The sequence below is a fragment of the Cupressus sempervirens genome, chromosome 6 (assembly GCF_028749045.1).
Source record: "Cupressus sempervirens isolate cs-2001-9-10 chromosome 6, ASM2874904v1, whole genome shotgun sequence".
NCBI lineage: Eukaryota > Viridiplantae > Streptophyta > Pinopsida > Cupressales > Cupressaceae > Cupressus > Cupressus sempervirens.
In genome coordinates this window covers 346,433,275-346,505,363 of record NC_143123.1, presented here as the reverse complement: position 1 = coordinate 346,505,363, position 72,089 = coordinate 346,433,275, and positions in this window count along the sequence as shown.

The following is a 72,089-nucleotide window of genomic DNA, read 5'->3' as shown; positions in this document are numbered from 1 at the left end:
CTAAAAAGTTTATGGAAGATGATGATTTCATCAAATCATCAAAGTTTAAAAGCCTTCTTTACAAAAAAAAATAGAATGAGCTCACATTGAGCCTTATGCCAGGAGAAGATCCTGAGAAAAACAAGGAATTAGTTGATAAACTACTTGACTATGACCCATAAAGTGAGACAATGACCCTTGCAGAAGCCAGGGAGTTGGTACATAGGAGTGGTATGATTTTGATACCAAATTGAGACATTGAGAAATCTTTTATTCTAGACCAACTAAGGACACAAGATAAAACCATCAGTTATGAAGCTAGTAGTAGTAAAGGACTAAAGAGGGGGTCAGGATTTAATGTCGATACAAAAACCCTAGTAGTGTGGAGTGTTGCCCTTGACACCAAAAAGCCTAGAATGGTGGATATACAGGAAACTGCATAGGGTAACATGATTGTATGGACATTAGAAAATACTACTGGGAAATAAATCTCTAGCCTAGTCAAACACTTTTCACTCATGAATGAGGTAAAGGTACATGAAATTGAGGATAGGCTAGCTGCTCTCTACAATGAATGTATAGATATCAAAAAATTGTATGAAGAAGAGCTTTCTCCTATCTACATTGAATGTATAGATATCAAAAAATTGTATGAAGAAGATCTTAAGACAAGCTATGTGCAAAAACAGAGAATAGAAGAGTTGGAGGGGAAAATCCATAATTTAGAAGCAGAAATAACATCCCTCAAAGAACAACTCAAGGCTATAATAGAGGCAAAACATGCACCAAGGAAAGTTGAAGAAGAAAGGCACACTATAGAAGTAAAGGCCCAAACAGAAGAGATACCTATAGGGGTAACAGTGCCTGTGCCTGTGCCTATAGTAAATGTGGAAATAGAGGCTCCTCAACCTGACATTGAAACAAAAAAGAATATTATGATGAATATACTAAGTCACAGAATAAATATTTTGAAGAGAATATCTCAAGATGAATATAGTGCATTCATCAATCTACAATCTATAGAATAGGTATGCAAGGATGCAATAGGATGGCTTGATCCAATCTTCCAAAAATGGGGACCATATATGCAATTTTTTGATAGATTGATACCATTGTTAGCAAAAAAGCCAAATCTACCAAATATAGTTATTAATGTGAAAGAAGGCATGGACAAATTGAAAGATCTTTTACAATTTTTCATAGGAAAAATGGCAGCAGTACAAAATAAAATGAAAGTATTAACAAGTGGCTTTCATTCTTTAATTCTTTCTGTTCTTAGTTCTGATAACAAAGTGAAGGATTTCAATGAATGGTCTAATTCTTTTGACCATATTGTAGACTTGCCATAGGTGGCATCTATTTTCTAGGGTGATATTGATGAATGTGTTTTCAATGAACTAATTGATACAATATTCAAGATTGAAACTGAAATGAATAGGTTTACTACAGAGGGGAAAGTGATTACTGATGCAAGGTGGAAAAAGTTTGTTAATGAATTAGCAACAATCAAGACATGTGAATGGACCACCAAGAGGGAATTTATTTTCTGGGAAGCAATCTCAGAAATCAAAGCTTTACCAACAAGGAGTAGTTAGAGAAAAATAGAAAGTTAAAGATTTTATGCTCCAGCTATCATCTGCAACTGCTTTTTATTGTTTCTTTTTGAATTAAGGTGTCTAGATATTTTGAAAAAATTTGTTATTCTCATTGTTGTAAAAGGACACTTGTCAATCACAATTTCCCTTTGCTTGTTGCAACTCATGTTATATAAATGAGTTTTCAAGGCATTGTGAGGGTCTGAAATTTTGTATGTTTTCAATTTCCAAGAAAGTACAGTTGGTCCAATCATGTGTAGTTTTTTTTGAGTTTACTTCTAGTCATGTACTTTTCTGATGACAAATAGAAATGATAGAATCAGTATGAATTCATGGGTTTTTATTGAGCTTCTATTGGTTATTGTATTAGTTAGCAAAAAGGATAATGCAAAAGGGTATTTACACTAGATTTGTGTCACCATTTTCTGTCTTCATTTCATGAATTTGTTAATTTTGAGATTATTTGAATAAGGTTCAACTGATTGAATGTAGTCTAAATGGGTTGTGTATTGGCTATATTATTGCTTTTAATTCAATGTATTATGTAAATGCTTCAATAAATCAGTAGAATTCATAAGTTTATGAAAAGGATATCATATAAGAATGGAAATAGGAGACTACAACTAATAAATTCAATTACAAGTTAATTGAATAAGATCTCCTACCAATAGTTGACTCTTTGCTCCCAATGGATAAGATACTAGTCATATAAATCAGAGATGATTGAGAGTAAAATCTGCTTCTACATGTCAAAACAATTATAATTTCAAAGTTATTTTTCATTTCATTTTGTTCAAGGTTATAATGTTGGTCACCACTCATCTACATTTAATTTCTGAGTCTTAGGTAGTTATTATTTCTAGGAATACTTGTAAACTCTAGGAGAATTCTGACTAGATCTGCTTATAAGGGATGCATATAAACTTGAAAGCATTAAGAAAATTGGTGAACTATGTATGTGCCTAAGGGTAGAAGATGAAAATCAGAATGAAACTAAGATAATTTTCATACAACAGTTTGCATTAGAATCACCCTAGGTATACCCACCTTGGTTTTGTAGAGCCTAAAGAGTAGGAAACCATCCTTGGTTTCATTGAAGTTGGATCCAAATGGTTTACTTATGTAATTGATTATAGGAAGTGGCTAATCCTTAGGTTATATGAGTGTTATTATTTTGGTATTGAGTATTTTGTTGTTCAGTAGTTTCAAACACTAACAATAAGCATCTTGTACACTCTGTTTTGTTTGTTGCTATTCTTCAGTTGTTGCTTGGGTGTCAATGTTCATATTTTCACCTCCCTCAATTGGGCCTTGTTAAGTATCATCTTCTTTATCCTCACCTACCTCAATAGGTGTCTTCTTGGGTTCCATAGATGTTGATACTCCATATGTTATCTTCCACATTTTCTTGGACTTATGTACAACATCCTCTCTGTTGTTTGTAATATGTTGAATGCCCTATATTTTTGTACAAATCTTACAACTTTCTTCTTAATGTCTTTAGACATGTCAACCTTACTAACTTCTAACATAACTTGAGCAAGGGTTGTCTCCCTAATTTTTTTTTTAGTGTCTAAACAATAATGCCATTTTTACCAAAATCTTAGGTATGGAGTTGGAAAGTTCTAGGGGAGTCTCTTTTAATATAGCCATCATGGCATATATTTCCTCTTCTACTTGGTTCTTTTCAATCTTCCCAAGATTGTCAAACTCAATGTGAGAGAATCCTAATAAATCAACATTGTTCCTAATATTCTCACATAAATTATCTAAATCTAAAGAGAGACTACGACTTACCACTTAAAATTGGTTGTTGTCATCGGATTCAGTCTTCTCTTCATCTAATTCAGCTTGAGCAACTTACTTCCTCCTTGGTCTCTTCTATATTTCAACTTTCTTAACCTTTTCATCATAGATTGTTTGAAACCTTCAAAATAACTTGACATGAAAAATTCAAAGTTATCACTTAGGTGCTCAATAAATTCACCTATTTGAACTGCAATAGGTCTTTTCACCTTCCATACAACCTTACCAAATGTAGAAAATTTATTATACACATAAATGAAAATACATAAAAGAATAGATATGAATTTACATTGTGCAATTTTGGTCTTCCTTATAGCTCCCTAATTCTCAATCAATTTTTGCAACTGCAACTTGATAAGATCATAAGTATGATCTTTCTTCACTATTGCATACAAGATACACTATTTAATCTACTAGATTGATAAAACTTGTGTGTTATAACCCTCACTATAAAAGCTATCAGGGGATCTATGATAGTATCAATTGTCATTTCTCTTTTATTCCACATAGCCCCTATGTTCTTTTCAATTATTTCCTTAGCTTCACTTCTCATTTTCTTGGGCTGATCTAGGGTTGGATACCTTGTGACTCTATGAACAATCTTCTTAGTGATTTTTACTGGCCCATTTTCTAACCATACAAAGTTGTCATGAATTCTACTCAAAACAATCTTTATCCACTCTATCTTGAAAGCATTGAGGAAACTTAGGGCATGAGTTAACCCTTTCTTCTCATCAATTTTGAATTCCTCCTTTAACCCTCCATTCTCACATAGTTTTCCATATATTTCCCTAATTTCCATATCACCTATACTTCCAATTTTTTATGTGTAACAATTTTTGACATCTTGAATCATGAAAACTTGCAGTGGTATCATGGATAATGCACAAAAGGGATCATGTTTGTCAACTATATCTGGGATAGCCCTAAAAGTAGGTTTTTTTTTATTTCATTACTTATCAATTGCACATTTGAAACATCTTTACCCTCTACACCTTTGGTTGCTAAAGAACTAGATGCCATTACATGAAACTAGCATTTGTGAAATTTAAAATTGCATAGCTTGGCATACAATAAATACTTTGTGAATCTTGTTGGAATGGTGTCAAACAACCTTTTAAATCTCTTGCAAATTATTAGATCAAATTATCCAAATCACCTTGAGCTCTACATTCTTTTCTTTAAATTTGAATGATGTTAAATAAGCAGAAATCAATCAAATAGCCCTTAAAATACTACATTTAATGCTAAGTGCTTACACATCTATAAGCCTGGCTTCAATCAAATTTTTGGCTCACTCGAGATCCATGTGTTTTTTGATACATGTGGAAAATACTATGAGCTTGGTCTTTACTAACAACCTTTGCTAGCTTGACATCCACTAACATTTCACTCGACAACCATAGTGAAACTTTTTATGCTCAACAATAACATGAAAACTAACAAAATTTAAAGATTTATTATTGATTCCTAACAACTCTTTGCATCTTTATTCATGCATATGTAATATTTTCAAAACTAAATCCTTGGAACTAATTTATAGTATTTCCTTTTAAATATCAGTCCCACATGCCTCTTGATTGCTTAATTTGATGAGGTGTGATCACCTAACCCATGGGTGAAGTGATCCCATCTACACTTGATGTGCTATAATCTTCCTTTCTCCTCCGTGTATTGTTCATCTCATCTCTAACATTCTCAACCTCTATCTTTCCTTTTCCTTTTTTGAACTCACAACTTGGTGCTTTTGACCTTGTTGGATAGTATCTGCTTATGTGACTAGTCTTCAAATAGCTAAAACATGTGGTTTGACACAACCAACTTTTGTAATTACTTCTAAAATGTGTTCTAATACAATTCTTAGGAATATGTCCATACTCTTGATAATAGTGACAACTATACCTTGTATTATAATCCCAATTGTAAGAGTTTCCATTGTTCTTTACCTTTGTTTTCTTGTTTGATGACAACTTGGGTTTGGATCTGGACTCAAGAGCTCTATGTCCATACTTCTGACAATTATAGTAGTATCCTTCAAATATGTTAGTGTTCATGATCTTGATTCTACATTCATGTGTTTTATGACATTGTTTGTTACACTTGTGGTAGTGACCCATGTTCTTATGCTTAACATTCTAATTTACAATCTTGTTCCTACAAACATTAGTAGTATGACCTATCTTACCACAATTATGACAAGTAGGTTTGGAGTTCTTACATTTTTGACTTCTTTCTTCACCTCTTTTGGATGATTCTCCTTCTTTAGTACTAGTGTATACAAATCCAGAAGTATCATTGTTAGATCTAGGGGATCTCATCAATAGTTCAAAGTACTTGATGGCTTCACTAGGTTTATTGAAACTTTCAACAAACTTATTTTCCCTTTTCAAATTATTACTCAACTATTCATTCTACAACTTCAGTGTTGTGATCTCAATGTCTTTACTGTTTATTTCATGATTAGAAATCATGACTTGATTCATTATTTCCAGTTGCATGTGAGCAATCCTATTTATCTTTGATAATTTTTCTTCTAGTTTGCTTGTTGAAAAACTCTTTTATCATCTTCAATCATGACTTTGTCTTCCGTAGCTTTCTTTTTTTATTCGATCACCACACATAGTAATATGAATTGTGATTCTTACTCTGTCTTTAGATTTCAGATCTCTTCAACTAGGGTTCTATTCTTTTCCATTATATCTACAACTACTACATCAAATTCATTAGAGTTTCCATTTGAAAATAGTTTAGTAGTGTCCATCTCTTGGTATTTTGTGTCATTCTCCTCAATAGAAATTTACTTCCTTCTTCTCAATGATTTCTTTAGATCTTCTCTTACTTTATTCAACTAATGTACATTGTATTTCAATCTCTTGGTTCTCAATAATCTTTCCCAACTTGTAGACTTCCATTTCCAAGATCTTTCCTCAAAACTACAAAGATTTACTTTTAGAGGACTTAGCTCTCATACCAATTGTTAGAATTACAATAGGAAAGGTAAACTGGGGGGGGGGGGGGGGGGGGGGGGGAGGGGCGGTGAATTAGCACTTCAAACTTTTACCCATAAAAACATTCACCATACATGCATCTCACAATTTAACAATTAAACTAAAGTACCATATAAAGCATATACATCTAAAGTATGTAAACAAGTAAGCATTCACACATATATGACACAAGATATGATTACCCAGAAACCCCCCAATGAGAAGGTAAAACTAGGGTGGGGATGAAACCCACAAATCTTCACTACTATAGTAATAAAGTGTATCCAATGAAGGTTACAATGTTTGATCATGAAACATGATCTACCCTATGAAAGGTTTGCCCTATTAAAAGCTTACAAAGACTATTAGGTCTTGCCCTGTTAAAGGATTTCAACACCCTATTAAAAGTGTGCCTGATTAAAGGACTTTAACTCATAATTAAATAAGCACCTTGTTAGAATATTTCAATACAGCCTATTAGGACTACTCTATCAAGAGATTTAACTGATTCTTTTGTTAGAATGTATCAATAATGATCCAATGATTAACACTGTATTTCTTGATGTCAGATCACATCTATACTGATGTGTATTTGATCCTTTCTAAGTAGATGTCCCCCTTCTATCTAGTGTTTCCTTTCTTCTATTCTTCTTTAACTAATTCTGTAATGTAACTCAAATTATAATACCTTGGTCATAATGAATGTTCTATTTGCACATGAAAACTCCCCATCTCTACTCTTTTCTCTCTATTGGAACATTTAGGGTTTTTCATCCTTTAAGAAGACCTAGGTGACTTAGGATTAGGTATGAATCAATGACTTTGATTCATCCATGTTGCTGCTTAAACCTTCTCTTTTCTTGATTGGATGCATGTAATACATAGGGATTTGTACTTAAGATTCTTCCTTGTTAACAAAAGATCATAAATCAATCCTTAAGTTGGCTTTAAAATAGTCTACATAGTAGTTTGTGCCAATACAAATAATTACATCAAAACTGTGTTACTCAGCATCAGAATGACTCAACATGCACTTCTTCCTCAACACTTGAATCACTCGACACATACTATCTGCTCAGCACTTGAATGACTCAGCACATGTGTGACTTGGCACATGTTGTTTACTTGGCATGCTCTAACTTATATGTTGTTCTTGGCATGTGTTTCTTGTTTGGCATGAACTAAGTATATGACTTAAGTGTATAGACACTCACTTGACAAAACCAATCAAAGATTAACAAAAATCACCCCTTTAGCTAATATACATGAGAAATTAAATGTATTTGATTTAATTAAATAACCTCATTATAATTATTCAATTAATGAGATTATTCATTTATGAGGTCATATTTAACCTTTTAAATCAAATATCTTATATTATTCTCTCTTTTCAGTTTAGAAATGGAAATACTTAGTGGACTAGAATCAAAAAAGGAATTAGATTAGTTAACTCCTTATTACACTCAGAAGTGATCAGTTAACTTCATTTTCATATGGGATTTTTCTATTCTAATTGAATCTCATCTTCAATCTCAACCATTGATCAAATTATAGGAATCTATTTAAGAAACCTTCAACTCCTAATTTCAAGGATGCACATGAAAAGTATCAAATTAATGTCAAATTATTTACTCAAGCATTTGCATTCATAATTCTATTTCTTTACATGCTTTTTCATATAGCTTAAAATACATACATCTAAATTAATTTTCTTATTTTATTCCTAGATTAATCTTCCATACATATTAGTTTAACATTGCATTTCATCTAGATTAAATCCTTCATACTAATTGTTTGATTGTTGATCTCTCAATTCTAAGAGTATACATCAAAATATGTCTAGTTATAAGGCAATATATCAATTTGTTGGATCATTTTGAATGGATAATCCCATGTTCATTTCGAGATGATTCTAACATGTAAGGATCATGTTGAAGTGTGTGGTTAAGAGGCCCACAATTAGCATACACATTTCTAGCACCCACCGTGGGGTAGAAAATTTGATTTTCTAGGCTCAACTATTGATCATTTTCCATGTTTGGATTTTTCTAACATTCTATCCATATGATTCAGCTATTTCTCACATGATAAGATCAATTCTCACATGAAGAAACATAAATCTTGCCTATATTTTTGCTCTTTCTCATATGAAAAAGTGTATATGTACATGCAAGAGTGCAATTTATCGTGTGATACACAACCTATTCTCACATGGGAATGTGTAGAAGATCATGCAAAACTCAACACCAGTAAAAGTAAATGTTAGTTTTCTGATTCTATTTTTATGATGTTGATTAATCTGACACTTATTTCTGAAGAATTTTACTTTTGATTTCTGATTTTGAAACAATTTAATGGTGGTGTGCAGATCATTTATCCAAGACACCTTATCATGAACATATAAACAATATTAATAGTTTTATTGTAGGACACTTAACCAAAGATTCATTGGTCAAAGATTGTATTCAAACCCACTCAAATGTTGTATCTTTTTAATGCTTTCTCACAAATAGTTTAATAGGGCTTGTGAACTTCATAGGGCTCTAGACAAAGGAATAGTGGAGTATGCTCTTTACTACTTGGAAGTGATGCCCAAGAGTAAATCAAAAACCTAGACACCTTTGGAAGATGGTACCTAAGGGAGGAAATAAATTTAGCAGTTTTCTCAATAAAGATTTTTATGGAGAGATGATGACTTCCTTTTAGGAAATCAAAATCTTGGAAAAGGACATGTTGGGATTGATAAACTAACTCAGTGATGAACATGATCTGTATGTTTGGTTAAGGTGACAAGGTAGAGGAGTATGCTCTTTTCCCTTTGGGGAAATAGGAAACTTTGACCCTTGAATTCGAGCCACCAGTTTGAATCAACCTTTAAAGGACCTTTTGGAGTGATCCAACCTCTAAGAATGACCCAAGTGAGCATACACCTTTCACTGGTGATTCCAACTCATTATAGTAGAGAATCTTTGTAGAGAAAAGGATTCCAAAGCCATGTTAATTTCTTCTTTCTTATTCTGATATCGGATATCAAGAAGAGGCTCTATCTATTGCATTGGGTGGTTCCACTCCTAGGCTTGGTAGTCAAGTGTGTGCACTTACAAATGTTGGTGTGGGCTGCTAGCCTCAACTTAGTTCATCAAGCCACCACAGATTAATGTGAATGGAAGCCAAGTAAAACCTTTTAGATAGTTGCTACTTGATTCACCTCCAAAGGAGGCATAACCTTTGTGCAAGGAGGGGGAAGAATATCTCCTATAGATACTCACCAAAGGCATATACTATTGGAAATTTGAAAAATCAATCAAATAAGGTGAGATATATGGTTGTCATTTATGGAAACATTTGTTTTGTAGTTTAGTCATGATTATTTGTGAAGAAAAATTGTCTAAGTACTAGACAATGTTACAGCAACATGACAAGATTTGTTGACAATGGAGTATTCCTTTGGAATATTCTCTTGTGTAGTTAACCCTAGATGCATGCCATCATCCTGATGATGCATATTAGTGTGCATGTTTTTACAAGCAACCTAGTTCAATTTATGGAGGAAATATTGATGCAATTATCTCATAGTGCATAACAGAGCATGTCAGCAAATTGACTTGTATGATTTGCAGAATTGTTTTGATTACTAAATCTTGATGAGCCAACTCTAAGGATGATATGTGAGCCAACTAAGGAAGAATTTATTGATATGTTTGATATAAGTAAAGAAATTCAATTATGAAGTTAATGTGCCAATGTGATGAGATACTATGTAATGTGAAATTATGTTATATGATGCAAAGCAATGTTATGTGAGGTATGATTCAAATTGATATTTGTGAAATCACTCTTTTATGAGAAACTAACAATCAGAAGAATTGCAAAGTACTGCAAGTGATCTAGTGTTGTATGTATATCTATTCTCTTGAAGAACTCATTGTATAGTTGCACGTTAGGGCAGTGGACTCTTCTTACACACATTTGTATGTGATCCACCAACTCCTAACATGGTTGAAGCAACTCCTAATAGGGTTGAGGCTTCTAACAAAGCCTATTTTTCTAAGAGATATTTGAGACAATCTACATTCTTCATATACCCCTAATAGGGTCAATATCCTTAACTAGATTCTTTTATATAGTGAATCATCTAGTGGGTTTCATCCCCACTAGGGTTTTCCCTTGGCCACAATTTCCCTAGTTAACAAAATATGGTGTTATGAGCTCTCTTTATGTATGGTTGTTTTTATTGTTCAACATTTTGGTTTACTTTCTTATGCATGTATTAAAGTATTTAATACTATTCAATTATGGGAAAAAAGATTGAAAATATTGATTCACCCCCCTATTAGTATTATCTATTTCTAACAATTGGTATCAAAGCCTACTTATTTAGAAGAGGCTTAACAGCTTGAATAAGATCCCTATGGATATGGAACAGTTGAAGAAGAATCTTGAAGAAGCTCTTGAACAAATTGATCTCCTTACTGAAGAAAGGGATGGCCTAAAAGATAGATTTAAAGATGCAAAAGCTTATATTGGTGAACTAAAGGACAAGATAGATGACTTGAAGCAAAAATGACCTAATGATCAAACTAGTGATGATGATATTGAAGATCTAAAGAAAGAAAATGAGATCTTAAAACATGAGTTCAAAATAGTTTAACTCAAGCTAAGTCTTAAGAAAAATGGAGGAAAGAATGACTTTAAAATAAAAGTTGAAAATGCAGATCTAAGATCCTAGTTAAGCAAAGTAACATTTGAATTGGAATCTATCAAGATAAAGCATGTAGAATTAGAGAAATACAACACTATTGTGAAAGGTGAATTGGTGCAAACCAAATAACAACTTGAGAAGTTATATACCAACAATGAAAATATTGAAGAACACATATCTATACAGAGACCTAGTTATGACAAATCTGGACTTGGATTCTTCCTTGGACAATCTACCAAGAAATCTATTGAGAGAAAATAACTTGATACTCCTAAAGTCAAAAAGGATCTAAATATAAGCAAAACAAATGATACATCTAAAGACAAGGAGAATGTTACTCACTCTAAGAAATATAAAGAATCTGATCAAGATGAGGATATTAGAAGAAAAGAATCTCATGCTAGGTGTAATGAGCTTTAACACATTGAAGATGATTGCAAAGGTAAGTCTTTTAAACCTATTTCAAATTTTTATTGTCATAATTGTCATGGATATGGACATCATGTAGTAGATTGTAAGAAACCTAAATTTGATAATGATAATACAAATAGTAGAATGTTTAGGAACACTAACCATGCAGGTAATAGAAGAAGATCTCACAACAATGAAAGTAGAGAAAGAAGGCAAATTGTTTGTTATAGATGCAACAATCTTGGACACATAGCAAGGAATTGCAGAGCACCTAATGTCCAGTAGAATGAACAAAGAAGGAATGTACCTGTATGTCAATTATGTGATAACTTTGGACACACAACAAAGTTTTACAAAATGGATAGAAGAAACCTAAATAGGAATCAGAATTATAGAAGGAATAATAGAAGAAATGATGATAGTTTGAAGGAAGAAATGAAGGAACTGACAGATGAATTTAAAGAAACATTTGTAAAGACAAAAGAAATTGCATGTCTCATACAATCCAGGAAGAAGCACATCCTAATGTACCTAATAAAATAGTAAAGTTACTTATTGTCTATGGCCCATCTTATCTGAATTAAACATTCTTAGTAAAATAGTGAGTCAGTTAATAATAACTAATGTTAGAGAAAATATCACAAGTTGTGCAGTTAATAGTGTATACTAGACATTGAAAAGAGTCTATAGTAAAGTGCACATTTCTTAATATGATTAGTATAAGGATATAAAAGAAGAATAAACCCTTTGTTATATAGAGATAGTATTTTGGACTAGTGGTAGATACACATTTAATGTGAAGTAGAGATTATAAAAGATTTAAAGGATACAAATTCATTTATGAACATCATTTTCTCATGTGAAATCTTAAGTGTAAGATTGAAGTGAGATTTGAAGTATTAAAGAAATTTGTAGATATGTGAGTTTGCTGAAAACCCTAAAATGTAAATTAACATATTTTTTGATTTTTTTGAGTATATTTTTAGAAATGGCAAGACAAGAAGTGTTTAATGTAAGCAATAGACCTAGATATAACTTCAAGAAATACCCATTTGTTTCTCTGCTTGATGACCCTATTTGAGCATTTTCACAATACCAAAAAATGTTTTTCATGTTGAAGATATAAGAAGTTATATTCATTGTAAAATTGAAAGCATAGGAGATACAAAGATTCATAAGGAATTGCAAAATTTTTGCAACAATGATTTGTCACTAAAACCAAAACATGCATACCTAGAACAACTTAACCTAGTTAAGCACATGTTCTATATGGTCTTTGCTAACCATGAATGGACAAGAATAATTTTGATTAGAGTTCATGATCACCATATATGGTTGGGAGATTTTATTATATGCATAAACAATGACCTAATACATAAGGTCACAGGTTTAAGCAATGAAGGATGCAATCCGGTCAACATAAAGAATGTGCACAAAATAGTTGAAACCAATCTCAACACATATTTTGATGGCAGAAACATGAAGATCAATACCATTCAAGATGATGGAGTAAGACTTATTAGTAAAATTTTGGGGTATAAGTTCAACCATGGATCTAGGATACATTTAGTTCCTATCAAATTTCTTCATGTAGCTTATATGGCAATAAAGGGTGAACAAGTTAATCTATGTGACATTATCTAAACATAGTTGTTGGATAACATATCAAAAATCAAGAAATCTAGGAGTGAAGTCTTTAGGTTTGAATCCCTATTGACTCACATATTCTTGTATGCTATAAAGAAGTTTCCTAGTATTTCAAATCAGGATAAAAGTGAGTGCACAATTCAAACTATCACTTGTGCATATAGAACTAAACCAAAAATAGTTAGAGATAATGATATTGACAGAATGATGAAGTCTTTCCAAGCTGAAATGAAGCAAAGGTATAGGATACCTCCTGCACTAGTAGAGAAATATAAAGATGAGCTATGTTTCATGGTAGAAGTAGATTTTACATGCATGGAGGTAGTAGTTCCTCGAGAAAAGTTCATTGAACCTATGGGTTACAAAATTAGTGAGGAACTGATTGAAGGATATGCGCAAATAATCCTACACTCTAAAGTTGATTCTAAATGTTCTAGATGGGGGACATATACTAAGAAGATGAGAGAAGTCAAAACAATTCAAATAATCAAGGACTCCAAAAAGAAGGTAGAAAAAGTGATTGATTCTATCTTGAAGGAATTAGGAATGTCAAGAAAGGAATTTGAAGAGGTGAAAGGGATAGCATTGAAAATGAAGGCTAGTGGTCAATATGAACTATTGACCCCTATACCTATTGTAATGGCTGGACCTACTAAAGAGTTCACAGTTGCATAGACAAGTGTGCAAGAACCCATAGTGCTATATGCAGCAATTGCGTAGTAGCAACCTTTAAGGAATCCAATGAAAACTGAGGAAGTGCCAGCACCAAGTAAGTCTACAAGGCTTGAGAAAGCCAATACCCCTCCTAAGAATAGAGTCAAGAAAACTACAAGTGGACCAAGAAATAGGAAAAGAACCTTACAAATTAGTTCTTTTGAATCTAAAGAAGAGACTGGTGACAGACCAGTAGGACCAATAGATCAGGAAGCGAAGACATCAGTAGGAAGAAAAGCATGGAAACCAAAGGTAGAAAATCTTGACATGCAAATTATTAATGGCAATGATTTTGTGCAATTGAATAAGTACTATGACTTGTATAATAATATGGATAGAAGATAGCTAGAGAATGTTGTAGTTAGAAATATGATCCTAAAAGATAAAAGGTTTGATAGCATAAGAGGTCAAATACTTGAAGACTTGTACAATAGACTTTTAAATAGAAAAAGTAGAGTAATTGAGGAAGACAAGAAAATAAGGATAAATATGGTGAAAATTTTATGTATCATAAATAATGAGGAAGAAATAACATAAATTCTAAAAGGAGTAGCACCATTATTGAGGAATAAGAAGAGATCTATTCTCCTAATGGGAGGAAATTATGAAGAAGTGAATGAGGAAACTCAAAAGGAAATAGTCACATACATGTCTACTATGCCCAAGGAGAGTGCATAGTCAGAGAAGGTAAGCCCTATGCCTAAGAAGTTGAGAAGAGTGCACAGACAAAGGAGACAAGTCCTATTATCGTAACAGATAGTCCACCTCACAGTTCTGAGCAACCAAGTGATTCACCACATATTACCATTGGTAGTGAATCTATGCAAGTAGATAACACCAATCTGATAGTAGATAAAACTGAGGACCCATTCAAAGATTTTGGTTCCAACATTGTTGGAAATATTGTTGATTACAATAGCTCATCTGATGAAGAAAAACAATAGGAACTTAAGGAAGAAGATGCACCTTCTACAAAGAAATTTGAATCTAGCATTGAAGCAGCTACTACAAATGTGCCTGTAGCTATAGAAGTAGTATTACCATCTTTACCACCTACACAAACAATAGTGGTCATAGTAGTAGTAGAAGCATAGTCAGATGAAGAAGATGAAGCACAAAATCTCATATCTTCCTTAAGTAAATTTCTTAAAAAGAAGAAATATGTCAAGTCTATTGAGAAGACTTTAACCTTAGTTTTGGACAGATTGGAAAAGATAGTAAGTTATGTTGACACACCTATAGACATTCAATAGAGAGTAGTAATTTTGTGCAAAACCTTTGATAATGAGTTTACTATGCTTACCACTATGGCTACAATTCAAGCACAGACTGAGCATGATGGTAAACTTCTTAATACTATGTGTATAAACATAAGAAGTGATATAGAAACATTAAATGTATCCATTAAGGCATTAAGGCAAAGTATGGAGGAAGGTAAGAAGATATATGCTAAGTGCAACATGGTATACCTTCACCTTCACAGTTTTCATGAGCAAATCAAAGAGAATCAGAATCAGCAGTTAGAAACCTTTAAGCATACTATGTAACCACTTCATGATAGAATCTGTGATATACAAGCAGAAAAGGAGAAAGTTCTAAAAAGATTTACTCCTTTTAAGGGACCATTTATTCCCATAGATTACATTATTACAAAATCAATTGGAGGAATGCTTGGCAACCAATTCCTCATATGAAAAGTTTGTGGCTATAGATTTGAATGCAATAGAGTTAGCCACATATGCTCTATGTGCACTAATCAGTGTGTTTGATGAACTAAAAAATAGTTGGAAGAAACACCTTGTGTAGTTGAAGATTAACTTTAGTGGTTTTTTTTCCAAGTTTTGATGTAGCTTTCAAATTTTGACAGGATTTTCCTTTTTATTGGCATATTTGTCATTGATGTCAACGGGGGAGAAATAAGGAAAATCATAATTGTAAGTTATATTTTGAAATATAGTAGTAATTTTTGCTTCAAGAAAATTTTGTAATTAGAGTTATAAGGGATGTAATCTTTCTCTGAACATGAATACAATGTTTTTATTGTGTTATGGTTATTTATTTTGATTGGTATGATATCATGTTTGGGACTTAGCCAATTTTCCAAAAAATGTTTCCATCAATAACAAAGGGGGAGATTGTTGGAAATATGACCAATAAATCAAATAAGGTGAGATATGTGGTTTTCATTTATGGTAACATCTATTTTGCAATTTAGTCATGATTATTTCTGAAGGAAAATTGTCTAAGTACTGGACAATGTTACAACATGACAAAATTCATTGATAGTAGAATATTCCCTTGGAATATTCTCTTGTGTAGTTAACCCTAGATGAATGACATCATCCAGATGATGCATACCAACATGCATGTCTATATCAGCAACCTAGTTCAAGTTATGGAGGAAATATGGATGTAGTTATCTCACAGTGCAAAGCAGAGCATGTCAACAAATTGACTTGTACGATTGCAAAATTGTTTGGATTACTAAATCTTGATGAGCCTACTCCGAGGATGATATGTGAGCCAACTAAGGAAGAATTTATTGATATGTTTTATATAATTAAAGAACTTCAATTATGAAGTTAATGTGTGAATGCGATGAGATACTATGTAATGCAAAATTATGTTATGTGATGCAAAGCAATGTTATGCTAGATACAATGCAAATTTATATGTATGTAGTCACTCTTGTATGAAGAACTAAAAATTAGAAGAATTATGAAGTACTACAAGTGATTTAGTATTGTATGTATATCTATTCTCTTGAAGAACTTATTGTGTATTTGCATGTTAGGGCAGTGGACTCTTCTTGCACACATTTGTATGTGATCCACCAACTCCTAACAAGGTTGAAGCAACTCCTAATAGGGTTGAGGCTTATAACAAGGCCTAGTCTCCTAACAGGGACCTGAGACACTATATATTCTTCATATACTCCTAACAGGGTCAATATCCTTAACTCGATTCTTTTATATAGTGAATCATCTATTGGGTTTCATCCCCACCAGGGATTTTCCTTGGCTAGGGTTTCCCTAGTTAACAAAATATGGTGTTATGAGCTCTCTCTATGTATGGTTGTTTTTACTATAAAGTGTTGTTGGTTTACTTACTTATGCATGTATTAAAATAATTAATAATATTTAGTTGTGGGCAAAAAGATTGAAAATACTGATTCACCCCCCCTCTCACTATTATCTATTTCTAACATGTACCTAGATGCTGGAAGGTGGCATATGCCCTTGACCCCTGACACAAGGGTGCTCATTGAGCATATATGTTATTGAGTCCTTGTAATACACCAAAAATATGAGCATCCTCTAGTGGGTTGACACGATTGCATGAGTTGAATGCATGCACATAAGTTGTGAGACAAAGGTTTTGCTTCCTCTGCCATTTTTGGTTATAGGGATAAAAAGTATCTTTTTTTTTGAGTCTATAAACTGATCAAGTCAGCCAAATAATAAAAGGTCAAGAATCCCCCATCCCTTCTAGTTTCTTTGTCCTCAGTTGGATGGTTTGAGACTACTGCTTGCATCCCTTGTCTAAAAAAAAAAAATTATTCACTTGCAAACCAAAATGATGTCCAAAATATGAAAATGATGTCCATATCTACTTCAAACTTACAAGAATTGTTAGTCCTCTATTTAGAAACTACCAAAATCTTTGAAAATCACTTTAAGTTTAGTCCAAACAAGTCTATTTTGTCCTTTTATTGCTTGCAATTCTACAAAACTTTGTGCAAGAAAACTGTCAGTTTGTATTTCCCCATGTGGTTCTTTGCATTTCCTTGTGTGTTTGAATGCAAATCTTTGCACAAATGTTTGCCAAAACACTGACTTTTGAGTCAAAAACCTACTTTTCTTCTTAGTTTGTCCTTTCCTTACGTGGCTTTGTCCATATTCTCACACAAGAAAACTTTTACAAAATTGTTGTTTCAAATTCTCGCCTGATTCATTGTGTTTCTTTGCATGGTTCTTTGTGAATCTTCTCATGAAATTTTGTCCTAAAACTATCAAAATTTCTCTACCAGAGGTTTTTTCTTACTTGGTTGTCTATATTTCCTTCCCTAGGACTCATTTTCTCACATTAGTCTATCCAAATCTATCCAAAAATAGTGAGCTATTCTAAGATCCCTCATCAAAACTTGATCCAAATCTGATCTATGCCTAAAAACATTTAGTAATTTCTCTATTTGCAACAATGTCAAACTTTGATTTCTTACATAGTTGGTCACTTGTGATTTGCACATGAACTAGTATCCTTACTTGGTTATCCTATTCTATTATTTTTCTTTGTTATACCTTGTGTCACGATAGTCATAACTCTTGGCTATTCTAGCCATTTCTCAGACTATTCATACCTAGATATACAACACACTTACTCACTTTGAGATAAATTTCTAGTATGATCCTTTTTTAAACCTTGTTTTAAGTCATTGTCTATATTTGTTGCCACATGGAGTGGAAACTTGTTCGCTCTCTATAGATCATGACGTGGTAGAGCTAGAGGTAGAAATTATAGCAGAGGTCACTACCAAGTTTACATACAATCTAAATCTATTGAAGGGTCCTCACAATCTCTTTCAACTATTAGTCCACCTAGTCTTTGAAGAAAGTTTTCCATAAACTTTCAAAAAACTAAGAATCCATTATATCAAGAGAAACTTGAAATTGAAAGAACACCTACATCTTCAAATGAAATAGTTGAATTCTTGTTCAAAACACCTTTATAGCTGACATATACTGAAACCTTCTACTCTCCTAAAATGGCTAACCAAGATCAAAAAACATGAGACCATAACAGGAGACAAAATCATGAATGGTTGAAAGAACCTTACAACTACACTAATGAGTATGAGGACACTAAAGAGATACCCCCTGAAGACATAGAAAAAGGTTGTAAGGATAAAAACTTTTAGAAAGTTATGGAGATCTTATTTAATGAGGAGAAAGAGAAATACTTTCTGAAGCATTCTTAAGAAGGAGAAAACTACCTCAACATTTCAATGTTGAAACAATTGTCACACAAGAAGAAGAAATCGAGACATCCAAGTTACAAAAAAAACTTAAGGCCATGAAAGAACAATTGTCCCAAATGATGTGTGACAAGGATAAACCAACAAAAAATTACACTTTAGACACCCTTTGTCCATTTTCTTTCAACAAGGGTTTGGATGTGCCTCCTTTTCCAAAGGAGTTGATTTACCTGAGTACAAAAAATACTGTGGAACATCTGATCCCCAAGATCATTTGAGGGAATTCAATAATTTTTCTATGGAATTTATGCACAATCAAATGTATCTTATGCATTTATTCCTATGGAGTCTAGGTGATCAAGTGATGGAATGGTTTTCAAGGTTACCTATTGGTATTAAAATATTTGATGAGATTGCTAATCTATTTGTCTAGACATACTCACACAACATACAACATCCAGTCAACATACGTGATCTGTGTAACCTCAAATAAAAGGTTAGAGAACCTTTCCTCATGTTTTTTCAAAGGCAGCAACAATTGTATACCAAATATTCATGAAAAAATCCTAAAAAACTTGATATCTTCAAGGATAATCTTTTTCCCAACTTTGGGTATAAATTAAAACTTCAAGATCCATGCACCTTTGAAGATATGATTACACAAGCTATCCAAATAGAGGAGTTCATGGTCAAAAAGGGAAAAATAACTCTTCAAAAGGACATTAAGAAAGGATCTACTTCTAGTAAGGAAAAATCCAAATATGTAAGCAAGAATCAAGATGTAGTACATGATGAAGTAGTTGATAACATTACTCCCCAGCTTGCTAAAACAACTTTCAATCCATAGACAATATCAATGCATCTAAAAATGCTGAAAAATATTCTCTCAATAAGAATACATTTGTAAACAAAATTAAGAACTCATTTTGGGTTACATGACAAAAATGAGAATACTCACCTCTTGGTGAACCTCTAAATGTGGTCTATAGGACCTTGATTCAAAATAAGATCATTATTTCATTGAATAATTCTTGTACTTATGATCCACAACCATGAACCACATGGTGGAATGAGAGTGCATTTTGTGAATACCATTAGAACAAGGGCCACAAAACAAAAAATTGCATCAACCTATGTCATAAATTTTAAGACTTAATCGATAATGGAGAAATCGTTGTGGATGGACATAATAAGAATTTAGATCACAAGGCTTTTAATAAGTTATTTTCACATTATGAAAAAGGATAAAACTCTAAATAGAAAACCAATAACAAGGTCAATTATACATACACTGATAATGATAATGTGATCAACTTGATTGAACCTATGGACTTTGAGCATTGTGGTGTTAACATGATTAAAGAAAAACATGATAATACAAAATTGAGAACACCATTTATCTTATGAGGTACTATGTCTCTTACAATTGATCAAGAATAGTCACAATCTTGTGCCAATATTGTTATGTGTTCTCGTGCCAAGATAATGCTTAAAGGCCCTGTGCCTTCTACTCCCAAGATAGATCAACACAAAGACAAAACTATTGTTGGTCCATCTGGAAAAGGTACAAAAATTGCAACATCTTTTGAGGTTACCAACTATAGTATCCTTGACCAATTAAAATAGATGAGTGCTCAAATAAAAATCTTTGAATTACTTTAAATCTCACCTACTCTTAGGAGGATTCTTCATAAATCCCTCAATAAGAAAAACATACCTCAAGATCTTGATCTTGATAGGTTTTAATTTATGGTGGGTCACTTGACCTCACCTTACTATTTTTCCTTTTTTGAAGAGGATGATAATTCATTAATTCATCTTCATAATCAACCATTTCACATTAAAGTTATGATACATCAAAAATGTGTCGGTTACATGCTCATTGACAATGTAGCTGGTCTAAACATTTCTTCTATTACTTGGCTCAAGAAATTGGGTTATTTTAAAGAGTCTATTGATCCTCTTTGCAAAATGACCATCAAGGCGTATGATGAAGTCAAGCATAAATCCCTAGGTCTTATGGCGTTGCCTCTTTGAGTTGGTCCAGTAGAAAGAGATATCACTTGTCAAGTCCTTGACATTCTGCTAGCATACAATATCTTGTTAGGGAGACCATGGATACATGAAATGCAAGTTGTGCCTTCAATGTACCATCAATGCATCAAGTTTTCATTCCAAGGATTTGAAGTTACCATACCTACTAATACTAGTTACACCTATAACATGCTAAAAAATTTTGAAAGCTTTGTACCTACTAATAGGGAATCTATGAATCATCATGTTAATAAACTGAAATAAATGGAGAGGTCTCTCAAGTTGATAGAAACCAGGATGGGCAAGTATCACATTGAACTTGTTCTATCTTTGACATCTCTTCTTGAATCTTCCCATCATTATGGGCAACCATCTGAAGTGAAGAGACCTTTTGTGTTATCACCTCAAACTAAGTTCAACAGTGCCTTTTTCAAAGCTACTATACCTCTAGAAGAGGAAGATGAAGATAGAACCATCATTTCATGGATATAGAGAGAGGAAACTCCAACAGATCTCATAGAACAATCTCATGAGATTACTCTTTAAAATTATGGTCCAAGTCTTAAGCTCATGAAACACTTTTGTTACAAAGGAAATGGTCCAATTGGGCATAACAAGAATGGCTTGATTGATCCTATCTAATTAATATCTAGAAGGTCTCAGGATTTTAAGAAGATTCCCTTCCATCTAGGGATTAATAAATTCATACTAGAATCTAAAAGTTCATTTAAATGTGAGTCATAAATTGAGTTAGATATTCATGAGGACAACTATGATGATGAGGATACTTATCCTTATCCAATTCCTTTTGATCTTGATAAGTTCTTTGCAGAGCTAGATGACTTCACACCACATGTTGGCATTGTGGATGTTGATAATGATTCTTCTAAAAATTCTATTGACCCTCCTTTTATTCAATAGGAACAAGGAGAGTCTAGTATTACTATAGTTGTTGAATGCCTTTGTAAAAATTAAGATGATAATGAGAGTGGAAAATGGGTTCCCATCACTACTAGGGAGTTCTATAGTCTGACTCCATGTAGTACAAATTCTCGAGACTATGAATCTGATTCTCTCTTATAGGAAATTATAGACAAGGATGTAGATCAAGTTCACATATATGAACATTATCTTGAAATGGGTGGACCATCTAGGATTAGGTTAGATGAATCTCATCCTACTAGTGTCAATGAGTCTTTGATTAATGTCATTAGAACTCAAAGGCATTCAAACACACCTTTGGATGAAATATCTTTAGATCTCAAATTACTTGTCCAAGAATTTGATGACTATACTATGAACACCATCGAACCCACCACATTTCTCTCACTCACCTATCACAAGCTCATCTAGAATTCCAATACATTTGGTGAAGTCCCTATATTCCAAAATGACTATGCTCTTGCCTACTACTTAAATATTGTCGAACCAGTAACATCCTTCACCAATAAAGAGAGCATCAATATGACTAAAGCTCACATCAAATATCTTAGTCACACAATAAAAAAGAAAAGAAATAGAAGGTTTGATGGTGAAAACCACATTGTGACAATATTGAAACCCAAAATAGTAAAAATAAAAGACATATACAAAGTTGAAATCCTCTCTGACACACCTAAGGATGAGATATTTGGTGTACTTCCTAGTTGTCTTTAGGAGAGATCATCAGTGTTGCTAGAGCCAAAATAGCCAATCAACTTGGGAATAGACAAAGAGCCTTATATGATGCACATGGCACAATATTTATCTATAGAAGAAAAAGAAGAATTTGTTACCTTCTTTCTTTCAAGAAAAAAAGATTAATTTTGCATGGACCTACTTGGATATGCTAGGCGTAGATCTTGATCTCATAACACATCATTTATCTAGTGCACTAGGAGTAAAATTGGTCAAATAGAAGTTCAAGAAAATGCATCCTCATTTTGTATTACTTGTTAAAGTTGAACTGGAAAAGCTTCTAAAAGTTGGTTTCATTCGTTCCATCAATTATGCTGAATGGATCTCCAACATTGTTCCACTCTCCAAATATGACAAATCTATCCTAGTTTGTACAGATTTTAGAGATCTAAACTTATCATGTCCAAAGGATGATTTTCCACTCTCCAAAATTGATATGATAGTGGATATGACAATAGGATATTAAATGTACTCACTAATGGATGATTTTTTTTGGTTATAATTAGATTAAAATTGCACCAAAAGACTAGGAGAAAACTACTTTCACTTGCGCATGGGGAACCTTCTATTGGAATGTGATGCCATTTGGTTTGAAAAATGTTGGTGCCATGTGTTATAATTCTTTAGAATAACTGAGAGGGGGGGGGGGTGAATCAGTTATTCAAGGTCCAATGCCATTTTTCCTTTGATTTCTATCCTCAATAGCACATAACTGACACTATTATGCATGTAATTTGAACATTTAAACAATTATGAAAAGTAAACATGCATCACACCATAACACTGAGAATTTGATAACCCAAAAACCCTCTAGGAATAAGAAGGTAAAAATGGGGTGGGGATGATACCCACAAAATAACTGTGCAATTAATTTCAACCACTTCTGATGGTCTGCCCTGTTAAAGGCTACAACACATTGTTAAATGTGACCTTGTTAAAGGATTTCACCATACTGTTAGGAATGGGCCTAGTTAAAGGACTTTGGAACATTCACTTGGAATGTCACCCTATTAAAGGATTTATAACATGGCTATTAAACCAACCTAAGTTCATAGGATTTATCTTAACTGTTACAATTTCTAGAGAGTAACAAAAATGGCTTTTGATCTGATACAACTTACAACATATCTTGTAGATTTTAGATCACACTTCAGTTCAATCCTTTTCATGGCTTTAATCACTTTAGATCTGTTAACTTCTCATCTCAAGTTTTGTCATCTTGAGTCCTCATACTCATCATACCAATGCAATCATATCTATGGTCACCTATCGAAGCAAAGTATATGTACTTTCTTCCACCTCAGCACCTTCTTCAACACTTCATGCTAGACCATCTTTTTTTTTTTTTGTGACCTTATGACTCCTTAAATAGAAATCTAGAATCTCTTTTTAACTCGATTCTCCCTCTCCAATTTTAAGGTTTCAATAGATTAGGTAAGATACAATGTATCTATCCCATATTTTTCTCTCATCTAGAAACTTCATCTAGAATCCAATTGTTATTGACAGAAATGATTTACATAGTGTTTTGTGCCACCAACTCATCATTCTTATCTCCTATCTAATTCATAGAATTCTGGATAATAACCATGTCAGCTCAAATCTGGAAAATCTTCAATTTTCAAAATAATGTAGCAACATGACATTATTGATTTACTGATGCTCGACATCCTCTGTATTACTCAGCTCCTGTATTCTATTTGGCATCTGATCTTCACTTGGCACTTGAAGATTACTCGACACTTGATATTTACTCGATACTTGAAGATCACTTGACACTTGATATTTACTCAACACTTGAAGATCACTTGGCACTTGATATTTACTTGGCACTTGAAGATCACTCGGCACACTCTAAAAGGTGAACTTGCTCGACTTCAACTAAGAATCTAGTTGGCACTAACTAGCTTGCTCGGCACTCTCTTATGAACTTAGTTAGGCTATACAAATGACTTAGCTAAAACCTTACATCTTTGATATGTCTTGGTGTGTCTATCCTCTATCTCTTAGAGTATGTCATCAATACACTATTTTATCAATGGCTTAGTTGATCCTTATACTTCATTACAACATCATAACTTCAAACTTTTTCTATGTACTCTAGTTACATCTTATTGATTGCCACCTCCTTGTCAATCAACCAACTTATAGTATTTGGATCACTAAAGCAATTTTCATTCCTGCAAGTAGCAAGTTTGACATCAATGAAAAAACAATGATTGAAAACATTCTTTATCAGTTCTATTACTCCTCAATCATTTCCAACAATCTCCCTCTTTGGCATTGATGGCAAACCAAACTAATCACTTGATCAACCTAGTTACCACCAGAATCATATTTGATTGCTGTTATACTCTGCTTCCTTGTTGACTATTGCATCCTTTACTACTGATCTCATCCTTTACTACTAATCTCATATTTCTCCATATCTTTACCTTTCATTTTCTCATAAATCTCTCTCTTTCATATATATCTCCCTCATGAGTATCTCCCTCTTAACCTTGTGTTGATGATCAGGTTTTCTACATATATCTCCCTCTTTGACATAAATGCCAAAGTTGTAGCATCTTTAACATGTGAAATATAAGCTTTGCATCTCATGTTTTCTCCCTCTATCACCATGCTTGTGACTGATTTGGAATTCCTGCTCTTGTTGTCATCCTCTGAATCATTCTTCTAATATTTCAATGATTTGTTCCTATTGATGTAGGTCAACTCCTTTGTTACTTTTAAACTGCTTGAGTTAGGGGTATTACCCCCAACTTGCCTCTAAGATATTCATAAGCATCCTTTGGCAATGGTTTGGTGAAGATATCTGCAGTTTGTTCTTTTGTGTGAATGTACTCCATCTTCACTTGTTTGTCTTCTGCCAATTCTCTGACATAATGATATTTGATTGCAATATGCTTGGTTTTTGCATGCATTACTAGATTCTTGGATATGTTTATAGCACTTGTATTATCACAATACAATATCATAAGTTTAGTTACCTCTTCTTTCATTCCTTTCAATAGATGTGTGAGCCACACAATGTTTGTGCAATTGACTATTGCTGCCACATATTATGATTCAGTATTGGACTGAGATGTGCATGTTTGCTTCTTGCTAGTCCAAGTAACTAGTCTTTTACCTAAAAATAATGCTCCTCCACTTGTTTTTTTTCTGTCATCAATGTTGCCTCCCCAATTTGCATCTGTGTATGCATTGAGCTCAAACTTTTCATTCTTATTATGATATAAGCCAAAATCATCAGTTCCTTGAGATACCTCATTATTCTTTTTACTGATGTGAGATGATTTTCTTTAGGATTAGTAGAGAATCTAGCCACTATTTCAACTGCTAATGCTATGTCTGGTCTGCTATGTACAACATATTGTAGTTTTTCAATCATGGATTTGTACATTTTTTGATTAACTTCAGCTAATACATCATTTTTGGATAGTTTGTGTCCTGTTGCCATAGGTGTGCTGACTAGTTTGGAGTCTTCTAATCCAAAAAATTTAAGTATCTCTTTGATGTACTTTGATTGTATCATAAATATACCATGTATTAGTTGATGTACTTGCAAACCAACAAAAAATTTGATTTCTCCAAACATAGACATCTCAAACTCATGTTTCATTTTGTTTGCAAAACTTTTGCAAAGCACTTCCTTTCCTCCAAACACTATGTCATCCAAAAAGATTTTAGATACAATAATATCTTTACCTTCTTCAGATTTGATGTACATGTTGTTGTTATCATCAGTTCTTTCAAATCCTATTTGCACTAGATACTTGTGAAGTCTCTCATACCATGCTCTAGGTCCTTGTTTCAGACCATAGAGTGCTTTATGTAGTTTAAAAACCATATCCCTGTTGTTCTCATCAAAAAATCCCTTTTTTTGTTCAATATAGACTTCCTCTTCCAATATACCATTTAGAAAAGGAAACTTTACATCCATTTGATAGACTTTAAAACCTTTATATGCAGCATATGCAAGTAAAGTTCTTACTCCTTCCATTCTTGCAACAGGGGCAAATGTTTCCCCATAGTCTAATCCTTCTTCTTGAACATAACCCTTACATACTAGTCTGCCTTCTTTTTTAATAATCTCTCCATTCTCATCTAGCTTGTTTCTGAATACCCACTTGGTGCCAATCACATTCTTGTCAACTGGTCTGGGAACCAAATTCCAAGTTTTGTTCTTTTTTATTTGATCAATATCTTCTTCCATAGCTTTGTACCAGTCATCATCTTGTAATGCATCATGCACTATCTTAGGTTCAAATTTTCTTAACAAACATGATTCATTTCTTAGTATATTCCTTTTCATTGGTCTTGCATCTTTGTCACCAATTATCTGTTCAATAGGGTGATGTCTCTTCACATATTTGGACAACCTTGGTTCTATCCTTGTTTCCATGTTTGATCTTTCAGATTCAAGGTCACTATGTACTTCATTGTCAAATAGTTCTACATCTCTGTCATGTGTACTAACTTCAGAGTCAGAATGAGCATTTTCTTCATTATGTTACTTGACTTTTGAATGTAGCTTAGCATTCACTGGTTGTGACTCGGCTGAGACTAAAATTTGCTGTTGAATCCCAATTTGATTGTTAGTATCCTCATCAATAGGCATTCCTTCATAAGAATATACAAAGTTTCTATATTCATCCATTTTCTTTGGTTTTTCAACTTGGACATCTACATGCTCATCAAAATTTACATTTTCACTTTCCACAGTTTTGTTAGTGTTAGTATTTAAACACTTGTACGCTTTACTTCTAGTGGAGTAACCAAGGAATATGCCTTCATCAATTTTTGCATCAAATTTTCCATTTGTAGCATCTTTAAGGATGAAACATTTGCAACCAAATACTTTGAAATGCTTTACATTGGGTGAGTGACCATACCATAGTTCAAAAGGTGTTGCATTAGTACCTTTCTTGACTTATACTCAGTTCAGTGTATGAACAGCCACACTTACAGCTTCTCTCCAATATTTTAGAGAAATAGTCTTTTCCATCATTAATGTTTTGGCACTGTCAATCATAGATCTATTTCTTCTTTCTGCAATTCCATTTTGTGGGGGAGTTCTAGGAGCTGATGTTTGTCTCTTGATTCCTTTGTCTTTGCAAAATATCTCAAATTCGTTTGATGTCAATTCACCACCTCTGTCTGATCTCAGGCATTTCAAACTCTTTCCTATTTCTTTTTCAACTCTAGCCACATACCACTTAAACATTTGAAAAGCATCAGATTTTTGTTTTAAGAACATAATAGTCATCATCTTAGAATAGTCATCAACAAACAACATTATATATTTATCTCCTTTGTAGCTTTGTACTTCTATTGGACCGCATAAGTTAGTATGGACTAACTCAAGTACTTCTTTAGATGTATAGTTTTTACTCTTGAAACTTGATTTGGTCATCTTTCCTAGCTGACATTGTTTGCACATGATATTGTCAAGCTTCTTCAGTTTAGGTAAACCTCTGACTTTCTTCATCTTGCTAATATTGACCAGATTATCAAAGTTGACATGACATAGCCTTCTATGCCATAACCATACATCATTGAATTTTGCAACAAGACAAGAAGCATTTTCCATATCTAGATAAAATAGATTACTTCTTGTTTGATCACCTTTTCCTATCAATTTACCATCAGTATTATAGATTTTTGCAATTTTATTTCCAAATTCTACTTTGCAACTGTGAGACACTTAGCAAATTGTAGTTTAGTCCTTCAACATAGTATGCATTATCACATGAAATTTTCTCTGTAAGCTTAATGGAACCTTTTCCTTTGATTTGACATGGAGCATCATTACGAAATCTAACACTATTTCCATCATATTGAGTAAAGTTAACAAACTTACTTTTGTCTCCTGTCATGTGATGTGAGCATCCACTATCTATGATCCATCTGTCATTCTTGTTCATACATGTTACCAGTGTTGTAGGCTCTTCTTCATCAGATTGGTCCTTCATGGCCACATAAATGATTTCATCATCATTATCATCAGAATCTTCTTCAACAATATAGCACTTCTTTCCTTTGTCTTTGTAATCTCTCTTATCATCTTCTCTTCTATTTTTGTACTTGTTGCCTTCCTTGTATTCCTTTTTCTGTGTACACCTTGCAACAATATGTCCTACTTCATTGCAATTGAAACAAATGATAGGCAGCTTACCCTTGAATTTTCCTTTGCCTATGTGGAATCTTCTAGCTAGCAATGCTTCCAATTGTTCCACATCTTCCTCATTAGTGCTACTATCACTGGATACATATTTCATCTTTCTTCCCTTCTTTGATTTCATCTTATCAGCATCTTTCAGTGATAGCTTAGCCTTGAAAGTAGATTCAACATTCTCAAGTCTGTAGTTGTCAAAGTTAGATAACTCAAATGCAGTGAGTCTACCCACTATTCCTTCAAAACTTAGAAATGCCTCCACCTCATAATATTGGTTAAATGAGAGGCTTGCAAGGAAGACTTCAATCCATTCACAGATTCATCTCATAGTTGGCGGATAGATCACAACCTTTTACTAAGACTCTACATAAAGGTTTAAAATATTCTTGGAACAAAGATTATGATCAAATTTTAAAGTAGACAAAATAATTTCTTGCTAATCCACTAATCCCGATGCCTCCTATTTATGGGAAGCCTCTCATTTTGTATATCTTAGCAAAAAAGTCATCTCTTGCTAGCTTATGAAGATAATGATAACAAGGAAAGAGCTATCTATTATCTTAGTCGCATGTTGATTTCTTATGAAAAGAACTATAGAATCATTGAAAAGGATTATTTGGTGGTCATCTTTGCTTCTCAAAATTTGAGACACTAAATGCTCACTCACACTATATGATTGGTTACCAAAATTGATCCATTATAGTACTTACTCAACAAGATAGCTCTAACAGGGAGGTTAGCCAAATGGGTCATGATATTGAGTGAGATTGATATTATATACATTGAAATAAATGCTATTAAAGGATAGGCAATTGCTGATCAATTAGCAGAAGCACCAATACAAAGTCTTATACCACTAGATATTTAATTCCTCGACGCATCTATTCTAATGCTAACACATCAAACCTAGGTGATGTTCTTTGATGGTTCCTTCACTGAACAAGGATCTAGTGTTGGGCTCTTATTCATAAAACCATAGAAATATTGATTTTCAAAGGCATACAAGATTATATTTCCTTGTACAAATAATATTGAAGAATATAAAGATGGCATGAAGATTGCAGTCAAATCAAGGGTCGATGAATTGAATATCTTTGGCTATTCACAGCTTGTAATCAATAAACTCAATGATGTGTATTAGAAAAAGGATGAGAAGTTGATACCTTATAAACTAATGGTGGATGATTTCAAAAAATACTTTTCTCACATCACTTTTCAGCAAATTCCTTAGGTAGACAACAAGGCGGCTGATGCAATGGCTATTCTTGCTTCCATGCTACAAATGCCTGAGAATTATTTTCAACATGAATTACTGGTGGAGATGTTACTCTACCCTACTTATAATTCACCTAAATCCTTGATGATCTACTCTATTGTAAGACAAAATTCATCACACTACCATCATATCTACTTTTACCTACATGACCAAATAATTTCAAACAATCTAACCCAGAATGAAAAATGTCACCTAATCCATAGTGCATCACAGTATGTTATCATTATTGATGACTTGTTTAGGAGAGGTCTTGATGGAACATTCCTTAGGTTTTTAGAACCCAGTGAGTTTAAACATGCATTAATTGATGTACATGAGGGCATTTGCAGATCTCATTCTAATAGCTTGACACTAGCTTGTAAAATTATCAGAGCTAGTTACTGTAGACACCTAAAAACCTTTAGAAAATAAAGTATTTTTATTTTCTGAAAAATTCTTGATGACATCATCATTTATTAATTAATTAATTATTTAATTTATTTATTTATTTTTATGCCATTAAATCCCTTTATCTTAATTAAAAATATTTAATTAAGGATTCCCTCCCAAGAATGTTTAAATCTTATTTAAACATTATTTCCTTATTTATTAATTATTTAATTAATAAATTGACCAAAAAACCCAAAAAAAATTTGCCCAAAACTTGGCCAATTTCCTTAAGACCACTAACTTCTTCCAAAATCTTCTAATCCTTCTTTAATTTTTATTAAAGGCTAATCCCATCATTTCTTACCCCTAATCCCAACTCAAAATATTTAATTAAGATTAAATATTAATCCTCATGTTTATTAAAAAAGTTTTAATAAATATCTCCTCAACCCAAACCCTTGAAATAAATAAAACTTTATTTATTTCCTAAAAATCTAATTTATCCTCATCCTAAGAAGTTATAGACTCTTCTAGAAAGTCTTCATCCTCATCCTAGGAAATTCTAGACTATTCTAGAAAGTCTTTATCCTCATCCAAAGTCTAGACTCTTCTAGAAGATGTCTTTAAACCTAATCCTAATCCCCTCCTAACCTTGTCACATTCCCTAAACATGGGCTAAAACTTACTAACCCAAGCCAAAGTTAACAAATATCTCCTCCTTCACCCACCCTCATTAAATGCCATCCACTTTCCTATCCCTAAGCTAATCCTAAACCATCCTAATCCATCCTCTAATCATTCGCACAATCCTAAGCAAGCTTAGAACTTTCCTAATCAAGCCCAAGTCAAAATTCCTCTCATCTCCTTCAAAATATCTCAACCATAAAACTTTATGAAGCCCACTAGGCCATAAATGACTCTTCCAAGCCCTTTTATTGCTCTTACAAGCCATTATGAGGGTCTTTATGAAGATTTTATCCCTTGAGCCTCCTTTGTTGACTCATCCTTCCCCTTTCCTCCATCCTCTCACCCTATGACATGTGTCACTCTTTGATTGGCTGTAAGGAAGCACAATCCATGTGCTCTCCTCTCATGCAATCTGAGCCCTCCATGAGCTTTTTCCTATCCTTGCATCTTAGCCCTCAATCCCTCAAGCCTCTTGCCTATAAATTGGATCCTTCCCCTTTGAAAAATAACACAATCCATGAAGTAAAGTCATAATGCCATTTTAAGAAGCCATTTTACATCAAAACCATACACTCACACCCAAATTCCAACTCCATTTGAAGCCATTTTTGAAACATAAGCTTGAGCATACATCCTATCTATTTAGACAAAGCCACTCAACAAGAGAGCTTCTTATTGAGAGAGTCCATTAATGGCTCATATTCTCAATTGAGAGCTCATCTTGGTCTATCTTGAATTTTATGAATTTTGTTTAGTTTGTAGAAGCTTTGTTTAAATTTGGTTTCTATTAGCATACTAACATTGCTCATATACAGTTACTATTGGCCAAATATGGAGAAAGGGGAAATCAAATATGCCAAGTCCTAAAAAAAATGCCAACTCCATGGAAATCTAATTCATGCTCCATCTAGGGAGCTAATTCTATCTAATATTCTTTAGCCATTTCAACAATGGGCCTTTGATCTAGTGGGTCAGATTCATTTGTCTTCTTCAAATGGACACAAGTTCATTATCGTAGCTACAAACTAGTTCACTATATCAGTGGAAGTAGTCCCTCTTTTTGCTTCAAATGGAAAAATTAAAGCTCTATTCATTTGTAACTACATCATAGGTAGGTATGGTGTACCATCCTCCATCATTACTAACAATGGGGGACAGTTTAAAAATAAGAATCTTAAAGAGTTGTGCTCAAAGTTTAGAATCAAGCAGAATTGGTCTTCTATTTATTATCCACAAGGTAATGGCCAAGCAAAAGCATCCAACAAGGCTATCCTTAAGATCTTACATTACACAGTCAACAAATCTAGAATGGACTAGCACCTTCAGATTAATCCAGCTTTATGGACTTACAGAACTAGCATTAGAACTCCAACATGAACAATGCCCTTTACTTTGGTATATGGGGTAGATGTTTTGCTTCCTATTAAGGTTGAGATTCCTACTTTGATAATCTCCATGAAAGGCATCATTACTGATGAAGATTACAAAATATCCCAACTTCAAGAGCTAGAATTTCTAGATGAATGTTGACAAGTGGCATGCGATAATCTTTGAGCTTATCAACAACATATGTCTAGAAGCTACAACAAGAAAGTCAAGCCACATAACTTCCAACTGGGTGATCTTGTCTTGAGGTAAAACCACTAAACTTAGGGTTTCTCATGCAAGAGATGGGTATCTCCTACATGAGGAAACCCTACAACCCATTCAAAGAAGTACCCTAGTGGTGTTTCCTTGCACACATTTTCTTATAGGCTTGCACAAAAAATGGTTTTCCATGCAAGACCCAATGACATCAATTTTTAAAACCTTCAAAAAATGCAAAAAAAATGATCAAAACACATAAAATTTTGAGTGCAAAAGAGAATCTTCAATTACTCACTGGAGGCTCATAGTTTGTCAATTGACTATGTCACCTTGAGCACTCAAATTTATGAGTATGCACTGGGACCACCATTTTCACCTTAGATCTCCTTTTTTTGGAAATATATAGGCTAGGTTACTAAGAGGGGAGGGGTGAATCAAGAACCAATAAAACTTAATCTTAATTCACCAAGTAATCCTTCATATGTATTCTGATCTAATTGTATGCATGAAAAATAGAAAGCATTTAAACATTCATAACACTTTGACACAAGATATGGTGAGTGGATGATACCCACAAGATTTAGTACTACAATATAAATTTGGTTTATGAAGGCTTACAATTGATCACTTTTGATGATCTACCTTGTGAAAGGATTTACAAAACATACAATGAAGTATGCACTTTGTAAAGAGATTTTAAAAAGATTGTTAAGTCTACCTTGTGAAAGGATTTAACTATTCCACCTATTAGGATGAACTAGTGGCTAATCTTTGATTTGCAACGCTGGTTTTCTGGTTGATATTCCTTTGGAGTATAATGATCACATTGTTGTGATAGATAAATCTTTGTTGCTCCTAATACTGCTTATAACCTTCTTACTTCACACTTCTACTCTCACACATATCTTTCCACATTATTAATTATTTTATTTTTGATGAGATATAATACATTACATATATACCAATCCAAATTACAATTCATCAAAGTTGGCAACAATATAAGTTTCACCAAAATACACAAAGTCGGCTCGACAGCTAGTATTCAGGTTCTAAAGACAAACTCGGTGAGATTTTGATACTCGGCATCATCATGCTCTCAGTAGTACTAGAAGCTCAATTCATACTAATCACTTCCAAGTAGTCTAAACTCAATCAACACTAGTGACTCAATGAACACGATGAAAATTGACATGTAAATTGAATCACTTGGTTGACACATCTTGGCTCAGTCAACACTAGATTCACATTATTGATTTTGTGAACTTGGTAAACACTAGAAAAGTCAGTATGCACTGTGCAACTTGCTAAGCACTATGAAGCTTATTTTACACTGATATTTATCAACTCGGTGATACTACTTGATGTGAACTAAATATTGATCTTGGAACTTGGTAGCAACTATAGAATGTGGTAGAACCTAAATTACTTGCTTAACATAGTAAACTGCAAGATAAACTTGGTAGCTACTAAACATTTGATTAGGTGTGTGTCACTAATAAAAAAACTTGATGATAATGTCAACAATCTCCCCATTTGGCATTAGTGACAAAAACACTTATCAATCAAAAACTAAATTCTCAAAATTTCAAGTTCAAAATAATCTTTAGTCTCCATCCTATGTCTTTAACTTGGTAACATACTCTATTTTTGAGATTTTTTAAAATTTCTTTTGTAAGAGATGTTTTCTAATTATCTGTACATGTATATGTATAATATTATGATGCTCCCCCATACATATATACATTACTTACTATATATGTCATTCTTTATATCACATATTCTCTCCCTTTTATCTTATCTCATCTTCCCATCTTCTCCCCCTTTTGACATAAATGCCAAAGGTGTATGCTACATGGTAATGCCAAATTGTGACAAGAAGTTAGAATGTACCTTCAAAATCAATGACATTGTCTTGTCCCAATTTTCTTGTAACACCTTTCTTGCATGTAATGCAATCTATACTTCTACTGATAACTCCATCATGTGATCAGCTACAGAGAAGTTATTGTTGTGGATGAGAGTTTTGGCATGTGCAATGTGTTTCTACAATGCATCCATGTTCAGGAGAATCATGCCTTGAATGTCTACAAGTGTGGCCTTGATCCTAGCTTCTTTCCTTAACAATTCTACTTGCATATTAATCAAAAATTTGATCTTTGATTAGTGAGCAAAATTGTAGCTCGAATCAAGTGATAACTAACGTGCTCTTGCTTTCAAGTCTTAATCTATCTTAGATAGTTTATCTTTGATTTCTTGAGTGAAGATAGATGTATAACGTAACTTTATGAATAATGAATTAACATTATTTGTAGATATTTCCAATGAGTTGAGAATAGTAGATAGTTCTCCTTGACATATTGCAATTTTTTTTGCAACTTGCTCCAATACTTTATTCTCAAATTTCTTCTCTGCTCTTTATAGAAACTTTTCTTGCCCATTTAGATCTTCATTGAGTTTTTAAAAAACTTATGCCAATTGAACCAAAATAGGTGGAGTGGTATCAACCTTATACTGAGTGCATCTACAAATATGTTCTTCACATCCTCTAGCACTTAGTTTTCTCTATTTTTCTCTTCTCTAAGCTTCTGTTGCTTAGCTTTCTTTTGCAATAGTTTACCTACAATGTGCATCTAATCAAGATTTAGAGTAGAGATATCTCAATTTAGGATAACTATATCCTCATCAAGATCAATGTCTTCTTCTTTACCTTTACCCTTGCTTAAAACTTTAGTACTTAGTTGAGGCTTTCTCTCAACTATTTTTGTACTAACTATTTACATACTAGGAATTGTAACAATAGTAGAAATAGAAGGGGTAGCAAAAAAAGTAGATATTGCACTGGTAGTAGAAATACCTAGTTGCTTTGTAGCCAAATCATATGAAGGGGGAAACATTAGTTGCTTAGTAGATGAAGTTTTGATAACTTTAGTCAATATAGTACTCAGTTGAATAGGAGCAAAAATTGGTTGGGTGCATGGAGTTTTAGTGGTTTTCATAACCAACTTAGAAGAAGCTTTATCTAAGTGTGATGGCTTTAAAGCTTTGCTAGGAGAGTGAGGAAATGAGGCCATAATTGTTGCAGCAATCTTCTCTTGGTCAATTTCCTCAATACTTTGAATCTCAAGGAGATTCCCCTCAGTAGCTTCTTGTTCTTGCTCCTCATCATCCATATTAACATCATTTTTTTCCATATCTTCTTCACCATTATTGTCCTTTTCATCCTTGTCATATTTATCATCTATATCATTGACATGAACAAAAAATCACTCTTTTGATGAAGATTGTAAATATTATTCCAAGTAGTAGTAGTTGTCTTCACCACATGTTCAATGTTATTAACCAATATCATGCAAGTGTTGAATTTCAAAGTGAGTTTCTCTTCACTTCTCTTTAAGGATTCTTTCACTTTTTTATCACTGAGACTCATCAAAAGCTACCTCAGAGTCTATTCAAATATATCTTTTGTAGCTTTCTTAGCATTTTTCCATCTAGTCTTTATTCTCTTCATAATCTCATTGGAAATTTGTTGTACAAGTTGATCAGGTGAATATTTCCATTTCCCTAATTTGGACATAATCATGCCTTCAACTTGCCTCTTCTCATCTACATTCCTAGTCTCATATCTAAGAGATTTGAAGTTTTCCCTGCTAGCTCCTGCATCAATCTCTTTTATTTTTTCTTGAAATGTAGGTGGGGTTCTTTTAAAAATAATATCCTCTACTTCTTCTCACCTAATTTCAATTTCTTTCTAGATCTAGATGCTCTTATGGTGAATACTACAATGGATGACTTGGTAGGTCTAGTTATGATAACCTTATCTTTCTTCCTAATTGGTTCTTCCTCTTCAAATTTAGTTTCTTTTGCCTCATTTTCTGCACCATCTTCTTCCACATAATCTCCTTTTTCCTTTTGTCAATAGGAGAGTAGAAATTTCTTTTCTTAATTTTGTATCCCTTCTTTCCTTTTCTGACTACTTGAGGAAGCTTAATTTCAAGTTCTATTCTTTCTTTGGTTTTAGTATAAGTACCAAAATATATGGCGTTGGGGTCTACAAGGTCATTCAATAGTGCCTCAATGATATCCTTGGTGTCATCAATGTTAACCTCATAGCTTAGAGGCTTAACCCACACCACTTTAGGTTTGACTACTTGAATGTACACTTTGTCATAGTCTACCATGAAACAAACATCATCCTTGTAATCTTTTACAAGTTTCATAGGAATTCTAAATCTATTATTCATCTTTTCCTTGAATGAATGAAAATAATTATCAATGATACTAAAAAAGTTCTCACCCATCTTTTCTATATACTCATTAATGTGATATAGTATTGGTACATCGTTTCTCCATATGACTAAACCTTTTGAAGGGAAAAACTTTTGCACAAAGAAGAATAAACAAGTTAAGAGTGAACCAAACGTACATAGGTTATTCTTTGAAGTTTTGATGCTCTCCATGTTCTTGTTGAATTGAATTAGCATTATCTCTACAAGGTCAAAGGATATGTTGTTCTTTACCACCTTGAGAGCTAGATCAACTACCTCACATGAACATGGTTGAGACAACTGGAGCTATAGATCTTATGTGCTATCACATAGATTCCAAATTTTAGCTCCATGTTAGTCACACTACTGATCTTCATATCTCTTCCATCCCACTTGGCAAAAGTTTTTTTTTCTAGTTCTACCTGACTTAGGGTTTTAGTAGTCCTTTCCTTGTTCAACATTGGGATCCTTGTGATTCGATGAATCATTTTATTTGTTATTTGAATAGGCTGCTCCAACCATAGCTACTCATTGTGTACATGGCTAAGGATAAACCTTATCCGCTTTATCCAAAATTCTCAGGGCATATGCAAAATGTGCATTGAACCCTTGGTCTCCAAGTGTTGATGCTCAAGTTTCAATACACCATTCACACATAAATTTTCTAGAGTCTCATACATCTCTAGGGTTCTAATATCTTGTATTGAACAATGAAAATTTGAATGAATATCATTAACAAGTAGTACCTTTGGTGGAATCTGTGGTTGAGCTCTGATTGGAACAAGCACTTCTACAATTTCTAGACTCAACTTGAAGTGTGGTGCCTTCCAATCAACTCATCGAACCAACATCTTAGATCCCTTCTTTGTTTTGTTGTTGGAGGATGCCATGCTTAGCAGGGTTTATGAAAACACAAAAATCTTCAACAAAAAATGCACAAATCACTTGGAAGCATAGAAATTCTTCTTCAAAAATTCATGGTGATAAATGAATTTGATTCCTTACCTTTTAACAATTTTCACTTTCCAATCACCATAAATGCTTGGTACAATCACTTGTTTTATGATAGACTATCTTCCACTTGGTTTAATATTAGTGCTCGACAAAGTCATCCATAACTTAGTGTCCACATAATGTTTTAGTTAATCTCAACCTTGCTCGGAAAGGTCTTGCAACCTAACCTAGCTTGTAAGGTCTAGATTTTCCTTAGACACTTGGTGATCCCTTTGAATCTTGAATATTGATATGGATCTTTCCTTCTAGCTTACTAAAACTGATGTAAGATGTCTGCTTTAGGGTCTTAGTTCTAGTTATCCCTATGGGAGATCAAGTAGAAATTCTTGAGTCACTCTATTCTTGAGTGGCATGTGCTTCATGGCTTAGACTTGAATTCTCAGAAGATTTCAAAATCCATTGTTGCCTCATCTGCTTTCTAACATCATCATCCTTGGCTTTCTTTTCATCTCCAATCCTTTTAGTGTTCATACAATTCTTGTCAAGGTGTCCAAATTTTGTACGAATAAAACATCTTTTGATGGTGTCTCTTGTCCTCATGTGATGTTTCACATAGTTTTATCCAATGTGTCCAAATTTTCCACAGTAGTGGCATCTACACCATGTGTTATAGTCCCAACCAAATATAGCTTTCACAATCTATTCTACTAGGTTCAATATCTTGGTTTTGCATTCAAAAGATTTGTGCTCATGCTTCTTACATTTGTTATATTTCCCTTCAAATTTAGGTTTCTCTTTGCATTCATTAGCTCTATGACCATGCTTATTGTAATTGTAACATTTTCCATTGAATTTATCTTTACCATTATTCCAACATTTTTTTAATGTATGACCTAACTTACCATAGTGATTGAAAGTAGGCCTTTGATTCTTTTGAGCTCCTTGCTTAGATGATTTAGCTTCTTCTATGTATCCTATTCCTATTTTTCCTTTCTATCTATATTGACTTTGTTCATTCAACCAATTCATGTTTGCTTGAGATTTCATCATCCTTTCATTGGTTTTCTTTTTAGTATTTAAATCATTTTGTAAATTTTCATTCTCTGATCTTAGATTCATGATTTCTTCATTTGCATTAGTAAGTTGATTAATGAAGTTTGCTTGTTGAAGGGATAGATGTTGAATTTCATTGTTCTCTCCTTCTATCTCTTCTTTGGCCTTGTCTTTTTCTTCCATGACGCCACACAACCTTACTAATTGAATTTCTTCTTCTCTTTTCAGCTTTCTAACTTCTTCTTGAAGGTTAGAATTCTTTTCTAATAATTCTCTGATTGCTTCATTAGCTTCATCTAAAATTCTTTCTAAATAGATATCTTCAATTCTTTCTTTAGTGTAGAGTTTTTCATTCATTCGTACTACAAGATCTTTTCTTCTTTTTAGGGATTGAGAGAGTTTCTCCATTGCTTTCCTAAGTTGCCCAATAGCCAAATCCAAATCTAGCTTTTCATTGTCAATAGCCTTATCAAGTTTGAATACCTCCATTGCCTTTGATCTTTGCTCAAGCTTTTAAACTTATTCTTTGAGAGCCACAATTCTCTGATACAAATTATTGGAAATATAGGATAGGATAGGTTACTGAGAGGGGAGGGGTAAATCATGAACCAATCAAATTTAATCTCAATTCACCAATTAATCCTTCATATATATTCTAATATAATTATATGCATGAAAAAAAAAAAGAATTAAAACATTCATAACACTATCACAAGATATGGTGACCTAGAAACCTTCCAAATAGAAAGTAAAACTAGGCTAGGGATGATACCCCCAAGATTTAGTATTGTAGTATAAAGTTGACCGGTTAAGGCTTACAATTGATCACTTCTAATGATCTTCCCTATTAGGAGCAATAAGGACTTCTAGGTCCACCTTGTGAAAGGATTTACAAAACATACAATGAATATGCACTTTGTAAAGAGACTTACAAAAGATTGTTAAGTATACCTTGTGAAAGGATTTAACTATTCCACCTGTTAGGATGAACCAATGGCTGATCTCCAATCTGCAACCTTGATTTTCTGGTTGAGATTCCTTTGGAGTATAATGATCACCTTGTTGTGATAGATAAATCTTTACTACTCCTTATACTACTTGTAGCCTTCTTACTTTGCACTCACACATATCTTTCCATATTCTTACTTATTTTATTTTGGATGAGATATAATAAATTACATATATACCAATCCAAATTACAATTCATCAAATTTGGCTACAATATAAGTTTCACCAAAATACACAAAGTTGGTCCAACTACTGGTACTTAGGTTTTGGAGACAAAATTGGTGAGGTTTTGATACTTGGAAACCATTGTCAACACTTGGCATAATCATTCTCTTGGTAGACCTAGAAGCTCAGTTCATACTAATCACTTCCAAGTAATCTGAACTTGGTCAGCACTAGTGACTTGGTGAACACTATGAAACTTGGCATATAAACTGAATCAGTTAGTTGACACATCCTAGCTCGATCAACACTAGATTCACGTTATGGATGTTTTGAACTCTATAAACATTGGAGAACTTGGTAAACACTGTGAAACTTGATTTACATTGATTTTCATCAACTTGGTAGATATTGTTACGTGTGAACTAAATATTGATTCTAGAACTTAGTAGCAATTGTAGAACTTGGTAGAACCTGAATTATTTGGTTAATAGAGTAAACTACAAGATAAGCTCAGTAGCTACTAACCATTTGATTAAGTGTGTGTCACTAATAAACAAACTTGACCATAATATCAACACCTTCTTCACAAAAGACAAAATGCACAAATAAATTAAAAATGACTCATTGGGGCCTTATATAGGTTTTGACTTAATTTTTCAAAGTGCTCTAGTTGATGTGAAAATCACCCCCTTGGCTAATTTGGCTACTTTGAATTTATTTTCAAGATCAAATTTGAAACCTGACATGTTGAAACCTGACATGCTTAAATAGCTTAGAAACACATTTTAAATTTTTGGGACCAATGCGATCGAACACTTGTGCTGTTCATTTTTTTGATACTTTGCAAATATTGAAAAACTTCCAAATCATACTTCTTCAAAAATTTCCAAATTTTTTTGGTAAAGTCAACTTTGGTCAACCAAAGTTAAACTTGGTCTTTTGGAGCTCAAAATCATTCTGAATCAACTCCAAATTTTCTTCATGCTCTTCTAATCTATCCTAAATTATTTTGAATCTCTGATCACACACATGGCTTCCAATCTATGGTTCCACATCATTGTTTTGGTGTGTCATCTTTCAATTTCACTCCTAAGGGTGTAGGATGATTACATCATTGAATCTTTCATAATTGGCTTCAACTCAATCTGAATATTATGAGACCTCTTACCCATAGAATTATAGGGCTCCTAATCACTTGAGACATATTTTTTCCCCCCAATTCGGTGTCATATGTCATCTATCTCTTCTTTTGATTAGTTGGTCGCACTTATAATGGTCCTTGTCATAGTTCAATGGAAGGTTGACTCTTGAGGATTAAGTCTCATTCTAGGGATGATTCTACTACTCATGATTATGTATTATTAGCTTTTTATGGTCTAGTATTTAGGTGTTCTATATGGACTCTAGAGGATTAAGCTTTGTTTTGGAGACAATTCTATTTCTTGCTAAGAATTAAGCTTCGTTCTGGAGATAATGCTAAACTCTTTCTTTTAATCACTATTTAATGGATAGGTATCAGGGCATTCAAAACTGGACTCCTAATGATTAAACTTCATTTTGTTGATAATTCTATGAATCATGATTAATCTTGTCATCTTTTAATGGATATGCATCGGGGCAATCTAACCTTGACTCTTGAGAATTGAGTCTTGTTTTGGGAACAATTCTGTGAACTTTGATAATATTTTTTCTTTCATAATGGTATATAGGTGTTCTATCTGGATCCCCTAAGGCTAAGCTTCATTATGGAGCTAACCTTAAAAATCTCATCAATTGGTCTTTGTATCATCAATCTTGAAACCAATCCCACTTCTTGGTCTATGTTCTTGGACTTAAAATTTCTTTGAATCAAACATGCTACTTGCACATTCATTCAAAGAAGGTCAAATCTAATACCCCTAAATTGGCACATTGATATTCTGAACCAATTTCAATCTATTGATCTTACTTAAAGTCCTATTGTACTATGCAATTATGACGACAATCTCTACTTGACCTAAGTGTCAAATCTAGGAAATCATTAACTTGCATTAATCACATACTTTATTTAATTCCTAAATCAAAATTAAATTAGCTAAGTTAAACCAATTAATTGAGTTTAATTTAATTATAAGCCTTGGTGCTTTCATTAAATTAAAATCACCCCTTTAGCTAAATATACATTATGAATTAAATGTATTTGATTTAAAAATACCCTTATTCTAATTATTCAATTAATGAGATTATTCATTTATGAGGTCATATTTAACCTTTTAAATCAGATATCTTCTATTTTCTCTCTTTTCAGTTTAGAAATGGAAATACTAAGTGGACTAGAATCAAAAAAGGAATTAGATTTTTTAACTCCTTATTACACTCAAAAGAAATTAGTTAACTTCCTTTTCACATGGGAATTTTCTATTCTAACTGAATCTCATCTTCAATCTCAATCGTTCATTCAATTTGATCTCAACCATTAATCAAATTTCAGGATTCTATTTAAGAATCCTTTAACTCCTCATTTCAAGGATTCATATGAAAAATATCAAATTAATGTCAAACTATTTACTCAAGAATTTTCATTCATAATTCTATTGCTTTACATGCTTTTTCATATAGCTTAAAATGCATACATCTAGATTAATTTTCTTATTTTATTCCTAGATTAATCTTGCATACATATTATTTTAACATTGCATTTCATCTAGATTAAATCCTTCGTACTAGTGGTCTGGTTGTTGATCTCTCAATTCTAAGAGTGAACAATAAAATCCATCTAGTTAGAAGGAAACAAATTGATTTTTTGGCTCATTTTGAATTGAAAATCCCATGCTCATTTTGGGATGATTCTAACATGTAAGGATCATGTTGAAGTGTGTGGTTAATTTAGAGGCCCACAATTAGCATACACAATGGAGTCACAACATGTCAAATGTAAAGAAAGCTTTGAAGAAAATTTCCTTAGTTTGATTTTGATTCTTCATTCCTAATAACTCCCTCTAAGATTCTCCCTCTGTCATCTTATCTTCAGACTCTATCTTATCAAATTCTATCTCTTAATTCTTTTGATAGAAAAATGACATGTTTCAATTTCTCTCTCTTTGACATCAAATGTCGAAGAATTCATACAATAAATTTGTAATGTACCTAATGTACTAATTCATATGCAATGTGCTCTGAGATTCTTGCATCAACTAGATAGATCTTTGATATAGCTTGGTTGATGCATCACTAATATGTACTCTACTAAGTATCAGATAGGTGAATGACCCCTAACTTACTTCTGAGATACAAAAATGAATCCTTAGGTAATGGCTTGGTGAATATGTCAACAAATTTCTCCTTTGAATTCACATATTCTAATCTAACCTCTTTATCTTGAACTAACTCTCTTAGAAAATTATACTTGGTTCTAATGTGTTTTTTCTCTATGTCACTAGATTCTTAGATATGTTAATTGAACTTGTGTTATCACAATAGATAACCATTGGGTTCTTGATTTCTTCTTTCATTCTTGATAGAAATTGCTTGAAATAGATTATGTTGAAAGAATTAACTGCTGAAACAACATATTTTTCCTCTGATGTAGACTGAGAGATGCAATTCTTCTTTTTTCTTGTCCATGATACTAACCTCTTTCCAAGAAAGAATGGTCCTCCACTGTTGCTTTTCCTGTCATCAATGTTTCCATCCCAATCAACACCAATAAATATTTCAACTCAAAGTTTCCTCCTTTCTTGTACCTTATACCATAGTTTTTAGTTCCTTTTAGATATCTCATAATCCTTTTAACTACCATCATATTATTTTCTCTAGGATTTGAAAAAAATCTTGCCACTATACCAAATACTAATGTAATATCATGCCTTGTGTGAACCATACACTAAAGTTTCCCAATCATGGATCTATAGGTAGTCTTATTTAACTCTTTTGAATCATCATTCTTGGATAGTTTGTGTCTAGTAGACATAGGTGTTCCAACTAGTTCAGAATCTTCCATTCCAAAAGTCTTCAATATCTTCTTGATGTATTTTGACTAAGTAATGAAGATGCAATCCTTCATTTGATGAACTTGTAAACCAAATAATAATTTTATTTCTCCAAATATTGAAATTTAAAATTCTTTCCTCATCTCTTTAGAGAATTATTTGCATAAGTCATCATGACCTATAAATAAGATCTCATCCATAAATATTTCTGCTAACAATATTTTTTTATGTGGTCCTTCTTTAATATATAGACAACTATTATCATATGTTCTTTAAAAACCAATCCTTACTAGATATCTATGTATCCTTTCATGCTAGGCTCTAGGAGCTTGTTTCAGACCATATAAAGCTTTGTATAATTTGCAAACCATGTCTCTTTTATTTGTATCAATGAACCCTTCCGACTGATCAATGTATACTTCTTCCTCTAAATTTCCTCATCTCTTTAAAGAATGATTTGCATAAGTCATCATGACCTATAAATAAGATATCATCCACAAATATTTCTACTAACAATATTTTGTTTTGTGGTCCTTCTTTTATAAATAGACAAATATTATCATATGTTCTTTGAAAACTAATTCTTATTAGATATCTATATAGCCTTCCATACCAGGCTATAGTAGCTTGTTTTAGATCATATAAAGCTTTGTGTAATTTTCAAACCATGTCTCTTTTATTTGGATCAATGAACCCTTCCAAATGATCAATGTATACTTCTTCCTCTAGATTTCGGGTCAAGAAATCTGATTTTACATCCTTTTGATACACTTTGAATCCTATGTATGCAACATATGAAAGAAGTGCTCTCACTCCTTCAAGTCTAGTAATAGGAGAAAATGTTCCTCCATAGATTTTTTCTAGCTTGTTCCACACGTGATAGGCAGTAGAAAAATATTTCACTTTATCAAATTCAAAGTTGTTGAGAGAGGAAGCAATATTGATAATCATTTTGTTTTGATTCTTCATGTCCACCACCTGATCCACATATAAAGGCTTTGGAGGAACCATATATTGATTCTCTAAGAAGTGCAGACCTGTATCTCAAATGGTTCCTAGATGTAGCTTAACGAGTTCCTTCCATGATGTAAAGTTATCATTGTTAAGCTTAGGGATCTCTCTTCTGTAAGACATCTTGATCTTTAGCTTAGGTCTTTGAAACCTTTCCTACAAGCACCAACATCTCTAATAACAATTGTTGAAAATATAAAAGGAGTAACTAAGAGGGGAGGGGTGAATTTGTTGGCACAAAAATAATTCCAAATCCCTTGAATGTCTTTACAAACTTCTTACTAAGCCAAGATCTTGCACAACTTGACTAGAACTAGATATATACTACAAATTGGTTAACAAAGAAATCTTGTGATATTAAAGTGCATTAACCTTTAATAACTAAGTTGTAGAAACATAAAGAAATAAGAAAATAATTTGAACACATGAGACACCAAGATTTAATATGGAAACCCAATTTGTGAAAACCACCAATGCAACTAGTTATAACTTTTCACTCTTATGAAGTGAGCCCTATTAGGAGCCAGCCCTTTTAAAGTTTACAAAACACATGGTTAAGTGTGACCCTGTGAAAGGATTTGAATCACTGTTAGGAGCGACCTTATTAGAGGTCTTAAGATACTTCAACCTGGAAATTCCACCTTGTTGAAGGATTCACAAAATTGACTGTTAAGTCAACTCTGTTAAGAGATTTCTTTGTGCTACTACAATTGTAAGAGAGTAATAATGATTGACCTAATTGATGAAGAAATTAATTTTCAGATTCCAATCACTATTCTAGTTTATCCTCTAGATCCTCCTTCATCATAATTTTCTTCATGACTCCTTGGATACTTTTTCCTCAATCAGATATCTTGCTTAATTTTCATATTGTATTCTTCTTAAAAACTACATTCTTCAATCCACAACTTGACCTTTCGTATATATGATTTCCATGTCAAGTCATCTTGAATAACCTTTGGAAACAAATAATTAACATCTACTGAGTTGGCTTGAATTAACCTTTTAATTAACAAAAATTTTCTACTTATACTAAACTGAATCACTTGGTTAACATTAAGTTCCTTTGGTAACCAACCTAGCTCAGTTTACACTAAGTTCTTGTGGTAACTGACCTAACTTGATTAGTATTGAAATCCTTCATTAACTGAATTAACTCAATTTAGAATAGTTCTTTGAATTAGGTTCCTTTTGAATTATTCTTGGCTGATACTATAGTCTTCTTTAGTGCCCAAATAAGTTTAGTTACTACTAGCAGTGCTTGGTAAGAGACTGACATTTGTGTAACATCAATGAAAATATATAATTGAATATTTATTTTCAACAATCTCCCTCTTTGACATTGATGGAAACACAACATGTCATTATGCAAAGAAATCTTTGAAGAAAATATCCTTAGTTTGATTATGATTCTTCATCCATGAGAACTCCCTCTGAGATTCTCCTTTTGTTATCTTATCTTTAGACTCTATCTTATCAAATTCTCTCTCTTAATTCTTTTGATACAAAAATGACATGTTCCAATTTCTCTCTCTTTAACATCAAATGTCAAAGAATTCATACAATGAATTTTTAATTTACCTAATGTACTAATTCATATGCAATGTGCTCTGAGATTCTTGCATCAACTAGATAGATTTTCAATATATCTTGGTTGATGCATCACTAATCTATACTCTAGTGAGTATCAGATAGGCGAATAAGCCCTAGCTCACCTCTAAGATACAAAAATGAATCCTTAGGTAATGACTTGGTGAATATGTTAGCAACTTCTCCTTTGATTTCACATATTCTAATCTGACCTCTTTATCTTGAACTAGCTCTCTTAAAAAATGATACTTGATTGCAATGTGTTTTGTCTTGGTATGCATCACTGGATTCTTGGATATGTTAATTGTACTTGTGTTATCACAATAGATAACCAATGGGTCCTTGATTTCTCCCCTCATTCTTGATAATAATTGCTTGAACTAGATTATGTTGGACTAATTAACTACTACAACAACATATTATGCCTTTGTTGTAGACTAAGAGATGCAATTCTACTTTTTCCTTGTACATGATACTAACCTCTTTCCAAGACAGAATGTTCCTCCACTAGTGCTTTTCCTATCATCAATTCTTCCAACCCAATCAACATCACTAAAGGATTTTAACTCATTTTTTTCTCCTTTCGTGTACCATAGACCATAGTCTTGAGTGCCATTTAGATATCTCATAATCCTTTTGACTTCCATCATATGGTTTTCTCTAGGATTTGTAAAAAATCTTGCAACTATACTAACTACTAATGCAATATCAAGCCTCGTTTGAACCATATACTGAAGTTTCCCAATCATGGATCTATAGGTAGTCTAATTTACCTCTTTTGAATCATCATTCTTGGATAGTTTGTGTCTAGTAGACATAGATGTTCCAACCGGTTTGGAATCTTCCATTCCAAAAGTCTTCAATATCTCCTTGATGTATTTTGACTGAGTAATGAAGATGCCATCCTTCATTTGATGAACTCATAAACCAAATAAGAATTTTATTTCTCCAAACATTAGCATTTCAAATTCTTTCCTCATCTCTTTAGAGAATGATTTGCATAAGTTATCTTGACCTGTAAATAATATATCATCCACAAATTTTTTTTCTTATGATATCTTGTTTAGTGGTCCTTTTTTAATATATGGACTACTATTACCATTTGTTCTTTGAAAACCAATCCTTACTAGATATCGATGTAGCCTTTCATACTATGCTCTACAAGCTTGTTTTGAACCATATAAAGCTTTGTGTAATTTGTAGACCATGTCTCTTTTATTTGGATCATTGAAACCTTTTGGTTGATCAATGTATACTTCTTCCTCTAGAATTCCATTCAAGAAAGTTGATTTTACATCCATTTGATACACTTTAAATTTTCTATATGCACCATATGTAAGTAGTGTTCTAAATCCTTCAAGTCTAGCAATAGGAGAAAATGTTTCTCCATAGTCTATACCTTCTTCTTAAGCATACACTTTCCACACTAGCCTTGCCTTATACCTTGATACTTCACCATTTTCATTCAATTTTATTTTTTAAAGACCACTTTTTACTAATTACATTTTTATCCTTGGGTCTAGTAACAAGAGTTCAAGTTCATTCATTGCCTCTATCCAATGTTCATTATTCAAAACATCTTTTACAATTCTAGGTTCAAATTCAGTATTAAAACATGTACCTTTTAGCTTGTTCCTTGTCATTATACCTTTTTTTTGATCTCCAATTATTTGTTAAGGTGCATGATGCCTTCTGACATATCTAGAAAGTACAAGTTCCTTTCTTCTAGATTCTAGACTTGTTTCACTCGGTTCACCATGCTCAAAGGTTCTATAAATTTATCAACTTTTCTTAGGTCCCACTATCTAAGACTCGATTTTCTCTATTTGTGACTCAAGTTCCTTTCCTACTAGCTGCAACATAGGTTGCACTAACTATAGCTCATTTTACATTAGTTGCAACTCAAGTTGCACTATAGACTTAGGTGACTTGGGTGGTGTTGACTATTGGGGTGGTACTATTTTCTATTACCCAATCACATTTTCTTGAACCTTGGGAAGAGTTTTAGGCTCATAGTAAAAAAAGTTCCTTTTTTCTTTAGGTTCCTTGCTACTCTGGTTTATCCTCTAGATCCTCCTTGATTAGAATATTCTTTGTGACTCCCTAGATACTCTATCCTCAATCAAATATCCTTCTTAATTCACATCATGTACTCTTCTTCAAAACTACATTCTTCAATCCACAACTTGACCTTTCATATATATGAAATCTCATGTCAAGTTAGCTTGAATACCCTTTTCAAACAAATAATTAACATCCACTGAGTTATCTTGAATTAACCTTTAAATTAACAAAAGTGTTTTGCTGAAGATCAGGTGATACTAAATTGAATCACTTGGTTAACACTGAGTTCCTTTGGTAACCAACCTAACTCAATTTTCACTAAGATCCTATGGTAACTGAACTGAATTGGTTAGTACTCAAATCCTACATTGATTGACTTAACTCAGTTAACACTAGGTCTCTGAACTAGGTTCCTTCTGAATTCTGCTTGGCTGATATTGGAGTCTTCTTCATTGCCCAAATGAGCTTGGTTACTACTAGTTGTGCTCAATTAGAGTGTGTCATTTGTGTAACATCAATGACAATATATAATTGAATACTTATTTTCAACAATCTTTTCATGGCCTTTTGTCATTATAAAGTAGATATTTCTACTATTTGGAACACATATACTAATTCAAAAATTATTAGTATATTTGTAACAATCCTTTTCTCTTTAACAAATATGTATGAATGAATCCAGATGATTGAAATATAGATGCAATTAATTTATATGAAATCAATAATAGAAATGATCTGAATAAAAGGTGATGCACAATATCTCTAGAGAAAATTCAACATTATAACTTAACTCTTCAATTATACATAAGAAATTAAAGCCATGAGGCCTTCTTTTATAGGACCCAAGGATGAGTTTGAGTTGAGTTCAACACATGCACCTCATGTTGATAGGATACATCAGGAGGTGGAAGAAGAACTCGCTTTCCCTGATTAGGAGTGATAGGAGAGTTGATTAGTCTATTTGAGTTAGATTACTTAGTTAACTAACTCTCTTTTTTTTTTAAATGATGCAATGGTTCCCTTGACTTGCATTTTTTATTTATGCATGGTTAAGTTAACTCCTTTATTTACTTTTTGGTTTCATGTTTTAGAATTAAACTCAACTTTTCACTCAATTTTATTTAATTTTTTATATTATTTATATCAATTTTAGAATTTTGGAGAAGATAATTGAATATTTATCTCTTTTAATTTGATTTCCTCAATTAATGAATATTTAATTCAATAAGTGATAATTTTAGAGATTTTAATTCAATTTAATCAATTTAATTCCCTTTTCATGTGTAACTAGAAAATGGGTTCAATTTAATTAATGTTTTGGGACATTGAATTAAATTAATTGATTAAGGATGATTTAATTGCCAATTAAGGTCAATATTTAGGAATTATTTGATTTTTAATAATTATTGTTAAGTTAAGAATTTTATGTAATTTGATACTTATATCAGATAAATAATAGAAATAGATAACTTTTTTATTAGGACTTTAATGCGTTATGATTGATAATTGAGATTAGGGGCATATATTTTATCAGAATATTTTTAGGTGATTACATTTGCCCCTCTTTGAATTAATGTGAGCACAACACATCTATTCAAAGAAGTTTCGATGTTAAAGTAAAGGACAACTTGATATGATCTAATGAAGCCAATATGAAAAGTTGATGATGAGAAATGAAATAAAACTTGAGCTTGATTAGACAAAGATCGATTGAGAATCAAATTTGAATTAGATTGGTCAAATATTAATGAGGCATTGACTTTGACTTAGAATGGTCAAACATTATTTGAGATAAACCAACTTTGAGTTAGAAAGGTCAAACCCTAATTTGAACATTGATTTTGACTTAAAATGGTCAAAGGTTATTGATTTCAAACTTGATTGAATGAAATTTTATTGAGATAAGGAATTGACTCTGAATCTTGATCAAACAAAGATCAATTAAAATAAACAACTTTGAACTTGATCGAATGAAAGTTGACTAGGCATCAATTATGACTTAGAATGGTCAAGGGTTAATTGAGCATTGACTTTGATTTAGAATGGTAAAAGGTTATTGATTCTAAACTTTATTAAATAAAAACTAATTGAACATTTATTAGGAAATTCAGTTTGATATGGATTATGATGAAACTAACATGACCCTAGTGATAAGATTTCCCCTAGTGGTGAGGACTTTTAGTTTTGAGAATAGAATGATAGATTTGATCAATGCAATGATGTATTCAAGCTGCCCCCTTAGGAGCAAAATTGAAAGATGATGAAAAGGTTGATGATCTAAAGTAACTTGATAGAAAAAGATTTTGTGATGATATAGATTTGATTAGGTGTGATTTACAAAGTATTTAGACCATTTTTGGATTGATTAAGGTCACGCTAACCTAGTTTGACCAAGTTTGACCTCAGTTGACCAAAGTTAAAAAGTTGTGATATTGTTTGAAATTTTGATAAGAACAAGTTATGATATAATTATTGAGTCATTATTATGTCATTATAATTCTTGCACACGCAGTAGACCATGTTGGTCCCAAAAATTTAAATTGTGATTTTCAGCTATTTAATGACATCATATTTTGATTCTAATCCCAAAAATGGGTTCAAGACTGTAAAATTAGCTGAGGGTGATTTTTATGTCAATTGGAGCACTTTGAAAAATAGGTCAAAACCTATATAAGTCCTCAAAAAGGTTTTTTTCTCAATTCATTTGTAACTTGTAACTTTTCACTCTCCCCTTTGACTCAAAATGGTGGTTCCAGTCAATACACACTAATTTGAGCTTTAGAGGCACCATAACCAACCCAAAGACTACCTGCCTCTTGTGAGCACTTGATCTTGATCTTTTAGATATAAATTTTTTTCATTTTGATTCAAAATATTCATGTTTTAACCTATTTTGTTTCCTTTTTGTGATTTCTCACCTAAAAAATCTTTACTCATCTTGCACAGTGACAAATCTCGTGCAAGACTTACCCAAAAGTCTATTCTTTTGCATCATAACCCACTAAGTGTTGCATCATCTATACCCACCTGTCACCTAAAAATCCCTAGAATAGGTTCCTTTGTCTAATTACTTGGTGAAAGGTCTCCTTAAGAGAGTTTACTCGCATGGAAACCCCCTAATTCTCATGCGAGTTTTGGTACCCATTTTTTATATTTTGTTTTCTCACATCAAAATAAAGAGCACTTTTGTTGAGCTTAAAGTCATAATTTCTCCATTTTCTTCTTTTATATATATTTTTATGCCCATTTAGGACTTTTGTACGTAATTTTCGCATAGTTCATTACTATTTTGATATCTTTTTATGGATTGATAATTGAACCATGTTCTATTTTTCCTTCCCGTAGGTTGATCTTCTTGACATAGATTTTTAATCTAGATATCTTTCAATATAGGATCTCGTCAAATAGTATCTAAGATTGAGTTGGATCACACTAGTGTCTTTGGTTTATCACATCTATGTGATGTCCTCAATATTTGGGTGAATCGCGGTCTTTTCAAAAAACTTGTTGAGCATTTCCATAGTGAAAGAACACCTATCACCTTCCCCTTGATGAGATGACAATGAATCCTAAGGATATATATCAAATTTTCAAGATTCCCTTCCATGGTCTGTGCATTGAGTTTGATTCACAACCTCAACCAACTATTGAGGCACTCAGATGTGTCTTCTTAGATGGCATTATACTAGTCAAAGCCATTCCATGGGATTAGTTGGTCCAAAGATATAATCATTCTCATCATCTTTCTATTGTACTTGTTGGATTCTTGGGTTGCATCCTGATTCTTGATAAAGGAAAAAATGATTTTTCTTGTGGATAGGGGAGGACAGCCAAGAGGATGATGAAGCCACCATCTATGTTTGGATAGGGCTAGTATATGTTGACACATATGTTTCATGGGATGCACAAGGTGGTTTTTTGTCATGTGAAGAGCATAGAAATAGGAGTATTTGTTCTATATATATGGGCATGAGAGAACCTTCCCATTACTACACCTATCTCTTTATGATCAACACCAACCAAGATAAAGCTTTATTTATTAGTATCGCAAAGAGAGTTTCTATTCTTTATTGGGTAAGATAGATTACTATAGGAGACAACTGGATAATCTGATGTCTATTAGTTGGAGACCATGGAGAGGCACTGAGCCTTGGGATGATTCCCAATCATAGATGAGCTACATGTTTTTATCTCATCCACTAATTTGTCATTCTTCTCAGTAAATAGAGAGAATCCCTTCGACACAATTTTAGAGACAATTTGGATGTCAACAGTACTTCTCATAGGAGTAGTGCACATACACCCACTTCACTAAGGAGTTCAAAAAGGGGTGGTTTCCAAGACTGAATCTAATTCAAGCTATGGATGATATGAGGAGATTGGCTCTCCAAAGATGGGATTATATCCCAGATGTGGGTGATGCAAGGGTCACTCTATAGTTTTGAGAGCACTTTGTGACACACCCCTTCCCTTGATTTATAGATCTTGTAGGGGTAGTAGGCTAGGGGCAATAGATAGAGGCACCTCCTCCTAGGGAGGAGAGACCAATATAACAACCTTGAGCAGGACCTATTTTCATTCCATCCTAGGTAGGTAGATTAGATCTTGGGAATAGTGGTAGTGGACAGGTACAAATACCTCCTTAGTATAGGTCTTACAGAGAGATGGGAACTTTAGGTAAACTGAGAAGAGATGTACAGAGACAAATAGTGGAGGAGCCACAACAAAAACTAGCATATGATGAGAAGGGTGATGATGAGATGATAGATTAGGCCCCTCTAGAGAATGCTACACATGATTCCCTAGGTCAGGCACATGAGGTCATCCATAGATTGAGGACTAGGTTATATTTATTCATGATACTCAGATATATGAGAGGGGAAACCTCATTGTCAAGATGAGAGTGGAGCTATAGAGAGAAATGAGAGTACACACTAGACATCTCAAGCAACATATACTATGTATTAGATGCAAACCAAGTCCCTATAGAGTGTCATGTGATGATATTCTCTTGTTACTCATAAGCTTCTAAGGATGTTGTTCCTCTGATTTGTGTTGATATTCTAGCTCCTCCTTGTGGATAAGATGATGAAGGGGAGAATTTTAGATAGAGTCATTCCTTCAATTTATTTCTTACTATTGTTCTTGATCATGTTGATGTATACCATCTTCTTCACTAATGTAGAGCCTCATTGTATACCTATTGTACCATTTTAAGACTTTTTATGTTGATAGTGCTCTGATTGGCACTCATTTTTTTAACGTTATGATTGTATCACCCTTCTTTGAAATCTGATGATATATAAGTATTACATCATTTTATTTGATCTCATTGAATGTATCATAATGTTATTTTTTTGTTTACATGAGATGCTCCTATATGATATTTTTATTTCGATACCATGTTATATATGAATGCACTTTATCATCCTATGTGATCAATGATGGTTATATCATGTGACTCCTACTTGATTTTATATTGATATCAATATGACATGTATGGATTAATCAATAATGTTTTTGATCTTTCATATGCAATCAATGATGTAATGTAATGTACACCTTCATGATGTTCTATGATATGTACACATATAGATAGATGATTTTACATGATGATGCATTACATGATTACAATAGATGTATGTATGCAACTAACCATCCCATGGATGTGATGTTTTTCATATGATAACATATGCTCAATCTTTATATTTATAGATAGGATGCATAATAGACCACTAATGCAAGTGTGATGAAAAGACACATTTTTAGGATTCCTTACCTTCATTTTCCATAATAACTTTGACATACTAGATATATCAAATGCAAATCTAAGATGAATGCAAATCTAGGACTTAAGTCATTTAACATTAGCTTATTTTTCACCACTAACATTTTGTATGGATATAAAATGTCAATACAACACTCACTAGCCAAAATACCATAAGGATATGAATATGACACTTGTCTTGATATTTTTTATTTTTTTGTTTATTAATGGTGGAAGTAGAAATAAGCATCAAGATACAAGTAAATTTCCTACTTATAAATTGATGAGCTTAAGGGGATTTCTAATGAATGGTTCATAAGGCATAACACTTGGTGAAGGTTTTGAAAATGGGGTTGCAAGCTTTGGGTTTAACCATGGAGGAAACTTCATAGTTAAGCACACCCAGGCTGGAGTAGTACTAGGATGGGTGACCTCTTGGGAAGTCTCAGTGCTTCACCCCTGTGAGCATCACCTAGATCTAATGATTGCTAAGTGTTCCATTTATTCTTGTGAGAGATGGATTCATGTCCAATCACTACTCATGAAACATGGCTCAATGAGTTTGACTCAAAACCACACAACTAAATCTTGATAGAAATATCACAAGATACAAGCAGCTAGTATGACCATAATATTCTTTCTTTTTTATTAAGAAAGATAACATAAGTATCAAGGCCTAAATGCCAAGATGACTAGAAAATTTCTTGTGTACAAGCACATCAAACATGTTAGAGTTCTTTCATATGCTATTCAATTATGATTTTTCTATCCTTAATGAACTTTTATTGTTCATGACCTAAGATAAAATTTTAGCTTTATCTACCCAAAATGACCCATACATTCATATCCTAGTAGTTATCCAAATCAAAATAGCAATGAGAAATCACTCAAACAAATAAGGAAAAGTTCTAGCCTCACCAAAGTGTCCAAATAAAACAAGTTAAGGTACACATGACCATCCAACACATGATGGAGGATCTCATCGTGCACACCCAATTTACTTGGACCCTTAGAATTATTGGAACAAACAATACCATGTCTCAAGGATGTTAGATTTTATATTTTCTATTAGACACCAACAACTACAAGATCCTTTCTCACAACCCTTGCTCAATAATCCTTAAGAAAGTAAAAAATTAGGTGTTTGAGTCCTCCTTTGATGAAGCCACAAGGATAAAATTGTTGCCCTCAAAAGAGGTGACTCCCAACATTTATGGAGTTCCAAAAAATCACGAAGAAGGCATTCCTTCAAGATTCATTGTGGACACCATTGGGTCACCTACTTATTTCTTAGCCACTCATCTTACTAAGATCATCTCCTCATTAGAGGGAAATTTTGATTCTTTTGTTAAGGATCCTAACCATTTTTTCTAATTTACTAAGGATGCCTAGTTAGAACGTAATGATATTCTCATTAGTTTTGATATGGTCTCCCTTTTCACCAAGTCCCTATCCCTGACTCTATCCAAATAGTTGAACACAAGATGAGAGAAGAGATTTCCCATATTGTTGAGTTGTGTTTGTGGTCCACCTTATTCTCCTTCCTGGATGTCCTCTATGAGAAGGTGGACATGGTGGCTATGGGTTCTCCCCTCTCCCCTATTATTTCTAATCTCTACATGGAGAATTTTGAGGAGATGACCCTCCACTCCTTTCCCCTCAAGCCCAAGTGGTGGAAATGGTATGTTGATGACACCAATGTTTGTTTTCCACTTGGGCTTGACAAATTGGAAGAGCTTCACTCTCACATCAACACCGTAGCCACCAACATTTCCTTCACCAAGGAACTTGAATCTATCAACCTTTTTATACCTTTCCTCAATGTCCTTCTCATCAAGAAATTTGATGGTACCCTTGGGCGTAGTGTTAACTATAAGCCCACCCACATTGACTTATACCTCCACTCATCTTCTCACTATCACCCTAGCCAAAAGATTGGCATCCTTAAGACCCTTCCCTTAGAGCCCAGAAAATTTGCAATGAGGACCGCTTAAACTAGGAACTTACCCATCATCATTAAGTCTTTAGGCTACATGGGTATGCTCAAAAGAAAATAAAAAAGGCTCTCAACCAAGCTAAGCCCTTTCATCTTCCAACCTCATACCCACCACCAATCCCTCTCCTAGGGTTGTCACTCTTCCTTTCATTTATGGTATCTCCCAAAAGATTTCCAAAATCATATCCTAATAGGGCCTTCACATTTCTTTTAAACCTCTTTCCAAGTTAAGAAACCATGTCCCCCCTCTCAAAGACCCAAATAGTCTTTCCTAGAATTAGGAGTCTATAAAATTGTTTTCTCTTGTGGTGCTTCTTGTATAGGTGTCATTGGTCGCTCATTCCACACTAGAATTTAGGAGCATTGTGCTAACATTAGGCATGATAGAGTTCAAAAATAATCTTTAGTGGAGCACTCCTCTTCTACCAAACATTACATATATCTGGAGAGTGCCCAAATTATTGCCAAGGAGGCTATTGAAATCAGCTACCATCCCATCAACCTAAGCCGAGATGATGGATGGTCCATAAGCATTTCATGGTAACCTCTTTTAAGTTACATAAACAACCATCATTTGTGACCCCTCACCCCTTCTTGGTGTCTTTCCCCCAAGTGGTCTGCTCCCCTCCCCCCCCACCCCCCCACACCCCTTCCTTTTTCTTTATCTAACTCACTTCTCTATCTTCCCCCACCTCACTAGTTTCCCCTTCCCCCTCTAGTTTCTCCTTATCTTGACTTGGGTGGTCACTCTCCTTGTCCTTTTGGTGGCTTTTTGTGATCCAACCCCTCCCCCCACCATCCCTAATTTTTTGATAGACTCCTCTTAGGTCATTGCATTTGTTCCTTTATTCTTTTTTCTTTTCTCCTCATTTGTCCCCCTTTTCTTGAGTATTTTTTTCATCCCTTGTAGTCTTATTTATCCTATGAGTTGTTATAGTTCACTACTTTTTTTTGCTCTCATTTATTATGCATACACATTGATACTCTTTTTCATATATTTACACACACACACACACACACACACACACACACACACACACACATATTGGTAGGTATATATGTACATATATTTATATATATACACACTTGTATATTCACATAGGTATATATATAGATGTATATATATATATATATATTTATTTATTTATTTATTTATTTGTATACATTTATTTAGTTATACACACACACTTGTTCATTTATTTTCTCTTGTACATATTTATTCTATTATATATTTATTTATATATTTATTTATTTATTTTATTTACATATATTTATTTGTATTTACATATATATTTATCTATATGTATGTATATAAATGTAAATATATATACATATTTATACATACATATATGTATGTATATGTATATGTATGTATGTATATACATATCTATGTTACATACATATATACATACATACATATATACATATATACACACATATATACACATACACACACACACATATATCCTAATTTTTGGTTTATTTTTATATGTTCATATATTTTTGTAATTAACTTATTATTAGTTATTAGGTCTTTTGTGTGATATTTCTTTTATTTTAGATTATTATTTGCAGCTTTTATTTTAATGAGTTTACATTTTTGTTTGTAAGATACATACATACATACATACATACATACATATATAGATATATATATAGTTTGTTATTCATATTGATATATTTTTGTTTGAGATATATATAGATATTATTCATTAATATAGGATAGATCTTATATATATTTGTTAATCAAGTGTGTGTGTGTGTGTGTGTGTGTGTGTAAGTGTGTACCTCTATTGCATCTATAATTTAGGGATATATTATATTAATCTTATGCACTTGATTTAGTTATACATTTGTTTGGTTTAGTTTTTTAGTCCCCACTTTGACTCTTCCATTTTTAGGTTTTTAGGTTTTTTTGACTCTTTCTGTTGTGGTCCCCATTAGTTTTTTATTTTGATTTTTATTTCATTTTTCCCCTCCCCACCTCTATGTTTGTGCCTCACCCCCCCCCCCCCCCCCCCCCCAAACCCCACTTAAGGCTTGGTCTACACATTTCACCATTAAATTCTTAATTTCTCTCATCTCGATGATGGATCACAAAGTATGATCCAAAATGTTGATGCTAAAAAATCACACACAATCGAATTTGGAAGAAAAATTACATATAACAAAACCATTAATCAAAAAACAAACAAAATATCACTCTATGTCATCATGCCTCTAGTTAAGATAGACATCCTAGAGTCATTCGAGGGAGAATGATACATGATAATAAATACAAAGAAAATTCTAGTATTACTCATGCATGTTTCAATTTTTTTTTGTTCATGTTGACAAGTGTGATTGATTTCCACAATTGATGTTCAAGGTGTTAGTGCTCAAAACCCATTAGTGGTTAGTAGATAGGAATCTGACTCAAATTGGAGGAACATTAGCTAACTCAAGGATAATTTAACTCATATTCTTAGGAAATTTCTCCCTATCTACATGTTGATTTTCCTATGACTATAACATTGATCATTTTCAATCCATGATGATCTCAACAAGGTCATGAAAGTGACTAGAAGCTATGCACAAGCTAAAGTAGTAGATGAAAGCTAAAAAATACATGAAATCAAAGCACTCAAAAGTGGGAAAGACTCTAAGTAAATTCTCATTTTGCTGTTAGGATGCTTGTTTTCCATTCATCAAAACACTTTTCTCTTTTCCATTTTTTTTTGTTCTTTTCTTTCTTCTTTTTTTCCATTTTTTGTATTTTTAGATATTTAATTTTTTTGATATCATCAAGGTGCCTATTTCTAGGTTTTCACCAGGATGATAATTTTTTAGAACTTTTGCTCTCTTTTTTCAATTTTTTGGATTTTTTAGTATATACAAAAAGCTTATTAGAACATCAGCTATAAAACTTCTTTAGATGAATGGTGTTGATGGGTTCTTGGATTGTTTCTCCTTTTTTTGATGATAAATGATATGCCCCAAACCCAAGTACCTTAGTAACAATGTAAGGACCAAGCCAATTTTTCTCTAACTTACCCTTTTGAATCTTGTTCTATTGATTTCATGGATTTTCTCTTAAAATGAGATCATCCACCTAGAATTTCATTGGTCATATTTTCTTATTTTATCTCTTTGACATTCCCTTTTGATAAGCTCTCAGGTGATCAAATTCCACTTGGTGATGCTCATCCAGTAGTTCTTTCTCTTGTAGCCTAGATATTAAATGATCATTATGTAAGACCTTTCAAAGAAACCTACAAGGTGGGAAACTCAACCTCAATAGGTAGTACCACTTTTGCTTCATACACCAAAGAAAAGGATGTTGTTCCAATGTTCTAACACTTCTTCTATATTCCCATAGAGATGGATTAAGTTGAAGGTTCCAATCCCTTCCAATTGTTTTATTTGTTCTATGTAGGATTGTTAGTAAGCTCTTGTTTGATGCCTTTGCTTGTCCATTTCCCTAAGGATAGTAAATGGATGAAAAATGTTGTTTTATCTTAAATCTTTCATAGAGTTGTCTATGATCCTTATTCTTAAACCACCCCCATTATCCATAGTGATGGTGCTAGAAATGTAATGATGATCTAGTGACTAAGAGGGGTGGAGAGGTAAATCAAGAAATACTTAACACTTATTTCTCTAAATCCCACTTTATTAGATTATCTAATCTACTTGCATGCATGGAACTTAAAGCAATAAAAGAAACGAAACCATAACACTTTGACACAATATTTGTTAACCCAGAATCCCTCCAAGGAGAAGGTAAAAATGGGGTGGGACTAACACCCACAATGCTTCACTACTGAAGTAATAAATTTTGCCTATTAGGGCTTACAATTGATCACTTCTACTTGATTAAGAGTAAGTAGGACTGCTAGGTCCACCTTGTGAAAGGATTTATACAATATAATGAAGGATGAACTCAATTAAGATATTCTACAAGGACTGTTAGTTCCACCTAGTTAGAGGATTTGAGACTGATATACCTATTAGGATGGATCAATTGGTTGATCTCTACTTTGTACCTTTGTTTGATGATGAAAATCCTTTGAATAATATAATGATAATATAAGTATGATAGATGAGTCTCTACTTTTCCTTTGTACTAGTTAGTACCCTCCTAATCAATCTGCTCTTCCATTATCCATATTCATTTATGATAATGAATATTATAATTTCATGATTGTTTAAATGAAACAAGATATCTTCCATATATGTTGATCCAAATAGTAACTCTGCATTAGATTGAATACAATAGAAATTCAATAGTTTCAAGAACAATTACCAAGTTAGTTCAATGCTAATACTCGAGTCCAATAGCTTTCTCAGATGATATGTTGATACTTGAGAAACACTATCAACTCAACTAATTATAGCACTTAGTTGACTCTAGATGTTCAATTCACATTGATCACTTGATAAACATTGATGGGTTAGTTCACACTGCTTTTCCTGCTTAGTTCTTATTCAAAAACTAGAATGCTTAGCTAACTTAGTTTATACTATTTCTTGGGCTATACTGAAGCTTGCTACCTAAGGGAAAGCTTGGTTGTAGTAGTAACTGACTTCCCATGATGACTAAGTGTTTTGGCACTAATTGACAATATGTCTTGTCATAAGGTCAACAACCTCCCTCTTTGGCATTAGTGACAAAAATACTTGTCATGCACAAAATATTCAATCAAAATATTTAAGTCAAACTCCACCTTTTCATGTGCTCTATTCTAAAACTTACTTTGAACTGAAAATTTTGCAACTTAGTTTCAACTATCTATTTTTTATTTTTCAAAAATTATCTTTGTTTATCTTCTTTTTACATATCTTCTATGCAATCCTTATTTTGTACATATTTTCTCCTTTCTATACATACATATATATTTTCCTTCTCTATATACATTTCCTCTTGTTTTTGTTACAAATGCTAAAGATTTATAAGATAATGCCAAAATGAGAGAGGAAATTATTATGTACCTTCAAAACCAAAGACATAGTCTTATCCCAATTGTCATGCAATACCTTTAAGATGTGCAGTTATATCTTAAGCTTGGCTGATAACTCCATTATATGCTCTTCCACTGAAAGGTTTGTGTCTTTGACTATTGTCTTTGCATGTTCAATTCTCTTCTACATAATATCCATGTGGGGAAGCATCATACTCTAAATGTCTTTCAAATTTTCCCTTATTTTGTCCTCTTCCCTTAATAATCTAACTTTTTTCAAAATGAGATGAGCTAGAACTTGGGTTAAGTGCCAACTAACTAACACTAGCCTTCAAGTTCATATCAATCTTATCTAATTTATCCTTGATTCCCTTGTTAAAATATGTTGTCTCACTCAATTTTATAAATAAGGATACAAGTAATAACAGTATTTACAACATTCTCCAATGTAGCAATAAGATTGGATAACTCTACTTGGTTAATGGCAATTTTTTGTGCTACATTTTCCATAACTTTAATTTCAAACTTCCCTTTTGCCTTTACAATAAGTTTATCTTAACCATCTATGTCTTTATTGAACTTATGTACAATTTTAACTAATTTTTCAATGATGGGGACTTTTTCATTTACCTCTATAGACAATGCATCCAAAAATGTCTTTAATGTCCTAAAGGACTTTTCTTTTGTCCCTTTCTTCTCTCATCTTCTATTGCTTGGATTTTTTCTTACAAAGTTCACCCATTATATCCATTTGTTTAGAAGAAATATTAGATTGGTCCCAATTTGGAAACACAATCTCTTCATCTAGGTCAATATCATCAATATTCTTTTCCTTTCCTTTGGCCTTGACAGTAGATGAAGGTATGATTTCTTTCCCTTTATCTTTAGTACTCTTTTCTTCATTCCTTAGTTGAAGTTTGTATTCTTTATCTTCTTTTCTAACCATATCCTCATCCTTGATAGGTAGTTTCTTAGTTAGGCTTTCCCCAAGAGTAGTTAGAGCCTATTACTTGGTTACTACTAGGGTGGATGAAGGATTTTCTTTCTCCTCTTCTACCTTAGTTACACTCAATGAAGGTGCAATTTCTTTTTATTTTTCTTCCTTCTCTTCACCATTTAGTTGAACTATGTCCAACTCGGTAGACTACAGCTCAGAGATTGATGAGACATGGTCTTGGATTGGAGAGGTTGGAAGGGATGCCATAACTGTTGTTACTATGATTTCTAGATCAAATTCTTCAATGGTCTAAACCTCTAGTAGATCTTCCTCTTTCTTCTTATCATTCAAATCAAAAATGTCTTTCCACATATTATATTTGGACTATACAACATCCTCAATTTTAGTTGATAGAATCTGAAATGTTTTGAATCTAAGAGTCTATTTGTTTTCATACTTTCACAATTCCTCCTTTATTTCCTTTGTAGAGATATTTGGCATTAGCTTCCTCAGAGTTTTTTTCTCTAATATCCTTCTCTATTTTGACTACATTAGTCTAGTGGTGAGAAAGAACCTTCAGTAGGGCTTCAGGAGCATGCCCTTTGAGTTTATTGGGGTCATATTTCCATTTTTCCATTTTCTCCACCAATGCATCTTCAATCTATTTCTACTCCTCCTTATTTCTGGATTCATATTTGAAGTATCTAAAATCAACAATACCACTTCCCTCCTTTACTGATTTCAACCTCTTTTCAAAAGATGGTGGGGGCTTCTTTAGTGAGATGATTGGTGTGTTATCTTCATCATCATTATCATCATCAAGTCTCAATTTCCTTCTTTACTTGCTAGGGTTGGTGGTAGTAATCATAGGAGTAGAAGACCTTGTAGATTTTCTTGATGGTGTCTTTTCTTTCTTATTTGGAGCTTCCTTTTCCTCTTCTTCTTTATGTTCACTTCCTCTTCTTCATCTTCTATATCATCACCTTTACCCTCAGTAAGCATGAGAGGGGCATCTGTCTTCCCAAATTTATTCTCAAGGTTTTCTATCCTTTTCTTTCCTCTCTTCAAAATTTGAGGAATTTGAATCTCAAGTGATATTCTATTTTTTTGCTTCTTCATAGGTTCCAAAATAGGTATCCTTAAAATCCACTGGTTCATTGATAATAGCCTCAATGATATCTCATGTATCTTCAAAGTTAACTTTGTATTCTAATGGTTTTACCCATGCAATCCTAGGCTTGACTATTTGAATGTGAACTTTGTCACAGTCAACTAGGAAACATATGTCTTTCTCATAATTGTCAACCAATTTCTTAGGGATCCTAAAACTATTTTTCATATTCTCCTTGAAGTTCTCAAAATATGCATCCATGATGCCATCAAAATTCTCACCCATTTCACTAATCAAATCATTGATCTGGTATAACAAAAGTTTTTCCTTGCTCCATACAATATTTCCCTTGGATGGAAAGAATTTTTTCACATAGAAAAATGAATATATTAGGAGTGAGCCAAAATTACATGGATTATTCTTAGATGCTCAGATTCTCTCTTTGTTCTTACTAAGTTGAATATGTTGCAACTCAATGAGATCAAAGGATAAGTTTTTCTTCACAACTTTGTATGCTAGGTCATCCACCTCACAAGAAATGTTGTTAGGTCAGCTAGAACTATAGATCTTGTGGGCTATGACATGAATTTCAAATTTTATTTCTATATTAGTAACATTATTCAACTTCATGTCTCTATCATCCCATTTAGGTAGGGTTTTCTTACTCAATTCTCCTAAAGCTAGGGTTTTTGTTATCTTAAACTTTTCTAGCATTGGATAACTAGTAACTTGATGGATCATCTTCTTGGTGATCTTAACTAGTTGCTCACGCTAGAATGTCATGTCGTGCACTCTGCTCAATATATACCTAACCCATTTTATTTGAAAGTTTTTTGATATATGTAAATGTGGGTCAAACCCTTGATTGCCAAATGCTTGTGTTTGGGTTTCAAAGCTCCACTCTCACACAACACATTCTATGCCTAATCTAGCTCAAAATTACCCAAATCTTGAATAAAACAACAATAAAAGTCCTTACATCATGAATCAGAAGTACCTTCAGAGGTATGACTGAGTGTGCTCCTTTGGGATCCTTCTCTTTAGCAATTGCAAGGTACAACTTGAATTTAGGTGCTTTGCAAATTGCATTCTTAACCAACATTTCAGAACACTTTCTTATCTTCATGCTTGATGAAGCTACCATAATTCTTTGTTAATTAAGAACTCTTAATAATCAATAGACTTTCCTACAACTTAGATCAACAACAAATTCTCTCTTTGATTTCTCAGGGGTTTAAAATTTACAAAGTACAATTTGAATTTAGGTGCTTTACAAATTGCATTCTTAACCAACATTTAAGAACACTTTCTTATCTTCATGCTTGATGAAGCTCTCATAATTCTTGGTTAATGAAGAACTCTTAATAATCAATAGACTTTCATGCAACTTAGATCAACAACAAATTCTCTCTTGGATCGCTCAAGGGTTCAAAATTTCTTTCCACGATTTGCTCTCTAGATTCATGGTGAAATAACTCACTTAGATCTTCAAACTCAAACTTGACATGAAATATACATCATGAGACTTGGTCAAAACTAGTTGTTAACCTAAATCCACTTGGTTGAATCATATGACTCAATTGATTCATATAACTCAACCACACATGGTTAAGCCTAAAGAGTAACTTGGTAATGTATGACAACTCAGTTATAACTAAGATTTGACTTGGTTAAAATATGATTCTTCTATTTATCCTAGTGCAACTGATATGCTGATTTGGACTCACTTTCTTACTTGTCTAGAATTGATGTAGTATCTTATATTTTATTCACAACTCTAGTGGTCTCCTTGTATGTTTCCTCAAAGGTGGTTGAATCACCCAATTCATTCACTTGGTTGTCAACAACTTTAGAGTTTTAACTTGAGTTTTTTGGAGATTTCCTTACCCATTGTTAATTCCTTGGAGTCTTGATCTCATCAATCTTAGTCTTGCCTTTATTTTCTTCACTAGTATTTATAGTAGCTTGGTTCATGTAGTTCCTTTCCAAATGACCGATTTCTTTGCACACATAGCATTTTTTGTAAGATTCCTTTTCTTAAAGTGAGATATGACACGATTTTCTCCAATGTGTTTGTATTCTCAACATAGATAACACATGTACCATGTTTTGTAATCCCAATTGATAAATGCTCCCTGTCTTGGTCCAATGTTTCATTACCTTGATCTACACTCAGAGAATTTATGACCTTTCTTGTTTCATGTAAAGTACTTTCCTTCAAACTTTAGTTTATCTTTATATTCACTTGCTCTATATCCAGGCTTATTGCAACTATAGCAATTTCCATTGAATTTTGACTTTCCATTACTCCAATATTTGTTTGATGAGTGTCCTATCTTTCCATAGTGGTTGCATGCAGGCGTTTTTTTTCATTTGAGCTCCTTGTTGTGATGATTCTCCTAGTTTTGTATAACTCAAACCTATTTTACCTTTGTGTCTTTTTTGAGATAGTTCAGTCAACTAATTCATGCTTTCTTGTGATCTCATCATTCTTTCATTGGTTTCATTTTCTACTCTAAGATCATTCTTGAGTCTATCATTTTCTATCCTTAGATTGATGATTTCTTGATTTGCACCATTAAGTTGATTTATCGTATGTTCTTGATGTAGTGATAGTTGGTGGATCTCATTATCCTTTTCTTCTAGTCTTGTGTTGAGTAATCTTTCATCTTCATCTTCCATCTCTTTATCATTTTTAGCTTTTTTCTTTTGTTCCATGACTTCACATATCCTAACTAAATGAATTTCCTATTCTATTTTCAATTTCCTGGCTTCTTCTTGTAGAATGAGGTTATTTCCAAGTAGATCTTCTTTAGCTACATCTACTTCTTCTAAACTTCTTTCTCTGAAAATGTCTTCTATTCTTTATTCTATGTATAGATTTTCATTCATCTATACTGATAACTCTTTTCTTCTTTTCAAGTATTGAGAGAGTTGATCCTTTAGATTCTTGATTTGTTCCATGGCCACATATAGATTCAAATTTTCATTCTCAATGCCTTTCTCTAGTTTGTACACTTCCATTTCTCCTAATCTTTACTATCAAGCTACTAAACTTTTGACAATAGAATCTTTCTATGATACCAATTCTTGGAAATGTAATGATAACTAAGTGAATAGAGGGTGAGTTAGGAACCACTTAAAACTTCTTTCTCTAAATCCCACTTTATTAGATTATATAATCTACTTGCATGCATGGAATATAAATCAAAAAAAAAGAAACAATGCTATAACACTTTGACATAATATTTGGTAACCCAAAAACCCTCCAAGGAGAAGGTAAAAATGGGGTGGGAATGACACCAATAATTCTTCACTACTATAGTAATAAATTTGGTCTGTTAGGGCTTACAATTGATCACTTTTGGTGATCTACTTGGTTAAGAGTAAGTAGGACTGCTAGGTCCACCTTGTGAAAGGATTTATACAATACAATAAAGTATGCACTCAATTAAGAGATTTTGCAAGGACTATTATGTCCACATGGTTAGAGGATTTGAGACTGATAAACTTGTTAGGATGGATCAACAAGTTGACCTCTACTTTGCAGCTTTGTTTGTTGATGAAGATCCTTTGAATAATATAATGATCACTTGATTGTGATAAACGAGTCTCCACTTTGCCTTTGTACTTCTTAGTAGCCTCCTAATCAATATGCTCTTCCATTATCCATATTTTCTTATGATAATTTATATTATAATTCCATGATTTTTTTTGATGAAATAAGACATTGATGTAGAGATATCAAAAACAACAAATTTCTTTGTAAAACCCTTGGTTTTCAAACAAATTCAGACCTTCTGTCAAAGATTTTATCATATCTCACACATACTGGCATCTCAAGACTTCAAACCTAATTCATTTGAAAGATATTCCAACCCCCTAAACATTTATGAAGGATTCAAACCATTATCCTTCCACACAAACACGTGAAAAATCTGGAAACAAAAAAAAAAGGTGAAGAACAATACCCAGAATTTTGACCACTGTTAAGTAAATTTTAGTTTTCTCCCTCATACGGAAGAATTATAACCTCCAACTCGATTCATTTGAAAGATAATTCAAATATATCCAACCATATAAGTTTTAGACCTTAAACAGGTCACATATACAAATGGGAACCAGACAATGGCAAACAATTTTTCAAAAATTAGAAAACCTCTCTTGTTTCTATATCCAAACTTGTCAAAAAAACCCTTTTTGTTGTTCATACATTTTTTCTATGATATAACTGTAGGACCAAAAAATGGGTTAAATGCATAACATACTATGAGAAAATCACAAACTCAATCAACATATATATGCACCCACTAGTCTACCATGAAAGCCAAACTAATCAAGAAAGCAATAGAAACCCCCTTTTTCGTTTGTAGCTCCCATGTTCTTCTTTCTTCTCCAAATGATTGTAGCTCCAATTCACCTATAGTGCACACAAGGTTGAAGCCAAAAGCTATGATCTGGATAATTCCATGAGAATATTTGAAGTGTGATTTTATGTGAGAGAGAGAATGTAACATGCAAAGAAGTAGAGACTCAAAGATTCAAAGATTTGGACTTTCAAAACTTAAGCATTCAGATCCAAGGACCCAAAATGAGAGAAAGAGTGTTCATTTTATAATCAACACTCAAAGTGAGGGCATTGGATTTTTCACCCATAGATGTGTGATGTGGCAAGAGATTCCTATGACGCATATGATAGAATATGCCAATTGTGAGATTCTATGACACATGCAAGTCAAATTTGGAAGAGAATCTATGACGAGTCATAAAATTCCTCAACCCACTTAAAGCCAAAAATCTATGACAAATAAGTCAAATAGGGACATGTGTAAGAGGTAATAATATCTGATTATGACAAATCTCAGCCAAGTGTCAAAGGAAAATCTACGAGGTGTCATATCCAAGTGTCATGATGATGGAGTATTTTATGGAATATTTGAATTAAAAATCCTCTTGTTCCACAAAATAAGAATTAGTAGAAAATGGAATTAATGATGGAAAATGGAACTTAGGAAATTAAGAATTTTCATGGTTTGTAGATGATAAACCAATTAATTAATAAAATTAATTAATCGAGGATGATAATTAGGAAGAATAATTAGAAAGAATAGGATTAAATTATGGGTTATTTAATCCTATAGAGAAAATTAGCAGATGATTGGCCAAATTGATTAATGAATGCGACCGTATCCTTTGATGAAAATGTGACAATGATGGATATCGAATAAGATGATGGAAAGTAGACCAAAGCCATGGTCAAATTGATTGATAGAGCAAAATTGATAACATGCAAGGACACGTGACATGAATAAATTGATATGTAACATTTAACCGACGTTGTAAATGCTACAGGATTGAAATTAATTGATAAGGTTTGATCATAATAACATCGACGAAAATTGTCAATGTTATTAAAATGGTTGATGATGTCATGATTTGACATTTAAATCCTCAACAATGTCAAAGATTGAATGACATGAATGATAGTTTGACCTAGTATTGAGAGCCATGATAGTACTAAGGTCAGATTGATAAGATTGATAAGTTGATAGGTTTCCAAGACACTGAAAGCCACAAAAATGCCTAGGAGTAGATAAATTATGATTGATTTGGGATGTTTGATATGTTTTGGGTTGATTAGGACTAATTTTGAGTGATTCTGAGTTGATTTGGGGTGATTATGAGTTGATTTGATATGATTTCGAGTTGATTTGATATGATGTGAAAGGGGATACAAATGACAAAATATGGTCAATCTGGCCAAAAGATCAAAGTTAGTAGAATGAGAAAATGGGACAAATTAGTATGAAGAAGCGATGAAATCGTAGATGCAAACCATTTTTGAGCGTCTACATTTTGCCCCTCTTTGATACAATGTGATTTAGAGTGTTGTATCAAAGAATAACTAATGAGGAAGCTACAACATGCCCCAGTAGGGATGATATATATGGGTGCCCCCTTGAGAAATTGACTAATATAAGCATATGATAAGTCAACTTATTGACAACAAGAAGACAAAACCATAGCAACTGACGGAATGATCAGAAACTGTGTGTGCATGCCCAAAATGAAGGAAAGATGTCATAACATGAGGGAAATCATCAAAAATGGTCATATTTGGTCAAAGATGATGAGACAATTCTCAGACTAAGGTTGAACCAAGTGGAAAGCCACAGAAAGTTGATTGACAGCGTAGGATGATGCAAGAATGCATGAATGCAAGATGAAGATGATTTGGTGAATTAGAAGACATGATCATGGTGATGGAGAATGAGATGAAGAAGAAAGATGAGATGAGGAGATGTTAGTATGATGGAAAGACTTTTGCTTCTAGAAAGTGCACTATATGTCAAATGGAGATTTATTTTGATATGGAAAATGGAATGCAATGCATCATGGCATAAAGGGCCAGAGCGCAAATGCAAGCCTTTTGCGTAAACAAGCACAATGCAAATAGAGAATGACCTTGTCCTTCCTGAGGCATATGTACATGCCCCAAACTCTCAAAAGGTACATTATAACAGATAGAAATGGAAAAAGATGACCATGAACCATCCTGGCCACCCTCATAGATCAATTTATATCATCGAGTAGCATAGGGACATGATCAAAAAACAAAGCAAAAATAAATCACTCACTAAACAATGTGAGCCAACAGCTATCCTTGTCCATTATTACGTTCTTTGTTAATGTTTTAGGTGTTGACATGGTGTTCGACAGGTTGATAATGTGATAGCACTATTTGTGGATTCAGTTGATAAGTTCGTAGTGACATGTTGGATTGATTGTTGGTTCACATTGGTCAGATATTGTGATTGGCACAGAAACATAGTGCTTTGATTTCCAGTCTGCAAAGTGCAAGTGTTTACGCAAAAGGGGTGGTTATCCACAGTGAGTATGTACAAGGTTTATTGCAAATTTTTGACAAGTTTTGTGATTTTTAGGGTTTTGTGGAGATATTTGATTTTTTTGCATGACTAGTTTCTTCAGGACATTTTATGATTTTTAGGGGTTTTTTCAGGACATTTTATGATTTTTAGTAATTTTTTCAGGATCATATTTGAATGTTTAGGATTTTTTTTCAGGATATTATGTGATTTTTAATGATTTTTTCAGGACATTTTATGATTTTTAGGGATATTTTCAGGATCATATTTGAATGTTTAGGATTTTTTTCAGGACATTATGTGATTTTTATAGATTTTCTCAGGACATTTTATGATTTTCAGGGATTTTTTTAGGACCGTATAAGCATATACAAGTGTTAGCTCCAATTCGTTATGCAATAGATCCAATGGATAAAAAGCACTTAGGGGTATGCCCCTAGTTCAAATTCAAACTTACACACCATGTAGGTAATATGCCCCCAGACAAGATGCAAATTATGTACAAAGGCCAATGACAGATTGTGTGTGTAGGCTGGTGATGCTTAAGCACAGTAACAAAGGACATTAACCAGTTCGTGAGCCATGATCAGGAACCAAGGACGTCATGCAATATGAAGAATATGATCAAAGAATGATAAGGGGGAAAAGACCAGATGGAATCCTGATAGATGGAGGAGCGAGACTGATTACACATGGCACCTGTTTGCCAGGTTTTCACCATGGTACTTGCCCAAAGCGCCTATTTTCTAGGTTTTCACTTTTGGACAAAATTTTTCTCTTGACTCAAATTTTTGTCCCAAGATGTTTGTTTGCCAGGTTTTCATCAAGGCATCCTTTTTTCTTTTTTTCTTTTTTTCTTTTTTTGACTTTTTTCAATTTTTTTTGATATTTTTCAGGACTTTTAGATGAAATCAAGAATGTCACTGACAAATTCTGAGAAGATATTTGTTGTTGGTGCTACTAGCTAAGGAGCTCTGGATCCATGACTGACCATAATTATGGAGGATTTGTCCCGAGTCTGTAGCTAAAATCAAACCACTAGAAAAGCCTCAAGAGATACCATCGTGTATCGTATGTAAGACAAAGTTTATCTCTTGCAAATCAAGGCATCTAAGGATAATTGGGTCAATAGAAATGTCATGTGGGATGTCACTGATGATGACATATGCAAAGGCTTGTTGGATAAAGGATTGATTTTGGTTATTGGACAAATTAAGTAGCTGGATTTGGGGATAAACAAAGGGATATAAGGGAGGGTTGGGAGGGTTGAGACCAATGACCTTCCACATGAATTTTGATTGAGAGAGCTCCAAAGACTTTGTGGCATGTTGAACACTGGAACACTAATATTCGTGGCATCATATTTTTCATTTTGTATCCTTCGGAGCTGCTTAGCTTTTGATTTTTTATAGTCTAATGGCACCTTTTGATTTTCACCAAGAGACCTATGCTTGCTATTTCTTTCTCTTTTTTCTTTGTAACTAGAAGGTGGAGTGGACTCACCAAAATATGCCAATGTGTTCTCTTTAGGAGAAACTGCTTCTTTATGATCTTCAGTCATAATGCCTTTGAAGTCCATTATGAGAGTGTCATAATTGTTGAATCGATCAAAAATTGGTGGTCCGTGTTGGTCCCAATCCAAAGGTTCAGGGTAACTTGAGGAGATGTCATCATTAGTGTTGAATGGGCTTTGGTTGAAGGTAGATATATGGGTAACTAATTCAATTGGGTCATTGGGGTTATGCTCAG